We start from the raw sequence: 61,015 nt of genomic DNA, 5'->3' as shown, positions 1-61,015 counted from the left end.
TCTGTTTTCCCCGGTTTCATAAACGCATTCGCCGTAGCACAGATTTTGTAAAGCAGTTGAATGGCTGACATAATGACAACAACACGTTGACTGTTGGTGTGCTTGCAAGTCATGCTATGTAATTAATCCCGAAAAAATACCAAAATCTGGGTATCCCGCGAAAAATTAACACAACTCGCAAGTAAATGCAGTCACATTTTAAACGACGCCTGAGTATTGCAATGTCCAATTTATTCTTAGTAATATTGTAATTGTACTTTAGTTTACCAAACTATAATATTCGACGCCAAAGTCAGCAGCAAAGGAAACATTATGGTTGTATTACAAATGAATTGTACTCAAAATGAGCGCTAGAAAATCGCGGCTTAAAATTGCAAACGCGAATCAACTGGAGCAATTTCGTCAGGCATTTTGGCTCCCACAACCAGTATCACAAATTGACAATATAATGATATCCGTGTCCAGACAACAGCGTCGGACGACGGAGAAAAAAGTAAATTAGTTAAATAAATATTCGACACATCAAATGTCTGATATTACATGAAGTTTCTCATGGTCAGTTTCACAAAACGAATGATCTGGCAGCAAAATTCATCCAGTAGGGCGATGTCTGAGCTATTCCTTAGTTTTCATAGGCGCCACGCCGAGCTGACGAGCCAGTTCTTCCGCATGCCGGATCTGGTTGACATGATAAGGAATTCCGCCCAAAGAATCGCATTTCCGAAGGTGAGCCCTTTCGGGATCGCCGGCCACTTGCACGGGCCGCGACGGATCCGACTACAATAATTTAATTAAATAAATGTATAAAGCGTTATATTTTGGAACAAACAATTGGAATTTTATTACTGTACCATACAAAGAAAACCGATTTTTAAATGTTCAGTACAGTTTCTTACCGGTTCCAAATGGCGCAAAATGTTCACAAACGCTTGCAATCGCTCTTTAAATCCATCCGCAAATCGTCCCGGGTCGATAGCCACAAATCCTTGACCCTATTCAAGAAAAGGAACATGCTGCTGTAATTTACGATAACGACGTCCACTATCCAGGAACCTTATTCAAAACATCAAATAAAGATTGTTTGCAAGAGTATTTTTATTCGAAATCTCATAATCAGAAACAAATGCTTTTTTTTGAAACAAATGAAACAACCTCATAATCGGAAACAAATCAGAAACAAATGTTTCAGAAACAAAGGGACATTTTCTCAAATTTAGGGCTGTCAAATAGTAAAACAGCGAGCCTGGTATTTAGAACGAATTTACCAGATTAGCCGCTCCAACGGGATGCGTCCACGATCGAATATTCGGTCCAAAGGCGGCATCCGACAATATTCCACATAGGATTTCTACCATTACATTCAGACCGTATCCTTTGTATCCGCCTGTATTTTCCGCTCCTAAAACCAAAAACAATGGACTATTAATCGCACAAATACAAAGGACAAAAAAATTGCGACGGAAAAACGTTAAATAGCATTTATTCCATATCAATTTCCATATCAATTCAAACACATGGTTAACAGTGTCTGCCTGTAAACTAATGCAAATAGAATAAACGGATATGATAAACCAAAACTGTACTCGCGTAGCTATTAAAAATGCGCTTCCATCGATAACGAAGGAAAACAACAACAAAAACATGAGGAGTATTCTAACTATGATAGGATTAACAATCAAAGCAATTTTACCGCCTAGAGGCAACAATCCTCCGCCGTGGAAGATCTTCTCCGGATCCGTGGATTCGTGGCCATCCTTATCTAACCCCCATGAACTAGGAACCGGCTGCTCTTTGCGCATAGCAATTTCCACCTTCCAATCAGTATAGCTCATGTTACACGCCAGCAAATCGCGAAAATACAGTAACTACTGACAAAAAAAACAAAATGCAATAGAACTCATGAGTATTTGTACTAACAAGTGCTGTAAGAAATTAAGAATATAGTAATTATTATGTTCTATTCATCACGCACCTTACCGATGGCAACGGTGGTAGTCGCCATATCCAGCACGAAATCGTCACCATTAACACCCGGTGCGGCAAAACATATCGGATTCGTACCCAAGGTTTTCTAAAGAAATCAACACACGGTCCACACTGCCCAAAATATTTCGGGGAGGAAAATTATGTGCTACATAGGTAACACGAAGGCGTGAATTATATATGTAGTAGTATAAAACAAGGCTATGGATAAAGTAATTGTTATGACGTCCCAGTCTGTAGGCATCATCAACGAGCTGTATGACTAACGTAAACACCGCCAGTTGGAACGCAGAATGGACTTGTATTGGTGAAAGACATCCCGATCATTCCTTCTTTACAGGCCTGAAGACCATAATAACCCGCGATACCGTAATGATTGGATGCTGCCAACAGTAAATGGAACACAAAATTAGCTGACTTTAAAACATAAGCAAAAAATTTATTATTTATCAGTAGAGAAAGTAGCAATTTTTCTGCCGTGTCACGGCTACTTTTTTTGTATTACCCAGTGGGAATTAACTATCTCCGATTACTCGATGTTTAATTCGCACAACCATAATTGTTCACGAAATTATAAGTTTTAGGAAATTAAATGTTGAAAGTCTCTAAACTTTCTGTCAAGACCTTGAACACAGTCCGAACAAAAGTCAAACCGGGTTACACGAGCAAGTTTGCATTAGATAAAACTAAGAAAAATATTTCTCAAACATAAAATTTCACTTTCTCATGTAATATAAGTCCATATCCAGATAGCTATCACCGTGGTTATCGTGAGAAAAAAATAAAATATTAGAAATTCTATGCAGTAAATGAAACTACCGTCGCAGTAAGAGAAAAAACAAATATGTTGTAACTCATTTTGCTTCAATATGCAATGAAATTAAGAGGACGATCCCAAAATAATCATTTTCCTACCGTTGGCAGCCACCCAGCCGACACCCGATTCCTTGGCTTTCCGAATCGCCACAGCCATGGCAAATCGCCCAACGACTGGACCTGCAGCGGGAAAAACACTAATGAAAATTTAAAAAAATCAACGTACAAATCATCGAAAAACATGTGAAGAACGCCGCTACAATTCTAATCTAGCGAAGGTATTATACAAGATGAAATAAATGAATACAGTATTGTCAGAAAAATTAAACTAGAAAATGAGACAGTACCGAGCAAGTTCTGTCCGTCAATCAGAGCGGTGGACGCGGATTCCTTAACAATCACAGGCACTCCATCGCCATTGCATGTCTTCGACTGGATATCGCGCACATACATGTCTATCAACAGCAACAACACCATTTTGACTTTTGAGCTTTATAAAATATTGAACTGGTTAAAGAATTCTCCTTATTGTTTACCCTATGCATGCAAAATATTTCAATATTTTACAGCATGTCAATATTTATTTCTTATATCGCGCAAATTCAAAAATAATCATCAAACATTAGAACTTCATTTGCGAAAATGCAAGCTACGGTACTGCAGCTTATAACGTTACCTAACCGATTGAGTCCATGGGAGAAATGCCCGCGATGATCACCCATCACCAACACGTCCGCCAGCTGGCGCGCATGCTCAGGATGGGTTCCCACTTTCTCCATGCATCGCTGGATGAAGGAGGTCGCTTCAGCCGAAGGTACAACAATCGGTGTGGCAGCAGAAGGGGAGACGTCGGTCTGGTTGATCGTGGCCATGTTTCTGGCTGCAATTGCACGCTCCAAGTGGCAGGTTATTCTGCAACTTGACTTTCGAGTGGAAAATATCAGGTAAGGCAACCAGTATACGGGCGTCTTCATGGTGGAAAGCGTGCACTACACTAATCGTGATTTGAAAATGCCCACGAAAACCATAACGATTTTATCATAGAACGAAGAGATAAGGACAATTGGCTGATAAAATCATAAAAAGGCAACAAGACTCACTGTCGGTCAAAGTTTGGAGTCGACAGCAGCGTGGCGAGTATAAGTTGGTGCTTCCCTTTCGGCCAGCACTAACAGAGTTAGCACCCCAAAATAGGTTGCTCACTTCGTTACGCCACGGATCAGCTGTTCGCGATTTCAACAGGTTTTTCCGAAATGAAATAACTTTTTTGGTGTAAGAAACATTGTTAGGTTTCGTAAGAAAAGTAACCGTTAAAGAGGCGTTGAATCTGTAGCTCTTATGGTAATAGCCTCTTGGCTCTTGCAGACTTACAATAATACTGTATAATATATTCTGGTTTAATACTGTCATCACGTTAATACGTTTTTTGGTTTGTATATAACGCACTTTAATTTCGGGAATGTCACAGTGAGCAGTTCAACTTGGAAACGGACTAGTTAAAACAATAAAAAAATCATAGTATAAATGTCTAAAAATCATAGAGAATACCAAAACGGTATGTTACTGCCCCGTGCCCAGTAACCGGGTCAAGCCGGAAATTCGTAATACTTTTGCGACACAGCTAAATCTGGAGACTTAAGGGAGGACTGCTTTGTCGCCAAATACTACTGAGCCGGTTGGCCTTCTGGAGCGGCCGCGGGTGCTCCCATCTCGGTGGTAGTTTCCGCTGCAGGTTGTGGTGGTTGTCCTTCCGCTCCGGGTTGCGGCTGCTGACTTTCTGCTCCAGGCTGTGGTTGCTGTCCTTCAATTCCGGGTTGCGGCTGTCCAGCTCCAGGTTGTCCTTGTTGACCTTCCGATCCGGGTTGAGGCTGTTGTCCTTCCGCTCCAGGTTGTGCTTGTTGACCTTCAGTTCCAGGTTGCGGTTGCTGGCCCTCCGTGCCGGCTGGTGACTGTCCTTGTTGACCTTCCATACCGGGTTGCGCTGGTGCGGCCCCGCTGGATGTCTCCATTGATCCTGCCGACTGCTCACTGGTTGGGATCATTTCCGTGGTGGTGCCTTGGTCTTCTCCTCCATTACTAGGCTGATCGCGAATCATCTGGGTGGTCGGGGCCAGTGTGATTAAGACTGGCTGGACGGGACGGAAAACCGGGATGTTCGGTTTGAGGAGAGGTCCCGCAGGACGGACTGGCTTGGCGGGGACGACGGAGGGTTTGGCGCGAGACGGCTGCGCCACGATTTGGCCGCTTTGACTGCTTTGCGGTGGGACATAATCGGCAGGAGGCGTGTCGAACAAATCCTGGTTGGTGTATAGACGGGAATTAGCGAAGTTCTCAAACTCTTGTGACCTGTAGTAAAAGTATGTCGTTGATGCATATTCTGATTATACATAAGTACAGTACATTTACTTGTTATAGTTCTATAGTTCGTACATTTGCAGTTTTAACTTGCAAGTGTTTTCGGTTTAGTGACAATTCTTTGTTTACTATCGCATTTTTAATTTTTATACGTAATTATATTAAGCAACCCAATAGTTATTCAGTGATAAAATATTAGTATCAATAATTACATCTTGTTTCCGATCTTACCGTGGGCAGTCGACATTAAAGAAATAATCGCACACCAAGGTGATCTGGTTGAAAACCGTTGTGTTCACACAGAGGTAACTGGTGCGATTTCCGTTGATATCACATCGATGGAACACCTGACACTGGGCCTCGACATCGGCAAAGAATCCCGGTTGTGTCTTTTTGGTGCAGTCAAAGCTGGTCAGCGGTACGGCGTTGTAAGTGGGATACTGGTTGGCGAAATCCCGATTGGCCAATATAGTTTGCACTTCCTCCGCCGTTAAAGCCGGCTTCAGTAAATCCCACACGTAGGTTTGTTGCTGGCATACGGCGCAGCCCAGGACAGCTAATATAACACCAATGACTTTCATTTTCGGCGGAAATTTATATTACTGAGCCCCGGTACGTGCAGTAAAAATTATTCCGAAATTGATGTGATTGGAGACTGGTGATATACTTGTGATCGGCGCGTTGGTTTATATATGCGAGTACATTTGCCATTTCGTATGTGCTTCACTTCCGCTTTTCTGGTGTTTCGGCTAAAGAGTGTTGAGAGCGATGTAACTCATTCAAAATATCCAACTGGCAATGTCAAGGTGTTATTACGAAGATGACAGGTGTTATATCATTGCGTGCGTTATTTTCTTCTGTACATTCGCGCCGAGATGCAGACCCAGCGATGATAGTTAGTGCCTGTGGGCGCTGGATGCGACAGACATTTGGTATGCAAGTTAGATAACAGAAATCACCGACTAATAATTCTGGTGGTAATGCAGAGCAGCACCGCTCTTCAACGCTAATTATGCCCAACCACTGTAGTGACAGAATGATGAGTGCTACAAACAGCTGTATTCTGCATGTAGATGTGCTGTAGTAAACAATAACATGCTTGCTTCACTTGATTAATTAACTCACTTCTACGTTAATAATAATTATTGTGTTGTAGCAACTAGTAAGTACCTTAATTCCAGAATTTAAAGCAACAAAGTACTGTAAATATATATCAATCGGGATTTTGTAAAGTCTTTACGTCTACATTTGTGTAAAAGTATCGTCAGCTAAAGCATTTCCTACGGGAGTAAGACATCGCTAATTATCTTACTGTCTTTATCATTGATAAAACTAAAGCTTGACCAGCAAACTGAACAAAATCTCGCAGCAAAATAAAATAAGAAAACCTACTTGATATACTTAGAGATTTATTACTGATTTATGTTACCAAATTCAGTAAAATTCGTACTTACGTGCTGCCAGTGAAACTTGCTGTATAATCAACAATTATAATTAATATTTTATGATTATGACACACAAAACCCAACCTGAAATTTTTGCCACACAATTTTTTGTGCTGACATTGTCGAGGTGTACAAGGAGGCATCTTGTAAATTCCTTTTGCACACATTCCTGTTTACCAAGATACAGAGTATGAGCACTGGACAGGGGACAGACTGTGTGCTTGAAATTTTTCTCGTTTGATGTATTTGGCTCTAAACTTCTACTTATTTTGTGTCAGTATCCCCAGATTTGCAACTTTGCTTTGTGTGTTGTATTTCATTGTACAATAAATAATGTGACCGCATCAATCACCACATTCTATATTTCTGACAGAGCCTTTAAACTGAGCATGTGTTGCGTTCACTTTTGCAAGATGGGTAATGGATTGTTTATACATCGTACAGTAATTAATTCTGTTGTACACAAACCGTGACAAATGCACAGTGTGTATTGCTCACTGTGCACGCGCAGGCTGTAATCCGCATTGTGTAAAGAAAGGCCAAAGGTCACGGGCAGTGGTACACATTCAACACAGTAGCTGCTGTACAAGTCTGTTTAGTGTTTATCGTGATCAGCGCTTGAATGCTGATCCCGCGCGGCTCGCATAAACCAAGAGTAGCCACCAAACTACAAGTTTATAGAGATGTTTATCGCGCTGCTCGTGATCCAGTATTGTACGGCTACCAGCGTCATTTCTTAACTGGAACGATTACAAACGTTTTGCACGAAGTTTCAACTGTAGAATGCGTTTCAGTACGTTTGTAGTTCAAGGCATGAAGTACATTTTATTACACTCCAAACAGAAGCTTCACGCGATTTGTTTTCATAATGTTATTAGTCAGTCAGTGGTAGCTATCATTCTACAACAATTTTTACAATTGTAATTTTGTCGTTTGTGCATTCAGCACAATCATAAAACCTGAAAATGATACAACGGTGTTTAGGTAAACCTTATTTAATTTTATGCATTATTATTGTTTGGACTTTTGTAAATTTATCGGATGTGGTCGCGAGCAGCGCTCGACCGTGCTGGTGTCAAGATGAGACAAACAACGAGGAGCCGCTTTTTCAGGTACAATAATTAGCCATCAATATCAATTCCATAATGGCGCGTGGCGCCTACTGATACGGGAGCATTTTTTTGATAAGTAACCATATTAGTGCTGTACTATGTTTCGGTGCCTGTTTCCTGCATTTGTCGGTGTACAGCTGTATTCCGTACGCAATTTTCCTTCAGCTTCTTGTGCTTGTATGTTGCCAGTTTCATTTATTACGGTTTTTTCCTCTAGATTGTTGGCATAACGCCCAATCGGACGATGGCACTGCAGAATGTCGAATTATTTACAAATATTTTGAAATCCCCGATTGTTGGCAACAAGAAGATCGCCATTGTTGGAATCGTGGGAAAATATCGCGGAGGGAAATCTACGCTGTTAAATATTGTGCATCGCTATCTGCTGTGTTTGGTAGGTTCCACAGGAGCGCGAAAATGCCGGTATTAACAATTAATATGCTAATAAACTACCAGTAACTATTACTTCCGTAGGGTATGATAACTGTTGTTGAATTGTGTAAAAGACTGTAATAATAGGGTGTAATACTGTTTAATACCAAAACAATCTTGGATTTCAGTGACGTGATAAATTTGTTATAGTAACCTACAAACGAATTTCTGAATTTGGGATAATTTAAACATTTCCAATAACCATATACAAGCGATAATTTTTATACAGCCAAAAAATGTCAGCAACCAGGACATGTCAATGGACAGTTGGTTATATGAACGTGAGGATTTCCCATCGTGCCGCAACGTTTTTGGCACGGCATCGACGAGTAAAGGCTTCACGAAAGGCCTTTGGATTACTCGGCAGCCCGTCATACTTCCGGATGAGAATGGCGACGATGTTGCCGTATTCCTCATTGACACCCAGGGCATGATGGATAACATCAATAACCAGGCGGCTGAATCACCTTTGTTTTATCTGACCAGCATGCTTTCCTCCACCCTGGTATGTGCTGTAATTCATGGGAATCCTAGCGGAAACTTTGTTCGATTGCCACATCAGTTCGAACAATTTATGGTCACTTTGTTTCTTCAAATGAACTGCTTACGGAGTACGATATCGTATTTTCGATGCAAATACAGAGTAGTATAAGCTATCGGGTCAATTATTTTCTTGTAACTATATTACAAAATGTAAAGCTTAACGAACTGCACATTTATTTGAGGCTCGTCAGTGATCTTACAGTTAATTGTAAAGTGCATGTTTTCTTTTCCAGATCATCAACACAATGGGCGTTCTGGATCGGCAGTTAACGGATCTCGTGGGCAGTTTGACCTTACAAGTGACTAGTGCTATGGCCAAAGAAAATTTTGGTATAAGCGCATATATGTACTTAATTGGTAGTTTCCAAAGCGCTGACGAAATTAATGTATTTTGCATAAGCCATCGCTAAAAACAGAAATTTTATGAATTTTTATTTGTGACAATGATTACATGTCAGAGTTGGGATTTTGCAGCGGGTGCCGGAAAAATGTTACAGCAGTTGGTATTCCTTGTGCGTGATTGGGATCTGGAGCACGAATACGGATGGCATGGCGGCAAAGCATATCTACAGGTACAGGAAGTACCGCAAACGTTGACTAGTATAACATTACAAAACAATAACTGTATAAAATATGTACAGAAATTTTAGAGGGTTTTAGTGCAGAAATATGTTAAAATGGACTGTTTTAAATCGAAGGGAGAGGTTGGTGGTTAAAGAGTATAACATCAGATGTTGACATAGCATTGTTTGGTTAATGTATAGGAGTATTTTGAAATGGATCAAGAGCGATCAGCCAGCGTATCCCAAGAACTGGAGGCCGGCTACAACAATGTATCTTGCTTTTTGATGCCCAAAATTGCAGCCAGTACCAAGAACTTGAAAATCCTCCCTTCCAGTAAGCTGTTCGTTGAATACCGTAATCACAAGTATGAGACTATAAAGTGCCGCAGTTTAAAACGCAAAAAAATGTTGCAATGTGTGCTTTCAAGAAATAACGTTTCTTCATACGGATTTTTGAGTTTTTTGTTGTTAAATTGTTACAGCCATTGAACGATATATGGAAGCGCCGCTTCACTACGTTATCGACGAAATTTTACTGTCACGCAGTTCTGCTATTTTGATTTACGTACGAGTATAAGTATTCTCGCTGTACATTTATAATATACAGTATACTGTACCTAGCGAGTAAATTACAGATGGAACATATACAATACATTTAATTTTTGCAAGACTTACTAAATGCACATCATTGTGTTTGATAGTTTTAGCCGATGACTTTGGACCAGAATGTGAGTCTTTCTTGGACAATTTGTTCAAAGCACCCCATATACAACCTAAAAAAGTTTTTGGAAAGGCCGTCAAGGGTACACAATTCGTTCAACATGTGGAGGTACGTTTCGGATAAATGTATTTTCATATTCTGCTATGCATTTTACATTGCTACTACAGTACATCAGCTATTCTTAATCAGCGAACTGGAAACTGTTTCTTCTTTCCAGCTATATTCCAACATGTTTAAAAATGGCACTCTTCAATCTGTCGGCGATGTTTATTCTGTACGTAATCTGTTCGCACCATTACTATCAAAAGCCACCCAAATACTGCGGTTAATATCCGCAGTAATGTTTCCTCTGCTGAACGTCATTCAGTTTAATATTAATGTTTACGTTCGTGGCTTCGTTTAGCTCCAGTTGGATCTCATGGTGCGTGAGAGCATTGCGGCAATCGTCAACAAATACCGGGACGATATGAACGCCTTCCTCACGGATTTGGAGGAAGTGACCGATGAAGACTTGATGAACATCCACCAGTACCATTATGCACAGGGGCTAGTCGCTCTCCGCAACACGACTATACTGACGCGAAAGCAGGCGATTCTGGAGAAAGGTCTGGGCATTTACAATAAAACCACGAAGGCATTGCATGCAGAATATTCACGACAACAGCAAGAGAAACGAACCATACTCATGGTAAGACCACTCCATCCATCTACAGAGTACGTACGCACTGTACATAGCAGCATCATATAATTTGTTTTTTTTTACAATTTTACCGCAATTTTACAAGCTGGGTACCGGCTCTCAAGAATTTAAGATTTATTTAACAAGCTTAATATGGCCCACCTGGCAGGAGCGTTTGCGAGGGATAGCGCGGGCTTCAGTTGAACTGGCAAAGCAGCAGTATCGTGCTCGCATGGAAGAGGTACGGAAGATCATCCTCGATGACCGGAGTATCTGTACTTTGAATCGAGTGTCACTTCGAGTTACAATATCATGCGCAATCACTGTTGCTTGATTCTTAGGATATAGCTAAGAATTTCTACAATATTCCCGAACTGATGGAGCAGCACACCAAATGGAAAAATGCCATGAAAGAAATGTACTTGACCAACAACACCGAAATCAAGCGAAAGTCAGAGATCCACAACGAGGCAGTGTTTTTGTTCAATACGGAAACAGATCTGCTGGCTGATGATTTCGTGCGCACGATTGTCCGCGAAGAAGAAGAACTGAATAGCGCCATTATTGATGCAGAACATGAATATGTTAAAATTATGGATGAGGTACTTGTAAACCATTGCAGCAATCGAAGATGTAAGTACTTTCTGAGCCAATTTACGTGTAATAACAGAGTCTTGTGGAGTTGCCGTTACCCGAGTACGTACTGCAAGAAAAGAGCAGCAAAGCCTCGCGATCGGTGCGCAATCGGTTCCTCCAAACTCGTGTCTTAAAGTCCAAACCGGCAACTATTCCATATCACGACGAGATGTTGGACGTTCTTTTACAAAACGAATCGCGGAAGTATTTTGATGATAATTACAATAAAACGGAGTCTCTACGTGCCAGTATACCTGAGCTTACCGAAACTTTGGAACGCTTTGGCACCGCTTTACTAACAACTGGAATCCATGCCATGACCTTTTCAGGTATGTGCTAAACTCTGCTTTTGGCATGTGAACTCCAATATAATTCAAAAGTTTACAAAAAATGTGAATTTTATAGCGTACGGTGCACATTCTTATGTAATAATAAGTTGAGAAATAAAACAAATGATAAAAAAGGAAATATTATGTTTGTATAATAGGTGACCCTGTATTTACAACCGCCAGTGGTGTTATCAGCTCTCTCGCCCAGATTATTCGCATGATTGTGTTGTTAAGCAATGCGGATCGTCCCGATCCCAAGTTCCAACGGATGATACAGGAGTTTACCGTGTTGAACGATCGGTTATCCTTGGTTGAGGCCAGAATGGTGCAGTACCATACGATCTCACCCATCAAGGAGGAATACCGGGGACATCTGCAGGCCATGAGCAATATCAAGAACAAAGTGGATGCCATGATGCGTAATTCTAACAACGCCACACGCGATGAATTCCTCCGCGTCTGTGAACAGTACGCACCGGACAGTATTCTCACGTGGATGCGTGATCGAGTGTCGGGACAGTATCATAACATCCTGGGAGATTTCCTCTTTGATATCGTTCAGGTTTGATGTTCTTTTGCTTCTTCGTTGCTGATCAATCAATAAAAAATACATGTTTGATATTATATGTAATTTTCAAAAAAGGTCATTTCCAAGGGAATCAAATATTTCGGTTATTATACTGATGTTTTGTTGCACTTTCGCTGCTGAACCAACCAACAGAAAATTCTTAACGAATGAAACCATGATTTTTATAAAGGACATTTCCAATATTTCGGAAGGAAAAGTAACTGTACAGATGTTCTGTCTTTGCTCTTTCTTTACGGAATCGCAACCATGGTTTTTATAAAGGTAATTTTTAACAGGGAATCGGATACAATCGTACAGCATACGGATTATGGATGCAGAGTATCATGGCATTAGACACCCAGACCGTAATGTATCGTCTAATGTACATGCAGCTCAGCGGGAAATTCGACAACAGCACAATCGCTTTTCAAACTGAATACATGAAAACCCAAGTGCGCAGTATTTACGAAGCGCTAAAAGCCACCGATGCGCATTTAAAAGCGGCATACCCATCACAACAACTGCAGCATGATATCAAATCCCAGTTGCTAACGGCCAAATCACAGGGCCTGGGTACCAACAGCGCGGCCAAGAAGCTACAGGAGTATTTAACCACGAAATATCCCTGGGTCCACTGGATGGTGGCGCTGCATGTACAAACCTGCTACTACGATTTCTACCGCGCTGTTGCCATCAAGAACCCCCTTGACGCCATGAGCGGCGTCAAATCCGGAATGCTCTTCGTCCCGTCGGTCGGTGACTGGAACGCCCTAGTGGCCTGGAAGAGCGAACAGGATCTGCGGGCTACGCCCAACCGGGAACGGGAGATGTTCAGTCTACAGCGGGAAATTCATACCTATGCGCAGCAGGACCGCTGGGAGCCGACCGTTGTCCGGGGGATTCGGAATGCCGGGAAATTCCTGGAAGGGGTCCTGAAGGCGCATCTGGATATTGCGCGGATGAGCTGGAGTGGCGTGGCGGTGGTGAAGAAGGAGTGCGAGTTGGTGGTGGAGGCGCCGGTGAATGATCGACGCTTCTTTGCCAGTTTTACCGAGGGCTATGAGTGCACGTTCGCCAAGATGCCGTTTGTCTGTGGATGGATTGTGATGTCGGGGGAAGCGCATATTATTGTGTTTCCGGAAGCGGATCCGAATTCGGATGCGTATCTTAATGAGGAGACGAGTGTTATTATTCATCCTGCAGTAAATGTTAATTAATCGCTAAGTTCTTATTGTTAGCTTTGGTTGCCGTGAAGAGTTTTTGTCGTGATGCATATATATAGCAAAGATATGTTAAAGGGAGGGCTGTCCACAGACAGGTAAATTATGAGATAAGCAGAATTTTGTAAATAAAGTCAGACATTTTGGTACTTACATGACGGTTCCAGCGTCAGCGGAAGCGACAAATTATAAGTAATACATACAAGGTGCATAACAACAAAAAGTATAAGATTCAGTGAATTGATCCCGCATCACACATTCGTTGATGTTTAGCACACTACGACGATGGTACTTAATAAACATAAACTGTACATCTTCTTACGATTAAATATTAAGTATTCAATAGCTACAGTAGTGGTGCCATATAGTGATGCGCATTTCACGCTTTGAATTAAGGAAAATAACAAATTTTTCAAGTGAGAATTAATAATTAAATCTTGAAAAATTGAGTTGAGAATATCCATTAGAAAAGCGTCTTGAATGACGTGCTCCGCTTTGCGCCATAATTGAGTTTTTGACAGTTATTTCCGGTCTTTTGGGTATACTATCGTATGGGCGTTTGACGTTCACTTAGCACGTCTACTGTACTTTTATGAATGGTACGTATGGAAAAACTGTTCGCAGTTCTCTAATGAAACCGGTTCCAAATCCTAGCCGTATGTATGTGATTCCATTTGCAAATAATTCGTCCTCATCTATCTGTGCAAAGGCTTTCGGCACTGGGTTTGCAAAACTTCATGTCAGATGTAATCATTTTGACTACCTCTTTATGACAGTCAGGCGACCCATCATCAGAACAATTTTACACCCACGAAAATCCGTGTGCTGAAAAACAGTAATTTGCGGTGAGAATTACGCAAACCTTACCGGCGCAACAATTAAATGACGGTCAAATGTTGGACTCTTTACGCACGCACGTCTATGATACTTGGTTCTTGAGCGGATATGTCAATGTTTGACATTGAACTTCCATGAAATTTAAAGAGACCTCAAAAGAACTCACGTCGCAAGCCTATTCTCTTTGTGTAGATTAATACTTGGGGCCAAAATATAACTCCACTATAAAATGACGAGAAAATCAGCAATGAGGAGCGCAATTAACTTTGTAAACACTAAAGACATAAAACAGGAATTATTATATTTATAATACCTCCTTCGTTGCATCTGCATCTCAGCATGAAGGGATTCTGGTTATCAGCTCTATTAGCAGCGAGTATGACCTTGTACGACAAATGTCACACACTGCCAGTGACAAGCGCGAGCGATACACAGACAGCACCATACGGGGCAGATTACGGGATAAAGCTACCGCAACTACCACTTATTTTTCGTCGAAGCCGGTCATCGCGTGCAGTAGAACCGGCGTCGGATCACGGATGCTCCGGCAGCAACTGCGTCAGTTTGTGTGAAGATGACAGTGACGGTGCTACTTGTACAGAGTACTGTCAAGGAAACGGGCGTTTCACCAACGGGATCTGCGTCGGAACACCGGTGAAATGCTTTTGTCATGGTTTCCTGGTAACGATTTAGGGAACACCCCTAACCTTTCGTTTGTGAACTGCTTTTGCGCAACCAGTATTTCTAGCATGCCATATGTTTACTAGCTGGTTCTAGTATGCCAGTTTTATACTTTTATAATTTGAACACTGCCCTCATTTCGGGTTCTTTCAGACAAATAGCTGGTTCTATTATAATCGTTGTAACTGAAATTAACTGCTTCGACGTTATCTCTGTCTGCGGACACTGACTTTCAACCATATCAACGATTTCGCACACACTAAATTACTTGTTCAGTCTTTTATTTCGTTGCTGTATAAATGGCTACTTCTACCAAGTGTATGTACAGAGTACATTGGGCACGATGCAGCTGCATGTACACGAAAATTACTGCGTTCATTTTCTTCAGTTATGCGTGGTTCGACGAACAGACAGTTTTAAAGCAGTGAAAGTACTGATACACATATTCTCTACATATTCCGTGGCCGGTTTCGACACTGTGACCTTTCGCCACTGGCAGTTTAATTGTTACAACCAGGCATATCATGTGACAGTCCAGTAGAAGTACGAAGTATGCATAGAAGTATTCCGCAGTCCAGTTCAGTGTATACCAGGTCTAACACATGTGTTTCAGCTACAACATAGCTACAAAGGTACGTGTTACACTCCTATAGGGGGCAAAACTAAGCGTGTTCCACGGTTCCCCTGATTGCCACCGTCACCCGCCTGGAGTGTGACGTTACGGCAATACATATGGTTAAATCTGGCGCGGTACATAAGCGCCATGTTTAGCCACAACGTAAAACTCCAGCCGGCTGACGGCAGCAGTACAGGGGAACCGTGGAACACGTTTAGTTTTGCCCCCTATATAACCAAATTACTGCTAATGTTGAAATAACGATGTGAAGTACCATACGTATTGCTTTTATCCCTTATTTCTGAGTTTTGATTCGGTTGTAGTGACCCGCCATCTGCTACTAGTAAACATCCGCAGAGACGTCGCTGCAGTCGGTGTTCCTCGTTACTCAAAGAATGTATGCCAGATGGCAAGACATACACGTAAAAAAATTAGCGACAGCAGGGAATCGAACCCGCAACCTTTGGTTTATCAAACGGCTGCTGTACGTATGCCTTATCGGTAAACCTAATGGGACCAACGCTCTACCATTGAGCTATGTCGCTTTCATAAAATTAATACGACCAATGCTCGATATACGCGTACCATAACAAGTGAAGAAGCAATGGTCTTTCTTGCTACTACACGATGAGTAACAAACCCGAACGCAGTGAAGTGCCTGCACTTTATTACGGGCGGGCGGTTATCCACACAAACCCGATGAATTTATTTTTTCACAGCGTTCCTCTTGGTATCAAAGAAAACTAGATAAAACCAGAACAACGCATTAAGCGTTTAAGCATTAAAACTGGCATTCTGGTGTAGTGCCCGCCTCAGTGCCGCACCACCTTTCTATAATTTATAATAACTTAAGCTACGCATATACATTACTTGGGTAAAAAATCGGCGACAGCTGGGAATCGAACCCAACGACTTTTGGATCTACACATCTGCTGTACGTTTGCCTTTCTGCGGCAAACCTGCTGGGACCAACGCGCTACCACTACGCCATGTCGCCTTCATAGTAGCTACAAATTCTCCATGTGTCTGTACAATACTTTGGTGGGACGATGAGTAACATCGGATCCAAAGTCGAGCGTAAGTACTGTACACGTAGAGTCACTCTGCAGAGTGTATCTTTACATTCACATTTCACAGCAAAATAAAAACGTAAAGCCGCTCCAGTAAAACGAATTTGTCGGTGTTTAGAAAACAAATTACGAGGCTGTTCGTCAACGAAGCATACAATCATATAAGAACTTCGTAATTAGCGTAATCTAAAACAAAATTACCGTAAACATTAAAGTACCTACTTTCACTAGCTTTTCAATCGCTACGGTTTTCAGATTTTCACGCTTAAGTAAAACTAGCGGCGATGCAGAACCAGTAGCGCAAAAAAAATGCGGTCGGCAATGGTGGGTGACCATGAGGTCCTGCAAGTTGACAACTTGTCCTGAGTCGTCAACTAATTATGGATAATGCGGTTTTCGAGTGTCCACAGCCAGTTAGCACAGTTATGTTAGAACCAGCTGCATGTAAGAACTTACTTTCTGTAAGTACAGTGCTGCTTGAATTACAGTACATACCGTACTACCTTATGGCCGCTGAATTCGCGATTCCGCTTCGTTACATAAAATTTACTGAATCCCAAGGTTTTGAAAAACTACCCGGTACGTACGAGAAAACTACTCGTATTTTACACCAGATAAACTTTTTAGGTGGGGGAAATGAGACCCTGGTTAGGAGAAATACGGTTCCATGAGCATGATGTTCCTAGTAACTGTTCTGTGACAATCCGGCTAATTAGAAAATAAAGCTTCCTTAATAATATCAATCAAAGCTCACCGATATGTTGCGGACGAATGCATGATAAAATAGAATACAAGCACATACAACAGAAACTACAAAATGGTCAAAGTAACGCTTGCTTTTCCTACTTTTGTTTACGTATCACATTCTACGGGCATCACCTTCGGAACCAGGAAGTACTTACAAAGTTATTTTGTTCATTTCGGTGAAACCGACTTGGGACAGATTTTTATTACTCCAAGCGTGTTAACGTCAGCTCCAAGCGTGTTAACGTTAGCTTTCGCGGATCACTGCTTCGAAAGCAGTCTATAACCTGGAGACAGTGTATCTTCAGTACAACAGATCTACCGTAAAAGCAGATATTTGTCAAATTTTCTTACGTAACATATGCGCTTTCTGGCATCTGGACATCCTTATGGAAACCATTTACACACTCCCAGCGAATCCACTTCCCCATCAAAGGGCTGGTGATTTTCATAGATGTTCCAGAGAGTTTCTTCGAGGTTCTTAGAAGCCGGATCAATAATCACATGGTTTATGACTGGCGTGCAGTCGTTAGATAAGAACATACAGTCTTTCAATACCACAGCTTTGCAATATTCTCGGAGACCAGCTAATTGGTCTGCCAGATACTTCAGCTGCGGAGTTCCCATTTGACCCATTCCGAATTCCGATTGGCAGAACACCAGTTGCTTAACATAAGGCTGCTTGATCGTACCCATGATATTCAGTAATTCGTAATCACCTTCTGTCATTTTCTTTATAGCGATGCACTTGGTCATTGGAGTGATACACTTCAAAAGACAGTTTGTCACCGCATAAAGCGGCAACCACTCTTTCTCAACCCGAAGAAAGTTATGCTGCTGGAAAGAAACAACCATGTTCTTGCTGGTTTGCACGACTTGGTTCCACAAACTGTATGTACGACGACAGCACTGACGAGTCACGGTATCGACGTACAGGAAGACGTCACACAGTAATTCTACCGGCAGATAGTTGAAAGCCACCTGATCACGTTCCCGCTTTCGAACTGCCCGTCTGGAGCTCGAGAATAAACATCGTTCTGCATCGCTTTTGTCGATATAGACACCAGGACGTTTAGCGATGAAATCGTAGACGTCCACCTATCATAAACAGTTACTTATTAAGCTGCTCATTGGATAGAGACATGCGGCAGTTGTAAATTCACGCTTTTAAGTTACCGGGACGCATTTAAAGCTCAGTTTAACGAGCTAAATGTAAACTATCTATCATATGCTGTACTTGTATTCCTGCTACGCATCGGTCATGCAGTGCCCGCTAAAGGCGGGTGCACTTTCCTAGTTTAAAACGCTGGATGGAAAGCGAGAGCCTCACAGCGCATTCTGAGAGCATTTCTCAAAAGAGTTTTTCCTTTGCGAATAAAAGCAAATTGTAGGAAGCCGGTACAAAGCCAAACATTTGTAAATATGGCTTTGGCGAGTGCTTATAGAGTAATCGTAGCAAATCCAGCAGCCCGATAAACTTACAGTGCCTGTACTGGGCCATGAGGAACGTACCGCGGACGTATTTCTATGGTTAGAGCCTTCACATGTTGAAGGTTCCAACTCTTAAGGTTCGTAAGCGCACAGAATAATCGGTTTATTACTGTATTGTCGCACAAACGTCCTGACAGTGAAAGTCGGAACACTAACTCGAGATTAATTTTGTACTTGGTGTTGTTGTAAATGAGTATTTGTACAGTACGAACACATCGGCATCGGGATCGCTTGCGGCATCGTGCCGGCACGATTCGGATCGGAAATATTTAAAAACAACAGTCATGTGACGCAGTTCTGACCCACGGCCGATCTGACTGGCGTGCGTCTAATTTTTTTAAAAAGCTTTGGTTAACGAGATCTCCACACTGTTGGAAGGCCGCATGTATTATCGATCTTTTTCTTAATAATGTCGCATATCTGTTAAAGATACGTAAGAGTAAACGCGTTGTTTCAAAACATATTGTTATTATTTACCAACTGTTCACGTCGCAAGGGATCATGGTTTCCACACTGCAGATACACAACGACTTCACTGTGCGTCATCAGTGGTAGAATTTTATGCCTGGACTGAATGCGTTCCACGAACCAATTAGATGCCCTTGAATTCAAAGCCGACCAACTACGCGGCAATGGACAGGATCTTGTCACAAAAGTGTCTTTTTGCACCACTCGTCTTGATAATGGTGGATAGCGTATCTGCTCCAAAGGAAGCAGCTCCTGGATGGTATAATCCTTACCCAGCTGGACTTCCACAAAACCAAACGGTCCACCATAAAAGAAGTCGATTGTCTTGGCTATTAAGGTGGCAGGATACCACATCCACGGACCTGCTTGGTCCGTACGTAGCAGCACTTGCACAGCAAAGTTTGCAGGGGCGCTTGTATCGGTGTATTCGAATGGCCGCCTGCCGTAGTCTAACACGGAACTGTCGTCCGAACATTCGTAGATTTTTCCGAATTCCACCAGCTGCGACCGCTGCTGAGAACAATGAAAGTCAATGATGAGACCGTTGTCAACGACGTTGATTACCGTGCCATGTTGCAGAATCCCGGAATCGGTTAGCACGTCCACAGAATTCCATGCGAAAACGGAGGAACGCTGCTTATACTCCTTGAACAAATACATTTTTGGTCGCAAACTTGCAGTTGCAGCAGAACAATACCCAAAATTGAGATTGCGTAACGGTTACACAGAGCTGGCGCAGTTTAGCTCATCTGCTTAAATACTTTATGTATCTGCTTTTACAGTTTACCTCATCTGTAACACGAGCTTTGTCAGTTTCACAATTCCTCGTTGCAGCTACGGTAGTTGCCTACGGTCTACATATGCTGTACTTACATTACGATACATGTTTACACGTATTGTAACTGTTTGTGCGTTACTGTTATCAATTAGCACAAAATATTTCAGTGTTTCCAAAACAGCGGCTGCATTTCCTCGTACAGCTGTACGACTAAGAAACACTACATCAAGATTGCTGCCGATCGAGGCTCGCCGGTAGCGCTGCGGATTTTCCTGCCTGCACGGTCATCTCCGCGAAAGCCGCCCCTAATGTCCCGAGTATCTCGAGTCTCTCGATTGCTACTCTAGTAGCAGATAAAATAGGGATCCCGATTTCTCCTGAAAAGCGTATCTCCGGCGTTTACAGTCTTTCGCCAATTTGCTCCAAGACCATTGTCCTTCGTGGGCCGGTATCAGCATCGTCCCATCTGGCCCTTTGTCACGGCGACTTGAAAGGTCTTGACGGTTAGCTCTGGCATGAACGGAAGCAATCAGTTTGCGTATGTGAGAATCGATTTAGGTTAAACGACTAAGAACTGTGCTTTTTAACAAAAAAATACTCGCACTTTGAAATCATTAACGTCATTCACGGCATCGCACATCCATTCCTTTAATTTATTTGATCCTATTCACGGCATGTGCTGATACACGAGAAAAAAGTCAACGACAAATCAATCTGAAAAACAATTATCGCAGTATTGATGAACTTCTGAACTCTTACAGTTAATTTCCTGTTATCCTTCTTCATTCAAAAAAGCAAAGCTGGATGAATTATTACGTAAGTATCCAGAACTATATAAGTATACGTATACGGTATATGTATATAAAATATGATAATTACATATCATGCTTAACACATGCTCTTGATACTGACCACGAATAAGTACAAAATTTACGTACGAGTATTGTACAGCACGAAGAGATCAGGCAATATTATATTAGCGAAAGGATCCTTCAAAATTTGTCCTGCTCAGCCTGCAGACTGCTTCACGTTAGTTGCTGACGGATAAATGTTGGCAAAAAAGTCAAACAGGAACAAATTTGAGAAGTGGCCGACCGCTAAGCCTGTAGTGCTTTCGCTACTATTGTATGCTCACTTTTAAGCTCGATGAAACGTACTCTACTTTACGCAGGAGATCTAATCATGCACAGAACTATAGAATTCTTTTGCTTTTCTTACTCATCACTCATTATATTTATAAAAACCAGATCGTCCCCACTGACTTCGACGGCATTCCATCGGGTGCCGTTTCGGTGCGGTACATAATAAGTACCCCGTCTGATGTCATCAATGTAGACTTTGACTTCCGCTCCAGATGTTGCTAGATACATCAGCGGATACGCGACGGGCTTGGCAGAACGCACGTAGTACCGATACGTTCCCGGCAGCTGATGCAGCAGTGTCATCGTTATTCGTCGACATGTATCATTAGCATGGCAGGTTACGCACGAGGCCAGTGTTTCGAGTAGTCCGGGACTATCACTGCCGTACACTTCGGGACCGACGATCTTTCCCAAAAGGTCACTTTCCATTCTTTCCCATTCCAGTACAAACCGTACGACATGTGGGACGAATACGTAACGAAGTACTATAGTGAAAGTGATGTTCCGACTTGGCAGCACAACCACCGACACACAGTTCGTCGTAAATCCCGATTTAGTTGCGCATGCAGTGTAATGACCTGTTGGTAGCATAACCGTCCAAAGTCCGTTTGCGGTGACAATGTTGTTAATTGGTTCACTGCTATAACTGGCCAGGCCGTAACGTAAGGTCACGGAGGCGTTTTCCACCGGCAGGTTTGAATTGCTTATGACGCGAACGCAGGCACAGCCAAAACCGTTCAAGCTAAACCGTCGATGGATCAAAGGAATGTCTGGCAGATCCATTGTATCATTGTGTAATCCCGTAAGCTGAACATCGTTTATCGTCAGAGGGTGGTATCTGGGATGTTGAAGAGTTAGAGAGCACAGGGAACCCGCTGCTGCATGGAACAGGAGTTTTCCGTTCTTGTCGGTGACGAACGGTAAACGGTATGGTGGATCGGGAATGCTGACGACCGTTGCAGATCCAATGACGTCTGGCAAAGTTTGCTGGGCGTCGGCATCGCAGACATGTCCTTGCACTAATAAACGTACGGGTGCTAAACTGGAGTGTTGGATATCTGCAGATTTTCAGTGTCGCGTGATTTTCAGTAATACTTGTAATTACTTTGATCTTTTGAATATGGCAAAGGATACTTACCAAACAACCATGATTCCATTGTCGATAATTTTGCCGATTGATGTATTTCAAACGCTAGGATCGTCAGGGCCGTCTAAAAAATCCGCATGACCTTTATCACTTGGTGTGCAATCTTTCTTGTTAAGTTACCAAACTTGGGACTAAGACTTTTCGGTACCTTACCAGTGCTGTTAACAGTATCAAAAAAATAACAAGTCCAGAAAACGTTAACAATCGCGACTGTGAGCAATACTTGAAACATTTTTGGCTTAAAGAGGAAACAAATTTTCCCATGTAGTTTACTTCAGCGTATTCATGATGGAGCGAGGAGTTTCGTGTACTGTCGATGGACTACTGCAACCACACATAAAAATACTGTTCGACCTTGCACTCCACCAAATATTTCGTATTACTGAAAGATAGTCAACTGACCTCATACTCTCCGTATTCCGGATTGTTAATAATATCCACAATATCTGACATCCTGAGTGTAAGTTTTTAAATATTAATGCCGTTTAAGTAATTCAACGGTTTCGACGAAGTGATTCACTCATATCTCTTTCGTGCAATCGGTTAACTCAAAATGATTCCGTCTGGTTCTATTTATGAGATCACATCGGTACTTATTGAAAGTGGGTCGGTACGTACATACCAAGTGCCAGCTCGGCAGCGGGTGCGCCATAGCAGTGTCGCAGTTTTAGTTTCTTTGTCCTTTACTGAGACACTTGCAAACGATTTAACGCCGTTGCAAATCAGAAAATATGCGGTATGGAATCTTTTAAACTACTTACGCCTGCTCGGCCCACAATACTCGGTCTTACAGAACACACATGTGCAGAGTTTACAGACATTAGTCCATTACATGACGATGCCTTCCCGACTGTTGCCGGGTAAACTGTTGGGATTAAAGTCCACTGAGATAACGCAAAACAACCATTGCCGTGGTAGCAGATGAACTGCCATGACGATAACTATGAACGCGACGTGAAGTTATCTATGTGGAGCGAGCTGGCATCTATGTCAGAGTGCTGTGCCGAAATGAAAAGCAAGTCGGGACTTGCTTTTCATTTCGGATAACGTTTTCAAAGTTGTGTGTGTGGCCTATTTAATAGGGCAAATCACAGTTGTTGCGCTTATCTCAATGGACTCTGATCCCAACAGTCAAACCGTCAACAGTCGGGAAGGAATCTTGATGTAATAGACTAATATTATGGAATACAACAGTCTTACCGATTTGCTAGAGTACGAATCGCTTCTAAAATGTGAGACAGTGGACGCCCTTCATTACGTAATCAATGAATTACCTAGTCCTAATATTCTACTGTGTACCCAATGTTACAGATATAATGTCATATTTTACAGTTTTGATGCAAAGATCGAAGCTAGCCGGTCGTCCCAGTAACCATCAGATAGTAATTTGGTGGAAAGTACTGTATATAAAAACTGTCTGTGCTTTCTCTGGTGCTGGTTATTTAAGTACTCGTACGGAAAAAAAACTTATGCAAAAAACAAAGCACTACCCGCTCAGATGACTAATTTGCTTTGCCGGTTTTCTTTGCGTTCCGATCCGGGCCGCGTGGCCATTTAGTTCGTTTAATTTATACGAGCGGGTAAAGGAATCCAGTAAAATGGGTGCCAGGGTGCCTTAGATTTCCATACTATTGTGGTTACTGACTGTTTCCGATGTTAAATTCTTGGGCACGCCTGAGGCCGTGGCTCACGAACTTTTGTGACGTATAGATACTTTTGCATCACACACTATAATTAAAAAAAACGATTGAAAAGGAAAAAAAGACTTATAAAACGACTTTAAAATGTCTTTAAAAATGATTGAGTTGCAGCACTGCCATACAATGCAGCATCAGGCGCGCAAACATGCCGTGTGCGTGTTTTAAACAATAAATTTTAAGCAATTAAACACGTTAAAATCGCTTATACGGTATTTACCTGTCTTCGTATGCATTACGCAGAGCTTTTATTAATGATCATAATTACCACGATCGCAACATTGACTCGCAAGAGTTTGTTATCTGATTCCGAATAGTAGCAATTTTAGTATCAATTAACTTGTAATAATATATTACTTTATATAGAAAGTGGCACACAGTCGGCATTCGTTAAAACTAAGTGTACAATACATGCACACGGTTAATGTTCAAGTTGACCAAGCACTCGAGGGAGCTGTTAAAAATTTTTGACTGTTTCCTGTAGAAGTATTATGATGTATTGTAATTACGCTTGCGGCTCTTGTAATTATGGTAGCGTTGTTCTGTAAGAGCTGTCGTAAATACTCTCAAATGATCCGGCGACGTTTTAGAATACTGAACCCAGGTGGAAAGATGCAGCAAAAAAGTCATGCACCTCTTCATATACCAGCAAAATATAGCAGCTTAACAAACTGCCACCTCTTCGATTGTCCGCGGGGCATATGACGCGTCAGACGGTGGCGAAGATTTTAGTATCGTTGGATTTTTCTTTTGTCCGTTTCGTCCAGATCACAGATTAATTCTTTGTTGCGGCGAGATTATGATTCTGCGTGGATGATCAATTGATATTTCTAATTAATTTGTATAGTATCCTGTCACATTCCTGTGTATACATAAAATTGATTTACTTTTAATTTGTCTTATTAGCAAAGTGATCAACGTTTCGCTAACACTGTTGTTGTCGATGGACTGATCCAAAAAGCCGGCTTTATCAGAATCATCGAACAGCGTCAGGTAGCGCTGGCCTTTTTGTCAAAGGGATTTGGACCAGGGATTTCAAAAAGTTATGGTTGAATGATATCATTAGTATCACGGAAGACGGACAAATTAAATATACGTGACCGCTAATTAGATTCCGTTCAACATAATATTATTATCTGCTTTTTTTTGGCTGAAAATGCGGCTGTGGCACTTCCCGTCGTCGGCCAAAAGGGCCGCTGATAGCGCTGTACCAGGATGGTTTTTTTATTGTTGCGCAAAATTATTGTTATTATTGGCTGGCTTGACAGACTCCACGGTTCGTTATTATGGGGCCTACCAAAATTTTGGGACGGTGAGCGATAAAGTTTACATCAGTATCTGCTACGTACCGACTTTTGCTGGTTGTTCTAACCCAGTTACACATGTTTTCAATTTAATTGTAAACATTGCATTTGAGGTTATAACTGAATTTTTTTGCACCGTTTCGAACATTTTTTATAAAATTTATGGCTGCAAAGAAGTCGTATCATTGTTTTGTGGTTCGTTTTTTATGCATCGATGTATGATATTGTGAAATTCATAATTCATCAAAATTTAAAAAATTGTTAAAACTTTAAATGCACTTAAAATTTAAAAAAATCTTCTTTTGTGTGTATGACGACTGATATATTGTTGCAGGGTGATACAGTAATCGCGGTACTGCAAAGTCACGGTGGGCCAAATGATTGGCGGAGTCGTTGGCACATCGAGTGCATGGACGGTACGCTGCTGGGTAGACGCGTATTTCATTCACTTTCACCACAATTTAATATCGTAATTATTCGTCACATAATTGTTCCACATTAGCGTACGTAAAGAAGAATAAATAAGTGTGCTAAATCAATTAATATGATAAATTTTTGCGCAGGGGAAGCAATGTGGGGTATTCAGTAAGTACGTCTCCGATCCGGTATCTTAACCAGCAAGCGATGCATGTCTATCTGAAGGTCTCAGTCTTTGGTGTTACTTTAAAAAGCTAATATATGTTTTGTTTTTTAGTGACCTTACGGATGACTTCCAGGTAATTTTGTAAATGGTATACGAAGAGTACGATGTTCCGATCGTTCTTGCTGAATTCGCTTTTTATGCTGTATTATAAATATCTATATAGTTTTTCCTGTTTTAATAACTGTACTCGTATGTTTTTGTCGCACTCCCTGCCACGTATGCAGCTGCTTACTACAACACTATCTGGGCTATCGTATAAAGCTGTTTTGGTTAGTTAATCAGCAACCACAATTTTGTTTTGCAGAGGTTATGGTTTATTTGGTGCAAATTTATGTTCCCCTACAAGCCACCATCCAATGGCCTGTACCCTTATTATCCCAGGTGCAGTACAGCTGCTCATTACGCACAAGTATTTCTACACAGAGCTTAAAATCCCTCCGTTAACTTTAAATGTATCAATTATTGTAATTGTTACGTACAATACCTTTTGCGTGCTCATAGTTTCGCGCGAGACTACACAGAATAAAAATTATTCGCTTACAGAATCATTAGAGCACGGTTTAATGTACAGTTGTTGTTACAGCTGCCACACGCGCAACATCACCATGGAATTCTTTTGTTACGATCCGCGGGATAACGTGGCCACACTCAACAGCTTCGTTACCGGTAGACCCACCCATGCATAAACTATGGAGTCGGTGAAGATAATCTTATCATGTATTAGGTTGGTGGGATAACGAATACCAGTTCCGTGTTGACCGCGTGAAAGACGACCGTACCTCCACGCTAAAATGCTGCAAAACCCCGACCGGCTACTACATTGATTATACTTCCTGCTTGTACAAATCGACACACGACCAGTTCTACGAATACTACGATGGGTTATACTTTGTCGTGCTGTGTGACACCGGATATGTAATGACCGGCACGGCTGTAAAAATACACCCGACGGTGGGCGAGTATTACATCGACTGGATCCAGTGCTGCCGGTTGGGATTCCTTGCCGGACCATCCATGATACCTATTATGCCCATCCCGCCCCGGACACTGTCCGGGCCACGGCTGCCTCAATCAGCAACACTCTTAGCCCGGACTCTCGCAGACCTTAACGAGTAAGCATCATGTGCAAAACGAACTTATTAAATTATAATTACGGCCGACAACTGCCTGCTAGTAATTACCGACATTATTCGCCGTCAGTGTAAGTTTTATCAACCTTACTGATTACGCATTCATACACCTGTAATTCAGAGTTATTATACCGGTAGTTTTCACACCAGGTATTAACGATACGTTGACAGTTGATGCTGTTATATTCAGAGATCAAACATCGAGTAATTGCATTTCGCCGGCAGCTACGCGTTCAAGCGCGCGGCGTGCACGGGCAGAACACTTGCGGTACAAATTCACAGTCAGTGTGATTATGTGAATGGGCTACCCGACTTACGATACCTGCTCTACTCCGATACAAAATAACGCAGTTAAACAACCCGCATTGTGGTTCGTTTAGTCTTAGATCGGCACGTAAGCGTTGTTAAGGGATTTCTTTAATTAAATGCGTTTATTCGGCAATATCAATCAAAGCAGCCAAGAAAGTTTTGCACTGCATAAAAGAATTTCAACCTTTAAAAAAGCAGCATTTTCAAGAGACACTGTCAAATACAGCGGTAGAGTATTTTTAACAACTTCCTAATTAATTTAGCACACTTCCGGCTAACATGACCATTCCACCGAGTTACTACCGCATCCCGGACACCCACCCCATTCTGGCTGATGTCCCGGACTATACACAAGAATACATGGGGCGTTATATCAAAGGTGATGTCAGTGCCCGTATCAACATGCTGACCAAGCGGATGAAGCAGACCGCAGTGGGCAGCGGTACTCATCTCAACCAGCATCTCCAGCATGTCGGTGATGTACCCAAGCCCAACAATGACCATAAACTGTGATCGGCTTTACCGGCTGGCGCTGCCTAATTCGTTGTTTGCAAAATTGTTGTTTGGCGTAGATATCTGTACGTGTAAAAAATTAATGGTTGTGACAAGTGACAGTATTTCCGCACGGGGTTGAAATTTTCACGTCGATGTGTTTTTGCATAACACATTTGCTTAACGGGTCATCACAGACCTATCGATATCGAGGCCTGCTCCATACAAATTTATTCATGAGTCTCGCAGCATGCAAGCTGTGAAGTGATTGTGAACTCTGGCTGCAATGGAGAGGGTAAATTTGAATTAACTGTAAGCAAAGACTGGTTTCTATTTTGTGAACTTCAGGGTTACCTTTTGGTGCATCTTAATAGTTTTAAAGTTGATCTTGATGCGGCAGTTATACGCTGGAAACACGATAAAATGCCTCAAAAATAAGCGCGATCGTAAAAAATGCCACAGTCAAACGCATAAAAGACTGTCAAAAAGCGAGTGAAGGATATAATTAATGTGAAGTAAAGAACTGCATGCTCATTGTCGCGAAGCTCACATAACAGAAGAACGGCAAATGCTCCCTGGGGCACATCAGACAGGCGTGTTGTACAAACGGTGCATATGGCAATAAAAGTACCCATTAACAAGGTTTGTTTGGTTATTTGGCAATACGGCCTCATGCCGGTGCATAGGGGCATTAACCGGCGTGGTGTCGTTGACTTAGGACGGGAAGCTCCAAATTTTAATTGGGTCCTCAAGGCGCATACTAAACGATAGCCGGTAGGTGGACTTGCTCTCCAGTCGGCAGCCGGTCCATAGGATTCATGTCGTCGCAGTCGGAAGCGGTTTCAGTTGAAGTTTGTTATGGCAGCTACCGTGTGGACGCTACATGAATGAGCGGCTTTTCAACAGCATGATGTGTTTAGGATTTGTAATTAATTTTGTTATTTGTTGCGGTACTTGCGATCGGGCGCGGCCAAGCCGCTCCTTTCGGACGTTTCCGCGCAAATGCAGTTCTGCTTAATGTTTCTTCTGAGTCATTCCGCTGTCCACAGCCGTTATTTTATAACAATATCTTCCAACACCATGATTGTTCAAACTCTATTACTGCACTTGGAGAAATCATAGCTGGCAACGGGGCAGTACAGTATACCGCTAATTAGATGTCGATCTTTTTAATGGGGGCACTGAATTCGCGTCTGTTTATGGCAGCTTCTGCTTTTGTCCACCCTCAAACATTTTCGCAGTGCTTTGTATAGCATTCTGCGCTCAAATGATTTGTACACGTCTGTGCCGGACCCGTTCGTACGCGCAACTTCCGGTTCTTTAGATTTTCGAATGTATTGAATGAAAATTTTAGCCGATGTGTGGTGCACTAAACGTCAGGTTGTTATCCGAATATTGTCATAAAACTATACAAAAAGACATACATAGTTTTGTTTGAGAAACTGGGGGTGCCCCGAAAGCGAAAGTTCACAAGGATGGGCACGAAGTACCATGCACCGCGCACTTTCCTTTGATAAAAATTGCTAATTTGTCTGAGCATTTTTCAAGCGCCCTTTTAAATGCCGTAAGAATTTCGAAATCTCACAAGCAGTTCACATAGACACAACAACTAAAAAATAACATTAACACAGAAACTCGTAAATGTACGCCGATTTCGCATTTCCAGGTACGAAGTCCGCAGCGCGCTCAGACTGATCTTTTTTCTTCTTGTACGCTGACCCATGGGTAAATTTTTATGAAAAAAATTATAAGGTTGGTGGCGTAAAAAGTAAGGTACAGCACGTGGAGAGAGGAACAAATGTAGCACTCCCCCACAAAATAATTAACCTTATCCGCAGCCTGCGTACGTGCAGGGTTTTACTGCGCAGATTCTGAGTATGCAAATGACTAATAAGTACGTACCGCGTCCTCGGTACTCGGTACGTGCAGGACTTGGGGCTTCGTTTCTTCAACGGATTATTAAGTAGTCCCCGATTAAGTATTAAGTAGTCCCGGCAACCCATACGAGAGGCAGGGACGAAGATTGTTAAGACTAGGAAAGTGCACCGCTGTTAGCAATCACTAAAAGACCGAAGCGAAGCGGGAAACAAAATTAAATACACATTAGGGAGGGAGTTTATCTTGTTTTTAAATTTCCTGTTTTCGTTTATTATTTTTTGTGTTCATTAAATACAGTTTTCAACATTATTTCCGTCTTATAAATTTAATTTAAAATGTGAAGGCGTGACCGACATGACCGATGTGACCGACGTGACCGACAAAAGCCCCGTTTTCTTGAACATAGAGGACCTTCGCTTCGCTTCGGTCGAAAAACAGGAATGTCGGACAAAATCTGTAATTTCAGAAAGGTCACGGGCTGCATCTGATGGCCTTATAATTACGCGGCGACACCAGATGTATCTGTAAGCTGGTTGTGGTTGTTCCGCCGATTCTCAGAACATTTTGATTCTAGCGCATTGACTGACGTAAAACTGCCAAAATGTCCAAATTTTTCAATCGAACTGCCGGAAATTATTTCTTTGTAAAGCCGATGTATTTTGTCGCGGCAAACTGGGATACCACACAATCGTGGACGGCGGGTACTTGCGCGTTTTCTGCTTTGCTGAACAGTCTTCTTTTATGCGTATTGATTAGCCAAAAGAGTCAATAGACATCGTTTAGCGTTTATATCCTGGTTTTAACAACAAGTAACGTTTTGTACGGATTCCTTTATAGTTCGGTATCGCTGGTAATCAAAGATTTACTTCCGATCTATCTGCTGTCCTCTTTCTGCATTACACATCTGATGTTGCGTTTACCTGTCGGCTTCGTGTTGCCAGCTTGTCATATGCTCATGTGTCTAAATAGAATTTGTTCCATTGTGTCATTTTTTTTATAAACGATACCATACGAAAAAGTTCGCCTGGACATTAAATTTAGTACTTGTGTTCGTTTGTATCGTATTTGCAGTGCCTGGTGTAATCCTTGATGCCCGTTATTACCGTGCACCCTTCGCTAACAACAAGTGCTCTATATCATTTCGCACGCGAGACATGCAAGACTGGGTGCTGGTGTTCGGATCCGTGTTTTACTATCTTCCCGAGGTCGTGGTGATCTTGAGTTATCCAGTGTTTATATACTGGAGACATAAGCGCAACAATATAATGTCCATCCGCGGTGGATTGCCAGCCACAAAACGGAAGAAAATGAGACATCCAAAGCTGGGGAAATGGTGCGTATCCAGCGCCACCGTGGTCGAGGTCACGGTCATTTTTGGTGTTAACGATGTTGACAGCCAGCATCGTAATTTGGTGGACGCCGGCTAATGTGTTTTATCTCAGCGGCTCCCAAATTCCGAATATAATCTTGGCTATCAACCTGCTGAAATTGTCTACTAGACCCGATACTACTGACGTCATCAATGGGAAATCTTAGAAATGCTGTCATTAAATTTTTCGTTGATTGTGCGCAGTTTGGCAAAAGGATAGAATGCTGCTGTTTCTAACACCACATTATTTAAATACAACATTTTGAACGAGAAAGTATGAAGTACATTGTTAACGCATGAGACATGAGCCTTTCCATTATGCCTACAGACGAATCTGCGCAATTTGTTGCTTTTTAATTTCATGGAAAAAGCAGTTCGAGATTATAAAACGGTTTGTTTACTTTTGACAGTAACCTGCTTGCCGCATGCTTGAATTGCTAACTTACTGTTAGCCCTGCCCCTTATAGTAGCAGGAAGTTGATACGAGTATACCTCAGTGAAGCTAGGTTAATTATTTTTCTAAGTTTCACTTATGAAATTTATGGAAGTATGTCTCTTCGAGTTTTGCATTGATTTAATTATTTTTCCATCGCTGATTATTCTGCGCAATTTGCGCTGGATCTACTCTGTAATAGAGAGTAAACTACTTCGGAACGTTTCCCACCGGAACTTTACATAAGCGCGTGGATTGATTAGGAATAAATACGGAAAAAACTTGAAATGTTTTGAATGTGTCTCTTTGCGACTCCAAAGGGATTCGGCAACTGAATAAACAGGATTGGCAAACCTTTAATAACTTTCAACCTTGTCGCGTTAGAGGATAGAGAGACGCAAAAGCTGAGCGCAGATAGAATCATGCTGAGTCTTGCTGACCTTTCAGTCCAAGAAAATCTTTCTGACCTTTCGGTTACACGCTGGATACTTAACTAAAGCTCCTTCGGAACGTTTCCTACTGAAGACTTACGAAGGCGCGTAGATTGATTAAAAATAAAAGCGGAAAAACATTTGAAATTACGTAATCTGCGTCCCTTGCAACTCCAAAGGGAATCTGACAGAGAAACGGCAACTGAACAGGCAGGATCAGGATAACCTTTAACTTTCCAACTTTCCCCGTCAAATGTCAGACAGACGCAAAAGCTGAGTGCAGGGAGAATGATTCTGATCTTTCAATTAGAGACTGACCTTTCAGTTACACGCTGGATCCTATAATAATATATTAATATTATATATTCATATAAAATATAATAATAATATTATAATAATATTATATATAATTCATTATATATATGTATGAATTATATATATATATATATATATATATATATATATATATATATATATATATATATATATATATATATATATATATATATATATATATATATAATAGACCTAATATAATATATATATATATATATAATAGACCTTTATTTCTGCTATGCTAACAAAAAAAATGTAAAATATAACGTTACGCTGTAGCGGCTGCAAGCATCTGCCGTAAAGAGTGCTTAGCTACTTGAGTAGTACTAGTAGTAATTTAGTAGTAATTTTACAGTTGTGTTCTTAATACGAAGCATTATCAGCGTCAGCTGTATTGCGTTTGCTGTATTGTTTGTTGCGTCAGCTGTATTTTTATGGGATTGTGGACAGTATCAAGACGGCAGTGATCGATGGGTTACTGCCTACTGGGTAACTGGACACCGTTCAATCAGTGCCGCTCTTAAAAAGACAGGCTACTGGCGTAGCTGTAAAGGCCTGACCGTGACTGACACTTTCTGAGCTGATCCGGAGACGGGGAAAGGAAACAGAAAGAACGCAGCTTCCAGTTTCATATGTCACACTGTCAGGACTGCCAGTCAGGCTTTGTCAGCTGCTACGCCAGTTTGTAGACTGCACTACTGTAGCCAAGAGCCAACACAACAGGCATCCTGTGGTTACTGTAAGTACTTATCAACTGAATTCAGAATCCCTGAAAAATGGAAATGGAAATTTAGAGATGGGCATCGGATAAGATTTCATTATGACCGTATCCTATCCGACACTTTTTTAAATATCCTTATCCGAAATTTTTCTTTTTCCTTATAACTATCATATCCGACACCCGGATATCCTGATAATTATAACTGGATAATTGTTCGAAAAGACGATTTTTAATGTTTTATTAGAAAAAAATGTAGACTCAAAATTCAGCTCTCAGTTTCTGAATAAAAAACAAGTTTAAGATGACGAAAGCCGAATTTCGGATAGGATGAAAATTAGTATTTAATAGCGGTGGGTGCTGGGCCCTCGTGAAAATGTATAAGTTTTTTTGTAACAATCTTTGAACAGCGGCTGTACCTTTTTGTGCCGTAAAAGTTAGTGTAGAACTTATAATTCCCAACTTAATTTGGAACTCGTTTTTAGAAGTTTCATTGTACTGTAATCAGAACTTCTGCTTTATCATTGTCAGAAACTTTATTGCAACTTTTGCCGCACATTACTCGTAATTTTGGACATACTTCAATTCAACGCACAAAAGATGACACTGAAATTACAGAAAAAAAACCACGAATAAACATCAAACTATCGTCTGAGTGCTGCACTTGCTGTTTTAAAACAGAAATTTAGAAAGAAAGAATATACTGCAAAATTCAAAAATTAAACCACAAAAAGCGTGTTTCGGTTCCGGAGTCGACTCCAGTCCATCAAATGGGCAACGAAGTCCGGAGGTTTCCTAAAAAACGGGAAAATATTTACCACAAATTAATAATTTTGGACACAAATTCAGTTACTTAACAATTAACTCCACACCAACTTACTCAATTTACTCAACGTCTAAATCCAGTTTGTGGAGCTCACCTTTGTTTAGACTGGCAGTGTGCTTCACAGCTCCATCCAAAGGCCCAGTGTGCGCTCGTGTGCGTTCGAAACGAAGGTGCCAACAAGTAATGCTTAACGCGTACGAAGGGGAAGAGAGATCGTTCCATGGAGTCGTCTCCAAAAATAACCGAAGAACCTGTTACAAAATACAATAAAATTAGCTTGACTACCTTTAAGACTGCCAAGTAGCACAGTCAATTTTTAAAACTAGAACGTGTAAAGGGATTTTCATAAAGATGTGAGCAAATCAAAGAGAGTCGACTCCGTCCAGCGTAAAATAAAGATGAAAAATTTAAATCGCTCTCTTTTAAAACTTTCAAAATTTCAACTTTTCTACGCTTACTAGAACGAAGTCGACCCCAAAAACATATGGCTGCGTTCCATATAACGTTTTATTACCAGTCATCATACCTGTAACAGAATGATTGGGAATCTACTATCAAGGCAGGTTCATCCAACAACCCAGCTGCAGGCTCCTCATCCAGCACAGACACTCTCAACGGCGATTCTGCTCGTAGACCCGTGAAGAAGCAGTCTTAACCTGATACTGCTTGCTGACTCAATGTTTCAAAATTCAGAAAGCTACAAATTACGTCTGGTTTCAGACCTTATCGTTTTCTACTTAACCCTTAAAATCAAACCGAAGTACAGTTAAAACTAAAAAGTGAAACAAACTGATTCCTGCAAGTCACAAGTGTGTTGAATTTCAACGGCTCGACTGCGTTATTAGCGAGCTGAGCTATGTTTACGAGCTCGAGCGTGCGCCCTTATTGCGGCCGCCACCTCGTGGGGTAACATGTGTACTTTGCACATAGCTGCTTTGTGTACTGCGGCTACTGCCACAAAAATGTATTGCTATTTTTGTGATATTTTGTTGTTATAAAATTTTATTGCAGTACGGCGTCTTATTTATTTTAGTTGCTAGTAATTAAAAGTCACATTGGTTAATTTTGTTTTACGATGCCACCGAATTACTTAATTCAATGTTTATTATCTGTATGAACCACAAAAATACAAAATGAAGTGGAATATGTATTGTATACATACATGTGCAATTACTAATAAAAAAATTATCATGTTTTAATATTTTAAAACTACACAGCATGAAATGTTTTTGTGCATTTGCGCTGTATAAAGTAGCAATGCACTATGCAGTTACGCACTAATATGCAGTGATGCAACTTACGTCAATTGGTGGCTGCTTATTACTGCTTAAGATTACAGAAAATAAATTACAAACCTTGCGTGACTGTGCGTCAGTGCTGTAATACGAGTAAGTAACTTTTGACCAACTTGAAGTATTCCGTAAGTTATATGAAGGGTTCAAGTTATAATCGGCTGTCATGAAAACTTTTTTGTAAGTTTAGCGTAACTTTACAAGTACTTCTTTTGGTAACTGGATGTTTTTAGTAACTTTTATTTTCACGAGGGGGGAGTCTGGGACAACCTCACAAATAACTGTATCCTGGTTTTTCATATTGTGCCGTAACGCTTCTACCCGAGCTTGTAATTAATAAAAGTATTAATAACAGTTCAGTTATTTAACAGCTTATTTTTTTAATTTTAATTTTAAGTTCGGACAAGCAGCTATTATTCGGTACGGTAGAAATGGTACGCGCCCTATCCGAATGCTAAGGCAAGTTAGTCTTATCCAAATCCTTATCCGAACGTTTCGGATAATTATCCTTTAACCTATCCCATCTCTACCGGGCAGTGAGTAATGGAATAGAAGAACGAAACAATTATTCAATTATTCATCTTTTACCAAAATAAGAAGAGTAAAAGTAGAATCAAATTACTGCGAAACACGTTTTAGAAAAGTTTTCTGTTGTGATTTGTACAAATAAGGTAGCTTTGCGCATTGCGCTCGACACTTACGTACTGGATAGTTAACATATCGGCTTTATTTTAACCTACCAAAGTCAGGTACCCGAAGGAGTGCGAATATCAAATTGAAAATTTGCAGTTCATAGTAAAATAATTCAATTAAGAAAAATTAATTTTTTGGGAATTTTCGTGACCATAGGTCAAGCAGGGCGATAGCCTGCCAAACTGACAGGGATGGGCATCCTGCCATTTGGCAGGTCACACGCCGAAATTTGCAGAAAATTATTGGAAGATGGCACTGAGGACCACGACCACTTAAACAAACCGTTCTGAAAAACCCTACATTTCTTAGACGCTAATGCGGTCATCGAGATGACCAGTGGTCAGTAACGCAGAAAATTGTGAAAACATACATTTTTTGGCGGCTAATTGTTAGAAAAGGTACGGTGTCTACTTTGTTTACATGGAGAACCGTTTAGAATGATATTAAGTCAGAAAAAGAGCAACAAAATGCATCCTTTTCAGTGAATTTGCGGTGTGTCGCTTAAACCCGTGTTTGCTTGCGTATTGAGAACTTGTGCTTCTCTTTGTACGTTGTTGCCGCTTACTTTTGGCGCTGACTAAGCTGAGTTTTGATGGACTTTTAAGTTTTAAGTGAGTAAAGGGCACATCAGTAACATTCTACGCATTTTACAAGCATTCTTTGAGCCGAAAACCAGAGCGAAAATTCGCACAGCACTACTAACAGTGAATGGAGTACAGCACGTTGGCACTGGATAATTCATTTCCGCATGGTCATTTCCGCTTCCTTCCGCTATAGCTCGGCAACTCCACAAAACTGATACGCAGGCAGCATGCAGTAACTAAGTGTAATTTCAAATAGCTGTGTAACTACGTTTTTACATAAACCACGTTCATATTAATTCAAAAGATACCTTTCCGTCATATACCGGGCTAGGCAAAGCGCGCATTTCATTCGCTTTCTGTATGCAAATTAGGAACAGTCTCTAAAATTTCAATGCCAAAACGCAAAAAATTTCTTATTTCTCAGTAATTCGCGTTAGTTTTTATAGTTTACACTTTATTCATATATAGTTGCACAAGTTTTACCACCCAAAAAAGTGAATTTTTAAAAGGTTTTTTTGTTTTCTGACCACTGGTCATTTGGATGACCATCGAAACGCTAAGGCTTATACTACTCTTTTTTCTCGATTTTCTGATTCCATGTTTGGTTTTTTATTATGTTTCTATGATTTTATGTAGAATTTGTAAAATTTATTGTTAAAGTGGCACCGTGCCCATCCCTGTCAAACGTGGCAGGAAATTTTTAAATGACCATCTTTGTCCACTGTCCAGCTATTTTGCAGACCATGAAATACTTTTGCAATGTCTGCCACAGGGCTGGCTTAGATAAATTATATGTGAATTATCGGTTGCTGGGGTGGCCGTATGTACAGCCAAGACCTCCGCGAACCCCAAAGGTGCCATTTTGGTGATATTCGGCCACTTGCTGCGTGCCCCAGCCATACTGCATCTGATGGCAAAATTTTTAAAAGGGCCTACAACATCCCTACTCTGGAATAAAATCACTAACTACGAGGTTTCTGCGTTGTGGGTTGCTACAGGAATTAAGTCCGCCACCCTGCCATTTGACAGGGATGGTCGGGAACGGGTTAAGGAAATGGCTATAGGCACCCCCTTTCACCCCCGTTATCTATAGACACCCCCTTTTGCACCCATTTAGACTAGAGACACTCCTTTTTGATTAACTACGAGTAATTCCTGCACCCCGTCACACACGAAAACAACACACGACCAAGCACGATAAAGTGGAACGAGCTGAAAGAACAGAAGAGGTGATGGTCAATCGTGTACGAGTACTAAACGAAATCCGTAAGAAAGATGCCGGAGCGTTTATTTATATCGTGGTGTCCGAAACCCCAAAAGACCCTAAACATTACCATCATGATCTGAGGAATGCAAGAAAATTTATCAAAGCAAACCAAATCATTACTGTATCAAATCGGTCAAACCGGCACATTGTCAGTTTGTTCAACGTTTTTCGTAATGAGCAGCTGGGTATCTCTTGTGTACTATTTTTGGTAGTTATTGGAAGGGGTGTCTAGTACGTACGCATTTTTATGTGAAATTTGACCTAGTCATGTGAGATCGTCAAAAAAATCTTTGTAAACAAAAAAAAACTGTTAGAAAACCTTTGTCGGGCTTCTGGGAAAAAAGACTGCAAACAGGAAACAGGTGCCTATAGTCCACGGAAAAAATGGGTGCGAGATTTATGGAATAGAAAACGGGTGCCTATAGCAAACGGGGGTGAAAGGGGTGCCTATAGTCTCATCCCTTATTTTAAAACGATCATTAGAATATTTTAAAAACACATAAAACGTGTATATGAGCCCCACGCACTTTATAACTGGAATAGACGCCATATAAATTCAACGAAATGGTACGCGCCCCGACAACGGGGCGCGAAATAAATAATAGCTATGCGCCCGGTGTATCGGGCGCAAAGGACAGCATATTGGTTGTGCGCCCCTTAAATAATAATTTGCTGTGATTATTAATTACGACGTTACATTCCTCTGCGCCAAAACGTTCTGCAAGAATCAAAAAACTTCTGCCTTTCCTCAGCTCGGTCTTCGTTTTGTTGCGATATTGTAAATCGTCTTTTGTATAACCTTTCCTGTTTTCCAGTAGCCTTGTTAGATGCTTGGCTGATATCGGTAATTTTCACGATAGCTCGCTCAGGTACACCGGTTTTGAGCATTTTCAGCATTCACGTTACTTCAGCATTCTCCTTCGCAAACAAGACCCGCTCCTGTGGGTAACGGGTAAAAATCGAGCGATTCTTTTTTCTTCAAGGGGATATGGTGTCGTGGTTGCATTGGTTTCTCATCACCATTAGGCGGATCAACCAACTCAACCAAGAACTTGTCTGGACTCAAACTACCTTAACGATAAGGGTCACACTAATGCACGCATTCGTAAATCGTACGTAAGGTTACCGCTTACAATTAGAAGAACAGTAACCGATAGAGGTAAAATCTGTCCGGGAAGCAACGCACGTCTGTTTTTTTTCCCTTTGATGAATAATTGGTGTGTTCCAGCCATATATGCTTCCATGTTTTTTTCATAAAATCGTAGACTCTTTTTCATTTCCAGACTTGAATCTCTTGTGCAAATCGTCATATACAGTGGTTAATACTTACTTGGGAACACACGGAATATGGCCGTGGTGGCCGTGGCCGCGGTGAAGTGGTTAGCACAACCAAGTTTCGGCCGTTGATTAGTCGAGTACAGATATGCCGATGAGCACCTGTCAACTATTTAAAAAATTATATTAATGTTTGAATAAGAATCTTTTTTTGGAGGTGAGTAGAATCGTTGGTTAAATTAGCCATGATTACTTGAATACGATTTCCTGACCATTGGTCTTTTAAATAAGTAGAATACAGTTAACAGGATTTATGGCGTAATGCGTTAAATTGTGTTTGTAGTTTGTACAGTCTAATAATACCCTGTACGATATTGAACCCGATGTAATTCCTGCAAAAGGTGTTATTTTGTGGCAGTTATTTTATAATATTTGTATTTATTATTCGTTTGGTATTTCTTTCGAATCCGACGAAATTACTGCAAAAAATTATGCGCAACGTCACCACCAAACCATAAGAGGGGATGTCAGTGGCTCACCTAGATAATCCCTGTACTTGCTGCCGTAAGCCGGCTGGAGCATGACGTTGTGGCTGTACATGGTGCTTATGTACCGCGCCAGATTTAACTATATGTATTGCCGTAACGTCATACTCCAGGCGGGTGACGGCAGCAATATAGGGGATTATCTAGGTGCGCTACTGACATCCCCTCGTATGCAGATTACCCCCAACCCCGCCCCGACCGACGTCTCCTCCGCCGACTTCCCCACCGACCTGCGGACGGAAGTGTTATGCTGTCTGAACATCTTCGTCCAGTTCCGCTCCCGCCGCGTGAGCAGCGCCTGGGCGGACCTCCTGGACACGGCCTCCTTATCCAACCACCTTATCCTCACCGATGTCCTGTGTGCACTTTCGGTTCGGTAACTCAATCACTTCACAGGCTCTTTCTTCACAGGCCTAGAGATATCGTCAGTACTGTCTGTAGTGGTAGCTCACGGGTTCGGTGAACTGGGCAGTAGTTGCAGCTCGGTCACTCGTTCACTAGCGGCTCTGCCCCCCGAGCCTCTGCTCCACACAAGATCCGCCGAATTTTTGTAGACCAAATTCCTCGCGCTTGTACTCGTACGAGTGCCGGTCCATATATATTGATGATTCGACAGCGCTAACGGACAACGGGTCAAGGAATACAATGCAAGCGTTGGGCTAAGCGTTTGAAGCGTTGAACGTGATTGGAGGTTGATGCCAATAGTGACCGTACACTGCATCAGAACGCCACGATTCCCCTTTAAATATGAACCACTTTTCCTGCTCAAAGTCCAACCGTGCCCATCATTTGATTTGTCCGCCGCTGTGGCTTTGACCAAAAGATATAGCGAATTTTACAACTAAACGAAGAGTAAGCGCTGATTGTGTTAACCGGAATTCGGATTCGTTGCCTACAATGTACACGAGTGACCTTTTGAGAATTTTGCTCATCATGGCGGTGGTTCAATCCGTAACACATGGTGGCGAAAAGAGCCAACTGCAAGAAGATGCGTACCGGTCTTCACAAATGGACCTAGAGATATCGCTATTCTGGATAGCGGTCGCAAGTAAGACAATTAATAATTAATCTATTATAATTATTATTAATTATTAACTATTATAATTATTACTAAGCCTTTAAAGTGACCTTTCTATGAAAATCGATTTTTACTTCCTTATAAGGCATAATTTCTTGCTTATTTATATGACGTCATTTCACTTTTGTAACCGACAAATAATTTTTAATTTCGCCTGAATTAGAAGATCTTCGCTGGGCTCCGGTCGATTAATTATAATTATTCATTATTCGCAGGTATTATAATTATGATTAATTATAAGTATTTATTATTCGTAGATTTATGCCTGAATGCATATAATTCAGTCGTTGCAAGCCTGCAGTTGGCAGTTGGAATACTGCAGTTGTGTGGGCAGCTACCAGTGAATACCACCGGCGACCGACGAGTTCCCAGCGCTGAAGGAACACCGCAGTTACCACCGCCACCTCAACCACAAGGACCAGCAACGGTGGATATAAACCCACCCCATGTGCGATATATCTTCCACCCAAAAGCTTAAGTCACATAATTTCCAATTCACCACCGGCGGATGCTACAGCGCAGACTTAGTGTGTGTTTGAATGCAATACCACTATACATACCAGTTTGTGTAAGCGTTATTATGCATAAATTTAGCATTGCCATTAGCATACCTACATGCGTGTACAGATCTGTATACATAAATCATTTCCGGGTGTGCAGTCGCGAAATGATACTGCAGAAAAATTCCTGCTCTTTTTCTTTATTTCTAATATTTTACCATGTAAGCAGAATAAAGCAGTCGATCGTTTATACAAAAAAGTCAACGCTGAAAGCCTTCCCTTTTTAATTCACTGGTACTGGTTACATGAGCAACATAAGACACGTAATATTGCTGGAAAAAAACGACTTCACGGAAACCACACAAGATACAGTACAAGGATTTTTAGCTGGCGGGTCTGGATGCGGTGCCGCTTGACTCTCCACTCTGTAACTCCGACGGGCTGTGTTAGTTCCTCGGTATATTCGCAGGGCGTGGTTTTGCGACTGTCATCCGTAAGGAAAATTGTTTGCGTCAGAACCTATCCAACATATGAAAGAACATTACCACCGACGTATTTCTAGAAAAAATCTGATTAGGCAATGTATTAGATATAAAATCAAAGTACGTACTACGAGTGTTACTATTGCACACTACATACTACACAGTACATACAGTAATAATATTACTGTATGTACTGTGTGTACAGGTATGTACAACTGTACAAGTACAATAATAATATTATTATTATTGTACTTGTACAGTTGTACGTCAATCTGTGCTTATTTTTGATGTACTACAAATATTATGTAAAATACGTAGTACATCAGCAAAGTGTTTATAGCGCTATTAATTCTCGCATAATAATAATATATTAATTATCAATATCTATTACCTTGTATGATATCAAAGTAGGCTGTACATATCTGGCAACAGCTAGTTAACATAATAGTGAACCTTTTAATTCTTATAAACCAATGCACGGAAAGAAAGTTACTGAAGTTTTTTAAAATTTTTTTCCCAGGTACAGTCTGTGTACTGTATAATATAAAAAGTGCAGTCTGTATTGATCATTATTATTGATTGTCATATTATGTAACTATGTATATGCTGTATAGTCTACCTACTTCGCTCCAAACACTTAGAATTATTAATAATTAATGTGAGCAGAAAATTTTTCTCCTTTGGTTTAACTGCATACCCAACGAGCGCGGAACTTCCAGTCACCCAGTGCCCTTTGTACAGGTATGTATTCCGCAGTGGGCAACACCAGCGCAATTCCGAGACCGGCCGCCAGAATAATGAACAGAGCGGTGAGTTCCAGTGGCGTTAAGGACACGAGGCAGTCGATTTCGAACTGCCACAACTGACGACCCAAACATATCAGTAACAACTGTAGTGGCTGCTTATGCTTATTTCTCACTTATAATACTTCGATGAGTGTATTATATACTTGTGCAAGCTAAACGCCATTTGCACGATTGGTGATGGCATGCGCTGCCTTTAGGATGCGGATGAGGTCTTTGGTGACCTGGCGGGGATTGCCGACCGGGAAGCCGTTGTGGAATTCACGATACCTTTTTAGAACGACGGGTTTATTATCCTGATGAAGAAGGACAATGAGACAACCGTGGATGGCTTTGGATTTCTCCGATTTCTCTAGCAGCTTGTGGCTGTCCATTGTGTTGGCGATTTGTCGTCACCTTCTTCATCGGAAGGGTCGGGCTGTCGGAATCGCACCGTCCTGAACATTGTGATCCGGATGAGGTGGAGGGTGTCACCAAACGACTACACTATGCAAAAAAGCCTGATAAAGGTCATGTTAGAGGTGTCCACTAACGTGTGGGCTGAGAGTTGTCAAACGACATTTGTAGTGATTGACGGTGGCGACATTATTCCAGCAGTTAAGGTCCGAATATTGAGCCGCATTACCGTGGGGATGTGGTTCATCAATGCGTTGATTGTCAGCCAGACCTATACGGCCAACTTGGGTAATATGATTATGTAATCTATGCTTAACGGCAGAGACTGGCTAGAGAAAAGATCTGATTGTAATAATTCATTCAGATGATTGACTAACCAGAAAACTAGATCACAAAGTATTTAATAAAGCGCCTTTAAGAACACAACAATCACATTAATGTAGCTCGCGTTACCATTTTGGGTAGAGGGGTTGTTTCTAGTTTTTAACGCAGGGACCTGTAATATCGTGGCAGCCGTGTTTGGCCAATACAGGGAATAACCGAAAGTCCGCACCGGCAATTATCGTGAAATCCACATGGAGGATTTTTGAAAGCAGATATTTGAGCTGTCAAAACACTGCACATCTGGTTCAGTCTGATTTCTCAAGGGCAATGTGTTTGCTACCTATTAAACCTAAACCGGCATTTTTGCTGCAATCTGCCATGCCGCCAAAAATTTTAATAAAACATACTCATAAAAATAAAATAAAAATTTGGCATTTTTCGGGAAAGTCGAAACGTACGCTGGCGAATAACTCGACTAGCGCATGGAGTATATCCAGAACTTTTTTACTATTGACAAAGGATGTGTTTTTCTAGACGAAACAGTTAAAAGCGTTCAGAAAGTCCATGCGGGAAAAAAACGCCACGAGATTCTAAGTTTTGCGAGCTGGCCAAAATATATTTCGACCTGACTTGCCAATAAAATTGTCTGTCAAACAAGTTTAAGTAGTTTACAGTGAGGCAAACGGTTTGCGAAAAACAGATTAAAAACGGAGCCCGCCATTTTGTTCAGCCACCCGGTACAAGCTGGTAGTTTCAGCCAGGCTGTTCCCATGGCCGCGAACGCTGATGACCGGCCCAACATATCGCTGGCCGTTAAGTGTCGTTAACGCGGTATGTCAGGGTCAGACGCTAGCCAATCAGGGTCGCTCTACGCCGGGCTCGTGGTCGGCGTCGCGCTGCGTGGTGGTTGAATTCCGCCCCCGACGACCTTTCGGTCCCTCATCCAAAAATTCCTTGTGCCGGGCCTGCAGTTATACAAGAGTATCATTGGTTATTAACCACATCGCTGCACAAGCGCTAGCAATATACCGCTGAGAACTGTTACGTATTTTCAATACCACTGGAAAATGGTGTTATAGTGATGGTTATCGAGTAGCAGCCTCCGATGGAATACTAGATTTGGAATGGTCACAGATCATATTACCCGGTATGTACGAGTACTTATGTAGTACGTACAATAGTACTCTTAGTCTTACAGTGACGCCACTGCACTGACCATTGACATATTATTTAATCGACCGGAGCGTAGCGAAGGTCCTCTGTATTCAAGACTAATACTTTCGTTGATTTCTGTCCGTTACGAAAGGTCGTTACGAAAGGTGTTACGAAAGCCATTTCCAAAGAGTAACTGGAAGTGCATGCTTATGTTGCTAAGTCGTTTTGCAAAATAATATAAAATTTAATTATTCTTCATAATTCTGCGTATAGTAGAGTACTCTGACAGATCAAATAATTAGGTTATAAGTGCTTAAAACTATTAAACAGTACTCAAAGCCCAAAGGATATGCTGCGCTCCGGTCTACCAAATGCACGCCAACGTGCATTTTGCCTAGTACAGTACGTACTTTAACTGATTAGCGTACTAGTACAGTAATTTAGAGGATTCGCTTTGCTGTTGGTTGGCTGCCGTGGATGTTGCGTCACCACCGAGGTAGAGAATATAGCGATCAGCACACGATGATGGCGGATACTTAATATAAATGCGACTCTGGAAAACTGTAAGCAGTCAGTCAGGAGAACTAATGTGCAAAATGTAAACTTTATTTGTCAGTGTTTGCCCAGTGTATTCAGGTTTTACTTCATATTGTTTTTCAGGCTTTTTGATTTGTCTTTCTGTGTATCAGTTGTGTCTCTGTATCCGAAGTAGAAATGGCACCGACTTGTCGGGTTCGCAGTTTGTTGTTCGTGTGGTTGTTTTTTGGGTTGCATGTTGAATCAGGTTGCTGGCTCACCAGCCTGATAGCAGTGATGTCCAGACGACGTTTCGAAGCTAATAACCCTGACCCTGCCAACGCCTCTCCTGAAGACCTGTCTCGTAAGTTTTGTTCCACCAACATCGCAGGTGGTGCGTGTTCTTGTATTTTTTGTTCCCAACTTCACGTCACTAATGAATAATTCAAAAAAATCTCCAATTTGGTAATTTTACCCCCTATGTTTGCAAATATAAAAGCACGTAACGGCTAAACAGCAACGCTCAAGAAACAGCTATAACGGTAAAGACTTGTGACATTGCGCAGCGCGCTTCTGGTGGCAGTTGCTTGTAGCTCGTAGCTTTTATCCAGTCTGTGCTCTATCTATCAGAGATAGAGCTCAGACTGGATGAATGCTACGAGCTGCAAGCAAAATTAAGCAACCAGAAGCGCGTTTGCGCAGCGTCACTACTTTTGGTAATTTCGCTTTCAGACAAAATCCGTAACGTTAGAAACAGTTACTGTACCTGCTATTCTTGATTTGCCTAAACTACAGGTCTATCGCGCCAAGTGTGGACAATTACATAAATTAAATTTAAAAATACTTCTGTAAGACTATTTAATTTTCGTTTTGTAATTTTCTGGTGTAATTTTCTGGTGTAATTTTTTATTGCGGAATTAGCAAGGTTAAAATCGAAATCTTTTGGTGTAGCAGTAGGGAGCCGAGGGGTGATTGAAGGGAAGGGGTAGCGGTCATTTTCTTTATGGTTACGAGTGCCCCTCCAGAAAATTCACCATCCAAAATTTTCACATGGGGTTTTCTGGAGTTTACTAAGTGACCCGCAAGGTGTGCGCTACGGGTTAGCAGAAAAATCTTGCTTGATCCAGTGTTGAGGGAAACTCGGAACAATGCCCATAGACTTGTACCGATATTTAAGAAGGACTTTCCGAAGATTGTGGGTGCCTAGAGCACGGATACGGGCGATGTCGATGGCGAATATATATCTGTAGTTTCCATACATCAGACATGGATTATGTTAGTCGATTTTGCCGTGCTGTCACGCCTCTATGACCGAGACAGTAGTGAGATATGTATCTATGACCGAGACAGGCCGACTAGCAGAAAAATCCAGTAAAGCGGTGATTAAAATAGGTTAGGGCTGATGGTGCAACTTGTTGGGTGTAATCATCTCGGATTTATAATGTGGATAAAAAACTAAAACTGATGCCCAGTTCCTCCTGAACGAGATTTTATCAAAGATGGCCGCCTGCGACCTTCCGCGACTGTACAGCGAGCGTGCAGATAAGGTCTTGTCCCATTTTGGCGGTGCCCGCCGTCAAAGTGGAAAGGTCACACAGGCTTGCTATGAAATGATCAGTGTTTAGCATATTTCACACGAGTATTAGATGATAAACAACCCAGCGCATTGTTTTTGCTCTGCGGCATCAGTGAAATTTTTAACCGAATTTTTATTGGGAGAAAGGCCACCACGGTCGAGCCACATTTGTCGCACGGTCTGCTCGGATTTAAATATCCCTGCAAATCAAGATACACTCCCAGCATAGCAACCCATAGTGTAAAACATGCTGGACACATGCGATAACAATGTGCAAATTAAATTATTATTTATTTGTACACGGATGACCAATAGTAAATTCTGAGAGAAACTGTCCACACTTGACGCGATAGACCTGTAATAAGTCTCGTCTCTGTATTTCTTGTGTTGTTTGCAGTGCTTGCTTCTGTTATTGATGCCGAACAACTAGCTCAACACAATGTAGTCACCTTGCCGAATCCGAACGCCATGCAGCACGACGCTGACTCCGAGCCCGGCGTAGAGCGACCCATGATTGGCCAGCGTAAGACCCTGACATGCCGCGTTGGCGACCCTCTGGCGACTCTGTTGAGTGAAATTGTTTGGACTCAGAGAAAGCCCTTCGTCCTATCGAATTATCTGTATAACAGCCAGCGATATGTTGGGCCGGACATCAGCGTGCGCGGCCACGGTAACAGCCTGGACATCAGCAATGTCACGCATAACAGCACGGGAACGTACACCTGCTACCAACGCTGCCCGGCGACGTATCTCTGTCCGCTGCGGTCCTACGCGCTGCTGCCCAGACCGCGGAACATCGGTGACGTCTTCGAGAAGCCCTTGGATATCACGCTGCTGTATCCCCATCGGCAGTTCTCCGCCACGTGCTGGCTGCAGTTTGACTGCTCGCCGGATGCTGACGCGTACTTTATCTGGAAGTACAACGGAGCGTTTATTTCGGCGCCGAGTCGTCATTTTCTGCACAAGCTGGGCAAGTTATTTCACAGCCCATTTGTGCAAATTACCGAAGTGAACTACCAGTCGGAGCTCGAGGAACCACCGTACTGTGCCCAGACTATCACTGTCTTTTGGTCGAAGCCCCACAGCGGCGGACAGATCGAGTGCTGGGCGCGGTCGGACACCGAGCAGGAAACGTGGTTCATTCAACGGGGAATCGTGGCGTTCTGATGCAGTGCGATGGTTCCTATTGGATCTGGAGGCATCAACCTCCAAGCGCGTTCAACGTTCCAAACAGTTAGCGTTACATTGTATTCTCTTTGTTTTATTGATTTATCAATCCTGTTGAAATAGTTTAATGTCGTTTTGTTCGTGTTGTGCTAAATTCTTCTGTTGTTCATTTGTGATATTCAAACCGGTTCCGAAGAACCACTAACGGCAGCTGTTTCTACTTGCCATGATTGCGATAGTTTTCCTTTAATTTCAAGAGCAGTCAGCTGAAAGGTAAAATTTAGTTAAATAAAATGAAATGTGAACGGAAAAGTTAAATAAAATGGAATGAGAACTGATCTAGGGTATTTTTCTCACACACAATCCAGAAATGTATCGCACGAACGATTTCATCTCATCGTCTTACTCATCAAAGTACCAGACTTACTGTAGAACTACCAAAATTAGTCAGAAAAACTTAACTGTCATTGTGTTGACCTGATTGATAGACGTCATTTTGAGCATTAAGCCGGAATGCTTATGAAGTTATAATTCATAAGTAGTTAGTCGCCTGCTTAGAAAATTACGTAATATTTCCATTCAGCTATTTTTTAACAGGGAAAAGTGAACCGATGGAGGATCGTACAAATTTTAATAAATGTTCGAAGACTGACCGTGGCAAACGGATGCATCAAGAGTTCATATGCCCCTTACCTATGCCCCGACAGCTTTTTAGCATTTTAAAATCGTGTGCGAAGCAGACGCGCGTTTTGTGCGTGCCGAAATTGTCGTCAGAGCCCGCTACCCACGGGTGCTGCGTCAGATTCGAAAATCTTGCTTGCCGCTTCGCTGTTTGTACATTTTACAGAAAATTTTTTACTGTAATAAGACTGCCCTCTAGAAAATCTTTAGTTACATTCAATCTGCTTAAGCTATAACTCAAAAAATGCAGACAAAAATCTTCTTATGGAAAATAGGAAGTTTGCAAGTAAAAAGGTTTTGGAGAAGCGAAATGTTAGCGATTTACGCTTTTTGCGTTTAGCATACTCCTCTACGGGGAAGTTTGCCATAGACTTGTATGCTAACTGCAATTTATTAAAGACGTTGATATCTCGTTTCTCCAAAAACTTTTTACTTGCAAACTTCCTATTTTCCATAAGAGGATTTTTTGTCTGCATTTTTTTGAGTTATAGCTTAAGCAGATTGAATGTAACTAAAGATTTTCTAGAGGGCAGTCTTATTACAGTAAAACATTTTCTGTAAAATGTGCAAACATGAAACAGCGAAGCGGCAAGCAAGATTTTCGAATCTGACGCAGCACCCGTGGGTAGCGGGCTCTGACGACAATTTCGGCACGCACAAAACGCGCGTCTGCTTCGCACAACGATTTTAAAATGCTAAAAAGCTGTCGGGGCATAGGTAAGGGGCATATGTTGATCGCTTCGCCAGTGCTTTGCAGGATCCGCTTGGAAACATTGATCTAAAAAAGTGCGAGCATCCTCGCCCAAGTTCCTCGGGAGCTGCGATCGTCCACCCATGGCCACATGGTACATTACGTTGTAGCTGTCATAAGCAGCACACTGAAAAGGTCATCTTCATTTTGGGACAGCAGTAACTCACATATTCTCACAGCCAATGAACTGCGGCCTCTTCCCGGTGATCACCTCTTCCGAGGCGAACATGACCAACACGATAGACTACATCAACAGTGTCGGTCGCTGACTCGCTGATATCGATGAAGCAGTTGTAGCATGACGGCGTCCACAACAGCGTTACGCTAAAGGTCAATGCCGTTAACATTTCCCAACCACCAGGATGGATAAACCAGGCTGATGACGTCCAACGGATTATTCGTGATGGCGAATACCAGACTGGCGAAGAAAAGATTGGCCAGGTAAATTTAGAAGGGTCGCGATAGTAAGCTTTGGTAGACAAAAACGAGCAGTACCGAGCCGTTGAAAATGACGATGGACGGGGAGATAACCATAATACCATATCACTGGAAACGACCACGAGATGCCGGCTACGGGTGTCGTACCGGTACCGTTAATATAGGCACTTTTATTGGCGGTTGTTGCATTGATCGACACATTCACGTGCATTTTGAAAAACTATAGGGCTCTGTATCGACGACGCAGAAGAATCTGGGGTTGAAAAAGCATCAAGTGTAGAGCATCATGTTGAAAAAGCATCATGTTAAAAAAGCATCATGTGCTAATCTCGGTATTGTGCCGGTCGTATACAGCGTACGTAATTTTGAAATGAAGTTCACGTTTTACATATTATGTTATAAAATGTAAAAATGTCCTTTGACGATAGCATCAGAGGCATTTTTACTAATGCTTCTACTTCTAAGAGGAAGAATGTTTCCTCTTCTCCTCCTGTTCAGTCGAAAACTCGCGCACCAGCAGGAACCAAGAATTACATTGAAGTAGGAGATATGCCACGCCCTGAATCAGTACAGTGTCTGGACCACAGCTATGCACAGCCATCCATCAGAAGTGCACCAAACGTTAATCATGCTGCCTGCAGCGCAGTTAAAAAACGCGAGTCGTAATTTTATACTCGCGTCCGACGATGTAGAAAGCCTCAGAAAACATTTGAAAGAAGCGTACGCTAGCCTTGATGCGTCAGAAGATCACGTACAGCGATTACAACTTAAATTGGTGGAACATGATTCTCGTTATCAACAATTACGGGAAAAATTTAATGAGGTAAATGAACGCATAGTCTCCAGTCTCCTGGATGGTAAAACCAACTCTTCACGAACATATGCGCAAGATGCACGCCAACCACCGGAGTGCCATCCAAGTACCACGCGAACGGATCCACCAGCAGTCTATCAGCAGCAAAGGTTCAACCTGATTGCAAGTTTACGACATGATCCCAACAGCCTACCAGAAATCATTAAGCCAAAAGAAGTTATGACCAATTTGGATGGCTTTTTCCGAAGTAAATCAACAACGGACACGCCTCTTGTAAAGGAGGTATATCAACGGAAAGTTTCGCGTGAAATCGTGCTGACCTTTAATTCTGCGCAAGAAAGGGATCAGGCACAAGAACTGTTGGCTTCCAGTGAAGTTTTACCCATTGAAAAGCTATCTGTTCCGAAGACTACCTTTCCCATTATCGTTAAAAACGTTGACGTGGAAAATTCTGAACATTTAAAGGAGGAAATAGAATTTAGAAACCCGTCTACCCGTGGTCAAATCGCTTCTGTTCGCGCTATATTCCGCAGGAGAAGCAATAATAGTAACACTTCGTACACCGGAAAAGGACATGTTAAGATCCATTTTGCCAATACTGACGCGCAACAGCATGTTCTTGCAGCCAAGCGTTTATATGTATTCGCCACCTGCGGTTGGACTGAAGCGGTTAGCATCGACTCAGCTGTTATACGATGTTATAAATGTAACAAGTATGGTCACAAAGCGAGCGCATGCCAATCACTTATTCCTGTGTGTGGAAGATGCAGTGAAGCACATTTTACTTGTGACTGCCACAAAGATTCCTCGAACTATAAATGTTCAAACTGTTCGGAGAATCACGCTGCTGGATCTACCAACTGTCGTTCGCAACAGCGGGCTGTGGAGAAGTACCGTACTAGGTTTTGACCACTCTTCTCTCAGCCCTAAATATTTGACAATTATTACGCTTAATATCTGAAACCACCTTGACCGGTCCAATATTCTACCCTGAAAACTGACATTTCCATCTCATCCTGGAAACCCTCGTGAAGACTGCAATAACATTGCTGCCATGAAGAAATGACCTCAACCAAGATTTGTTGGAGCAGTGGTCCATTCAAGGACTACGCTGTAAAATCCTAACAACAACAACAACAACAGCGTACGTAAAGGTTACGATATAGGCGCAAATTGCTATGAAACCAGGTAAGTACTGTATTTGTCTGTAAGGTAGCGTAAGTGTATGCTGTTCTCGATTCCCAAAATAGTTTGTTGTTTAACGAATTAGTGATCGCTGTGCTGATGAAGAGTTTCTTCTATGTTTGCTGATAAGCCAGAAAAGTCTCTGGAGATCGTTTAGCGTTTACATCGTTGTCTTAACGATAAGCAATGCTTTAAATGGGTTCTTGAATAGTCCTGTATCGCTGATAATCAATCAAAGATTTACTTCCTACCCGTCTATCTCTACTGCCGTCCTTCTGCATTACACATTTGATGCTGCGTTTACCTGTCGGCTTCATATTACAGGCTTGTCATATTCTTATGTGCCTTAATAGGATTTGTTCCATTTCTACAAGTACGCCTTTCCATTATATATCAACAATACCACACAAAAATGTTTGCGTGGACAGTAAATTTAGTAACAGCGGCTTTTTGAATTGTGTTTTCCGCACCGTTGTGATTATGGACGCTCTTTATTACCGCATTCCTGCCCGGAACGACAAGTGTACTGTAACATCCCGCACGGGATACATGGTCATCTTCCCGTCCATCGTCATTTTTAACGGCTCGGTGCTGTTCCTTTTCATCTACCAAGGTTTGTTATCACGACCCTTCTACATTTGCCTGCTCGCGACTGGGTGTTGGTTTTTGGTGTGGTATTTTAACTATCTTCCTGAGGTGGTTGTTGTGTTGTATTATGTGTTGATAAAAATAAGCGTAACAATAGGCGTAACATCCATGATGGACTGCCAGCTGTAAAACGAAGACCATCAAGCGGGTAAAACTGAGGAAGGATTACATATTGAGCGTCGGCGCCGCTGGTTGAGGTCACGGTCGTTTCTGGCTTTAACGGCGCTGACGGTCAGCATCGTAATCTGCTGGACAGTGGACACTGGCAATATTGTTTATCTCAGCGGTTCACGACATCCCACTGTTATTTTATCTATCAACCTGCTGAAAATGATACATGTTATTCTGGACCCTACTGGCGGCATCAGTAGGACTGGGTCAAATCTCAGTATGCTGTTATTAAATGGTTCGTAGAGTGTGCGCAGTTCTGTAATAGATCAAAATGTTGTTGCTTCTGACACCACTGACTACTGCATCACTATTTTTGACAAGAAAGCACAAACTGGCCAAGTTTAAGGTGTGCAGTTGCTGAAAAGTCTGCTGTGATGAAGTTAGAAATCTAATCTTTCAGATATGACAAATTGACGTTTACCAGCTGTACTGCCGTATCTAATTTTATCGCTTTAGCCGAAAAAATGAAGAACAATTTACGGCTTGCAAAAGATTTACGGATCTTGCAAAAGATTTACTTTACTTACGGCTACTTGCCGTAAGTAAAGTTGATGGCGTTAGACTGATGACATTTCCCAAGGAAAGTTTTAAGGACTCCTCAAATCCACTCTGGTGTAAATAACTCAGTACACTGCGCTCGGCTTCAGATGGCTCCTACGAGTATGATTTAAAGGTACTGTACATGGTACACCGTTGACGATTGCGTACCTTACGGTTAGAATGGGCATTCCTTTGTCTCTTACAGTCAGACCTCATTATTCAGTAATGTACAGTAAGTTATCATTACTACAGAGTAAGTACTCTGTACATTAAGTTTTAATTTACCTCAGAGCGATTCAACAATCTTGACGCAACAAAACTGTCAATGCTACTGCCGAGTTTGCTTTTCTACAACAAATTTTGGTAAAGCACACGATCAAGAAAGAACCTGCTTTTGAATTACCAGATTATGAATTTCCATCGGCATCCACATGATCGCCCAGTACTGCATGATCAGTACCGGCACCGTCGTCGAAAATCGTGCCAATCGCCATGTCGGATTAAGATCCGGAACGTATGCGTACAAGACAAACCACGAGATGGTCACCAGTGTCTCCAGAGTGTCGCCAATAATGCAGACGAAAAGTGGATAGCTGAACGTGGATTCCACAGCACCGGCGTATCGCTTTACCTCGCCGAATTTCTCCAGCAACACGGAAAATATCTTCATAAATTCCTGACTGGTCAGAGCTTTGTTCTGCACGATTGCCGTGGCTGCATTAACGTCTCTGATAAATTGAGCCATCAGTGAAGCGAGTTTTGAACAAGCGTTAACAAGTAGTACAAGCGTTAACAAATAGTACTTCCATAAACACGTTTGTCCACACCGGATACGAATAATCCAATGCAACTAGACAGGTAGCGACCCTGGCTGTTGTGGGGAAAATAAAATACGGGATATCGCGTACTGTTGGATCTTGCAATGCCAGAATTAAAGTAGCCGCGAAACGCAGTACTACAGAACAGAAAATAATAACAATTCCACGAAATATTTTCCTCCCGTCTGAGTTCCAGTCCCAGTTGCTGAATCCATGTTTCATTAAATCGTTGGCAAAACTAGTAAAATTAAAGGCGAGGTAGATAAGGAGACCACAGCAGCGTAATAGAATCAATTGCGTTTGGAGTAGTGTTGCGCCGGACAGCACCGGACTGGCGCCGATCAGATGGATCGTTAGGTATGGATTCTGGGTGTAATTAACAAAGTCGCCCAGATCGATCAGTGTTATAACTACCGTGATAATTGCAGCAATGGAAATTATGACTCTAAGGCGTATTTTCCGCATTCTTGCAGTCAAACGGGGAGCTTGGGTATATTGCTAGTACATTAAACAACGTGTCCAACGAATTGTTTCGATACCAGGCGGCATTTTCTTATTGTAGCAGAACGGTAGAACCTGAAGTGTCTACTAATAATGTTTTGTGCAGGTATTTATTTTCCGGAAGGGCTGCCAGAAACGACAATCATCAGAAACCTTACACCATCAGAAACTGTTTTCAGCTTTGTTTGTGATCTAACGAACCAATAGGTATCGATAACGCAATCGTGATTCATATTTGGAGCTCTACACTGCGTCCATTCCGGTGACTGTCAGTGAGTCTTGTTTTCATAACAAAATAGAGGGTATTGTCAAAGGTCATCGAACCATGTGAAACTTGATTCGCAAGCCAATGCCATCTGTCCCTACCAAAAATATCCTGCGAGGAATTTTTACGGGATCGAATGAACGGCTTACAGGCACCGATTCTGATAGTAAGGTTTGTGCGACCGCTGTTTCGGTTAAGATTTGTTACAACTTTCCGTATGAAATCCATCTTTGCTTACAATTTGTGCTTTTTTGTTTATGTTCGCAGTTCGCAAATGTGCTGGACATTTTCTCTTCTGCGCTTTCTTAGAATCAGGCTCAATGCATGGGTTCATAAAAACAAATCTGTTTATCCTATTACGTGCAACTGTCGCAAGACCGCTCGTATTATCAGTAATTATATTATCATCTTTCTTCCCCAAGAATAATTTCCTAATTACGATTACAGTACGATGTTTTGCCTTCCGGCACTTCGTTAATGCGGTGCAATAAGAATGTTTCTCGTAAACGAATGATATCACATATTTAGTAAAGGTCAGCCAGGTTATCGCTGCATTTTTAAACCTAATTTCATGCTCGTATTCATCTGTTACATGGCAAAGTGCAAGTTCTTATTCGTACAGCACCATCCAGGAACAAAGTTTCAAGTCAGTTATTGTAATACACCTCGTGCGTTGCAGTTTCCAGTTTATTATATGCTGCTCGTAGAGGCGAAATTTCCCACACTGCAAGCATGAATAATACTACGGCTAATCCTAGCTCATCTTCTCCCAATTTCGACACTTACCATAATTTCAGGACGCACTGGACTGCTTGGCATTCATGGACAGCTGGAATTTGTGCGTTGGCCGTATTACTAAACGCTGTTCTATTGGTGTTCTTCATCGGTCGCGTCAGACCGTGGACATCGTTTATCGTATACATTGTCGTGCTGATTGGAGGTAACATTATCAATGCTTGCCTGCAAAGCCCGGTGTCTCTGTTAATAAAAGATCTACTACCTATTACACTATTACCGACTTTTTGTTTTATCCATTTACTACTGCGTATGCCGGTTGGTTTGGTCCTGCCGTTTTCCCACATGTTGATCTGTTTAAATAGAATCTGCGCTTTGGCTATTCCGTTTTTTTATCGGCGATACCACAGCAAAAACGTCGCGTGGTGTATTAATATAATGCTAATCCTTTTGGCTGTCATTTTCGCTGTCCCAGGAGTGTGTGTTTACACCGTATACTTCCGGACGCCAGCAGCCAACGAAGACTGTTCGCTGCAAGTCTACGTATTTAATTCTTCAGGATTGCAAGAGTGGCTTTTGATCTGTGGCGCGGTATTCTACAATATTCCGCAGATGGTAGTGACGCTGAGTTATCCGCTTTTTCTGGTGTATAAAGTGAAACGCAACGCCATTCGTCCAGGTGCAGAAGGTGACCAGACACAGCGAGACCGAACGCGCTCCTTTGCTGTGCTTACACTGGTAACCGTTAGTGTCACGGTTTGCTGGATGCCATCGAATGTTTACTACTGGATTCGCTCGCAGAGTTTTGTATTTTTTTCAGTTATGAACATATTTAAATTAATTCATTCTGTATTAGATCCGGTATTATTTGTAGTTTCTATTGGATATCTCAGGGATGCAGTTTTACAACTTGGTAAATAAGATTAAGTGCGGAAATGGAACAGAAGTACTTATTTATTGAGAAGTTCATGTGTAACTTGCAGAAGCAGAACAAAGGCGAACTTAAATATTATACTGTACATGTTTTACGCGCTTGCCATCAAGCACGAAAAGTGAAAGTGAGATCACCAACACGACGCGTGGTTTTTTGTATAATTATTTTCTTGCTTTACTGTCATTAGACTGGGTCCACGGTGCAGTACTGTACTTCTTAAATAGTAACAGTATCATTGATCATGTGAGAAATTAAATGATCGTTTTGATTACATCGAATATGTTACTTATTATTCGAGCAACAACGAGCACACTTTTAATATGATACTTCGAAGTAGTGCATTTATCCTCTGCGGCATTTCGAGGATTTCCAAATTGCTTCTACTCGTGCGTGATCATGCAGCGGGAATTCCCAGGGTCGAGTTTACAACTATTTCCGTTTCGCAGTTAAATCGTTGTATTCTCTTCAAGGGCCAGTAGAAAAATAAAGAACAAATGCCTTAGAGAAGACAATATTATGGGTAAGCCTTCCATGGGGAATTTATGTCATATAATGTATGACCTACTGAGACAATTTTGCACAAACTATACAAACCAACGCATTCGGAGACCACAATAAAACCTCAGCATATACAAGTACATCGCCCTGTGTGGCTTTGATCAACAGATTCAATAGAAAATACAATCTCAGAATCTTGTGGAACATGCTTTGAAAATACTTAAATCATCTACAGTGTAAAAATAATTTGACTGCCACTGTTTTTTACCCATAGGTCTACAGTAAAGCACGGTCAGCGCCAATAAGTGATCTCGTAAAATTGATAACTTTTCATATGATCACGCGCTTTTGAAGAGCGCTCGAACCAAACCGACAATAAAATCCCGCACATCATCCAAAACCAGGGCAAACAACAATGGATCCAGCACCGCTTCCGAGGCGAACATAACCAACACGATCTGCATCAGCAGCGTCTGGTCGCTGATATCGATGAAGCAGTTGACATTGAAGAAGATGCACGACGGCGTCCACAACAGAGTTACGCTAAAGGTCAATGCCGTCAACACCCGGAATCCGCGTTTTCCCCCCTTTGCATTATATGTCCCATTTTTCGGGAGCACTTCCACTGTCCCGGCTTCGACCTTCTCCGACGCCGGTGTTTGATCAGTTTCCGGGGCGACAATATTCGCTGCAATTCGACGGGCCCGACGCTTATACACCAGATACGGATACACTGCGACAATGAAGACGATGGGGAGCGTGTAAATCAGGAACTGCGTTAGCAGACTCCAGAACTGCAACGCCTCCGTGTTGATTAGACATCCGGCTGTTTCGATAGGTAGCCGGTAGTACAGCGCATCCAAGACGACGTATGGCAGACACACCGCGTGCACGTAGATGCACGAAGCCAAACAGCAGTAAAGCGCCGTGCGCACCGTGTTGCGACGGGTGTACGAGATATGGAAGGTCACGGCCCAGACGCGGTTAATAGCGATGAGAACGTGCGCGTGCATCATGATCCCGTCAACGACATACATGGAGTACAGGTAGACGGTGCAGGCGGTATTACCCAACCACCAGGATGGATAGATTAGGTTGAGGATGTCCAGCGGATTGTTCATGATGGCGAATACCAGATTGGCGAAGAGGAGATTGGCCAGGTAAATGTAGAAGGGTCGCGATAGTAAGCCTTGGTAGATGAAAATGAACAGTACCGAGCCGTTGAAAATGACGATGGACGGGAAGATGACCATATCGCTGATGGATGGAAATGACCACGAGATGCCCGTTACAGCTGTTGAACCGTTAATATTGACGCTTTTATTGGCGATAGTTTCGTTGCGCGACACGTTAAAGTCCATTTTGAAAATAAAGGGTTTCGTATCGACGACACAGGAAAAGGGATCAGTTTATACTTTGCTCTGTTTGTGCAAACCAGAAATATACAAACCAGGGACGCCTTCGTCAAATTAAACCCACCGCGGCAACATTTATTAAGCAGTTATTGCATAGTTGATAAAGGTACGTGATATTCACTAAACGACTCTAATCGAGCGGGAATGGTTTAGCATCGTGTAGGAGATAATTGTAAATACGTAATGACAACGGTATGCATTCACTGTGCAGTTTATTTAATAATATATGTAGCCTGCAAGATCAATAACTGGATTAGGGATTTGAAACAGTATCATGTGAAATAAAATGTTAATCTGGGTATTGTGCCGGCATAGCGTATCGAATACGGTGCGCGGCAGATGCGCTTAGAAATCAGACAGGGATTTGTCTGTAAGGTTATGACGGCTTTTTAATTGGGAATTAGCCCGAATTCTGGATGCAGATTGGAGTTTTTTCGTTGTTGTGGTGGGAGTGATGTTGTTGTACAGATATTACCGCTCGTGACGTTATTGTGCAAAGACTACTCAGTGAATTCAGTAACCATGTTTTCCTAAAGAGCAACGTAAATCACTATTGACTCTCTGTTACAAGGTCGACAAAATATACCTCATCGTTGCAGACGAAGGTAAACTGATAACGTACGTGACCAAAGGCTCGCCAGTCGCCAGTATACTATAGCTACATGCAGTATCGCTGTGGCTACCGCAAACAGATGTTGTACGAGAAGTTACGTCGTCTGCTACTGCAAACGATAGATTATTATTATTGTTTTAATGTGCAACCGTAAATATTTTTTATGTGGTTAATCGCCATTAGCTTAAACGAACGCATTTATGCCATGGGCATGCTCTACTAAATATGCGCATGGCATAATTGCGTTGTCAAAGCCACGACCAAAATGACGCACTGACTTAAACGAAAAAGGGTAATTACTATCTTTTCTACGTAAACGTGCTTGAAAAGAGCTGTGTCGCTATCTTTAAAAGAAAGCAACTTTCAAGTGGTACTCGCAAACTGGCATGCCTCTGCAATACGTGCAAGGGCTTTTTTGACATTACATGAAATTCCAGAGACCCACGTAGCGTTTGAATAACTGTTTAAACGTACGCTTGATCGACGCTGACGCCAAATGGGCCACTGCCCGCACGCATACAGAACAGGTAAATCTGTAAAATCGGCAAAGTTTAGTGTACTGAATAAAAATAAAATGTTGTGCAAATGCAGCGATAGGTCTGTTGAATAATAGTATAACATATTTATTGTACTACATGACCCATATGGCCGATTTTCGTTTACGTTATAATAAATAACAAAACCTAAATCGTATGTATCGACACTAGATCCACCCGGATCCCCCTTCATTCAAATTTTGTTAAATATACTTCAAATACACAGTCACTATAAATATCTTTATATTCCCCATTAATACTACTGATTCGCAATACGTTAACAAATATTCAACTAGACAACACATGTCGGTAAAATGTTAATAGGTTCAAAGAAACTGTAAAATACAAGCTTTCATTTCCCGGTAGACCACAACTCAAGATTTTCCCAAATTAGCAAAATATTTATGCCGATGCAGCATACCAGACTGTGGGACAACCGACGTTATTTTTACCTATAAGCAACATTCCTTCCTACCATAAAAATACTTAGCATATAAAACACCGTACAGACGTTTATGATTTGTACAGTGGGTAGTGTGGGTAGCTATTTGCTTTTAGTTCTCTATCTACGAAAATGGTCGTACCGGGGTATTTATTAATTTTGCTACTGGCAGCCGGTGCCTGCTACGGTAAAACAGTGGTATAATTCTTTGCTTATTGTGGCACAGCATTGGTGATTTCATAAGCCAGTTTATCGTTAAAAACTTCAGTAATATTTTATGTCTGGCAGGAACTGTCAACGTGGATACTCGCTTCTCACGATGGAATAAGAATCGTATCCCATACTGCATCGATTCCATACTCAGTAAATGATATGCTTTTCCTTCCTGTCGAATCCGGCATATTTACCACATGCTAACAGTAGCCTGACGATGGGTATTCAAATTACAGCATCAGCGGAACGGACGGCTGTAAATACCGCCGTAACGTCGTTATTAAACTCGCTCCCTAACTGTATAAACCTAGCGCTAGTGGACTGCTCCTCGACGGAGTACCATCTCAAGTTCACCGTTACCACGTACGTACTGCATCGTACTGTATATTAAGCAGCTCTAATACTGTTATGACCTTATCTACGTGTATTTATCGGCTGTTCCATTAATATTTCGCCAAAACATATTACAAAATTTAATAGCAATGATAACTAGAAAAACTGTTATTATTAATAATTTGTGGCGTTACATTTAGCTGTCAACACAAGTACGCGTACCGGAAGTACATGTTTCAGAGTGACCTACAACATTTTTTGTTAGCGTTGTGTATAACAGCTAGCTTGGCGAACCAGTATTTATGATTATTAATAAACGGGATACAGGCGACTTTATACAGATTAAACGCCAATGGTTTGGGGTATTGCTAAATTGCAGCGATACTATGTTGCAGTGCGCAGTCGTATTCCTCCAGTTTTCCTGGCCGAGTTCTGCAAACTAACCTACTGACCACCACCAATCTCAACGAGCAGATCATCAGTGTAGCTCGCGATGCCGCACAATGCAGCAGTAATCCAATGTGCGTCCTGAAATACTTGGTCATCGCAATGGGCAAGCGCAATGAACATCAACGTGGAGATCGTGGAAATTTTATTACTGTTGCTGCTGATAATTTGCTTGCCGTTGCGGTAAGGATGCCCTTGAATCTGAATTTCTAACCAGTGCCGGTGGAATACAGATTCTCAACAAAATACTGTAACATCTACGCGATTCCTTTTTTAGGCTGCCTATCGATTGTACGGCGGAGCAGAAGCCTACTGGGATATGTTCCCTTATGACTACTGCAGTATTACGGTATGAATAGCAATTCAGTAAACAGCGTTAAACAGCCATATCTGACCCAACATGAATTTTACCGGTTTTATTCCCTATAGCACAATCAACCAA

General features: G+C 41.8%; 8 protein-coding genes and 1 long non-coding RNA gene across 19 annotated transcripts in view; 4 read left to right on the top strand and 5 right to left on the bottom strand.

Annotated features, from left to right (window-relative positions):
- Positions 1-299: 299 nt before the first annotated feature.
- LOC129592717 (uncharacterized oxidoreductase YjmC-like) lies at positions 300-3,871 on the bottom strand. Its single transcript, XM_055488820.1, has 9 exons — positions 3,476-3,871; positions 3,147-3,254; positions 2,899-2,979; positions 2,251-2,366; positions 1,973-2,071; positions 1,691-1,811; positions 1,266-1,399; positions 897-992; positions 300-777 (listed from the first exon to the last, which is right to left on the bottom strand). Exons 1-9 carry the CDS (start codon positions 3,771-3,773, stop codon positions 616-618), a joined length of 1,215 nt encoding a protein of 404 aa, XP_055344795.1. The 5' UTR covers positions 3,774-3,871; the 3' UTR covers positions 300-615.
- Positions 3,872-4,235: 364 nt separating this feature from the next.
- LOC129596015 (translation initiation factor IF-2-like) lies at positions 4,236-5,800 on the bottom strand. The gene is made up of 2 exons (XM_055493171.1): positions 5,386-5,800; positions 4,236-5,145 (listed from the first exon to the last, which is right to left on the bottom strand). The coding sequence occupies exons 1-2, from the start codon at positions 5,733-5,735 to the stop codon at positions 4,464-4,466; spliced, it is 1,032 nt and encodes a 343-aa protein (XP_055349146.1). The 5' UTR covers positions 5,736-5,800; the 3' UTR covers positions 4,236-4,463.
- Positions 5,801-7,344: 1,544 nt separating this feature from the next.
- LOC129591925 (uncharacterized) lies at positions 7,345-13,552 on the top strand. The gene is made up of 14 exons (XM_055487809.1): positions 7,345-7,711; positions 7,929-8,105; positions 8,373-8,648; positions 8,920-9,016; positions 9,161-9,258; positions 9,451-9,583; positions 9,951-10,078; positions 10,188-10,244; positions 10,374-10,658; positions 10,819-10,890; positions 10,991-11,251; positions 11,320-11,614; positions 11,773-12,176; positions 12,479-13,552. The coding sequence occupies exons 1-14, from the start codon at positions 7,565-7,567 to the stop codon at positions 13,397-13,399; spliced, it is 3,351 nt and encodes a 1,116-aa protein (XP_055343784.1). The 5' UTR covers positions 7,345-7,564; the 3' UTR covers positions 13,400-13,552.
- Positions 13,553-17,462: 3,910 nt separating this feature from the next.
- On the bottom strand, positions 17,463-23,114 carry LOC129594997 (uncharacterized). Of its 9 annotated transcripts, none has more exons than XM_055491919.1 (7): positions 22,999-23,114; positions 22,779-22,830; positions 22,530-22,700; positions 22,368-22,440; positions 21,026-22,287; positions 19,319-20,597; positions 17,463-18,448 (listed from the first exon to the last, which is right to left on the bottom strand). In XM_055491919.1, exons 6-7 carry the CDS (start codon positions 19,967-19,969, stop codon positions 17,738-17,740), a joined length of 1,362 nt encoding a protein of 453 aa, XP_055347894.1. In that variant the 5' UTR covers positions 19,970-20,597; positions 21,026-22,287; positions 22,368-22,440; positions 22,530-22,700; positions 22,779-22,830; positions 22,999-23,114; the 3' UTR covers positions 17,463-17,737. The 9 variants fall into 9 exon arrangements, 6 of the variants coding, with proteins under 6 accessions (XP_055347894.1, XP_055347886.1, XP_055347878.1 ...); XM_055491911.1 differs by lacking the exon at positions 22,999-23,114 and adding an exon at positions 20,692-20,801 and having other exon boundaries at positions 22,779-22,984; XM_055491903.1 differs by lacking the exon at positions 22,999-23,114 and having other exon boundaries at positions 17,463-17,637; positions 17,705-18,448; positions 22,779-22,984.
- Positions 23,115-24,781: 1,667 nt separating this feature from the next.
- Positions 24,782-28,356, top strand: LOC129596602 (uncharacterized). Its single transcript, XM_055493931.1, has 8 exons — positions 24,782-25,385; positions 25,712-25,793; positions 25,941-25,962; positions 26,072-26,093; positions 26,325-26,401; positions 26,604-26,686; positions 26,745-27,132; positions 27,723-28,356. The coding sequence occupies exons 1-8, from the start codon at positions 25,230-25,232 to the stop codon at positions 27,970-27,972; spliced, it is 1,080 nt and encodes a 359-aa protein (XP_055349906.1). The 5' UTR covers positions 24,782-25,229; the 3' UTR covers positions 27,973-28,356.
- Positions 28,357-33,639: 5,283 nt separating this feature from the next.
- LOC129597803 (uncharacterized) lies at positions 33,640-34,736 on the bottom strand. The gene is made up of 3 exons (XR_008691614.1): positions 34,469-34,736; positions 34,037-34,193; positions 33,640-33,911 (listed from the first exon to the last, which is right to left on the bottom strand). It is a non-coding gene; the product is annotated as an uncharacterized LOC129597803 (long non-coding RNA).
- Positions 34,737-44,683: 9,947 nt separating this feature from the next.
- LOC129597366 (uncharacterized) lies at positions 44,684-47,893 on the top strand. Of its 3 annotated transcripts, none has more exons than XM_055494881.1 (3): positions 44,684-44,832; positions 44,997-45,216; positions 46,826-47,893. In XM_055494881.1, the coding sequence occupies exons 2-3, from the start codon at positions 45,051-45,053 to the stop codon at positions 47,593-47,595; spliced, it is 936 nt and encodes a 311-aa protein (XP_055350856.1). In that variant the 5' UTR covers positions 44,684-44,832; positions 44,997-45,050; the 3' UTR covers positions 47,596-47,893. The 3 variants fall into 3 exon arrangements, with proteins under 3 accessions (XP_055350856.1, XP_055350847.1, XP_055350838.1); XM_055494872.1 differs by having other exon boundaries at positions 44,684-44,899; XM_055494863.1 differs by having other exon boundaries at positions 44,684-45,216.
- Positions 47,894-56,912: 9,019 nt separating this feature from the next.
- Positions 56,913-57,935, bottom strand: LOC129593581 (5-hydroxytryptamine receptor 1D-like). The gene has a single exon (XM_055489975.1). It carries the CDS (start codon positions 57,933-57,935, stop codon positions 56,913-56,915), a length of 1,023 nt encoding a protein of 340 aa, XP_055345950.1.
- A 1,688-nt stretch (positions 57,936-59,623) lies between these two features.
- The window catches only part of LOC129593546 (uncharacterized), a 3,224-nt gene continuing 1,832 nt past the window's right edge, over positions 59,624-61,015 (top strand). The window contains exons 1-6 of the mRNA XM_055489919.1: positions 59,624-59,767; positions 59,869-59,943; positions 60,030-60,156; positions 60,522-60,756; positions 60,851-60,922; positions 61,003-61,015. The exon at positions 61,003-61,015 is cut by the window's right edge and continues 141 nt beyond it. Coding sequence (XP_055345894.1) covers positions 59,713-59,767; positions 59,869-59,943; positions 60,030-60,156; positions 60,522-60,756; positions 60,851-60,922; positions 61,003-61,015 — 577 coding nt within the window. The 5' untranslated portion in view covers positions 59,624-59,712. The remainder of the gene's footprint in view (positions 59,768-59,868; positions 59,944-60,029; positions 60,157-60,521; positions 60,757-60,850; positions 60,923-61,002) is intronic.

Source organism: Paramacrobiotus metropolitanus, unplaced genomic scaffold, assembly GCF_019649055.1.
Source record: "Paramacrobiotus metropolitanus isolate TYO unplaced genomic scaffold, Prichtersi_v1.0 Parri_scaffold0000003, whole genome shotgun sequence".
In the NCBI taxonomy this organism is placed as follows: domain Eukaryota; kingdom Metazoa; phylum Tardigrada; class Eutardigrada; order Parachela; family Macrobiotidae; genus Paramacrobiotus; species Paramacrobiotus metropolitanus.
This window is presented reverse-complemented; position numbering and strand designations above follow the sequence as displayed.

Bases quoted from the DNA above. Each gene is read 5' to 3' on its own strand.
- LOC129592717 (XM_055488820.1), bottom strand. From the start codon at position 3,773: ATGAAGACGCCCGTATACTGGTTGCCTTACCTGATATTTTCCACTCGA. The intron at 1,400-1,690 runs GTAAAATTGCTT...TTTTGGTTTTAG, and splicing joins AGGATTGTTGCCTCTAGGCG to GAGCGGAAAATACAGGCGGA. The intron at 778-896 runs GTAAGAAACTGT...AAATTATTGTAG, and splicing joins TTTTGCGCCATTTGGAACCG to TCGGATCCGTCGCGGCCCGT.
- LOC129596015 (XM_055493171.1), bottom strand. From the start codon at position 5,735: ATGAAAGTCATTGGTGTTATATTAGCTGTCCTGGGCTGCGCCGTATGC. The intron at 5,146-5,385 runs GTAAGATCGGAA...CTTTTACTACAG, and splicing joins TTTAATGTCGACTGCCCACG to GTCACAAGAGTTTGAGAACT.
- LOC129591925 (XM_055487809.1), top strand. From the start codon at position 7,565: ATGATACAACGGTGTTTAGGTAAACCTTATTTAATTTTATGCATTATT. The intron at 10,891-10,990 runs GTACGGAAGATC...CTTGATTCTTAG, and splicing joins ATCGTGCTCGCATGGAAGAG to GATATAGCTAAGAATTTCTA. The intron at 11,252-11,319 runs GTACTTGTAAAC...GTGTAATAACAG, and splicing joins ATGTTAAAATTATGGATGAG to AGTCTTGTGGAGTTGCCGTT.
- LOC129594997 (XM_055491919.1), bottom strand. From the start codon at position 19,969: ATGTATTTGTTCAAGGAGTATAAGCAGCGTTCCTCCGTTTTCGCATGG. The intron at 18,449-19,318 runs GTAAATAATAAC...TGTTTATGATAG, and splicing joins CCTTGCGACGTGAACAGTTG to GTGGACGTCTACGATTTCAT.
- LOC129596602 (XM_055493931.1), top strand. From the start codon at position 25,230: ATGCGGCTGTGGCACTTCCCGTCGTCGGCCAAAAGGGCCGCTGATAGC. The intron at 25,386-25,711 runs GTGAGCGATAAA...ATATTGTTGCAG, and splicing joins CCTACCAAAATTTTGGGACG to GGTGATACAGTAATCGCGGT. The intron at 25,963-26,071 runs GTAAGTACGTCT...TTTGTTTTTTAG, and splicing joins GAAGCAATGTGGGGTATTCA to TGACCTTACGGATGACTTCC.
- LOC129597366 (XM_055494881.1), top strand. From the start codon at position 45,051: ATGGCACCGACTTGTCGGGTTCGCAGTTTGTTGTTCGTGTGGTTGTTT. The intron at 45,217-46,825 runs GTAAGTTTTGTT...TGTTGTTTGCAG, and splicing joins CTCTCCTGAAGACCTGTCTC to TGCTTGCTTCTGTTATTGAT.
- LOC129593581 (XM_055489975.1), bottom strand. From the start codon at position 57,935: ATGGACTTTAACGTGTCGCGCAACGAAACTATCGCCAATAAAAGCGTC.